This window comes from Manis pentadactyla, chromosome 12 (genome assembly GCF_030020395.1).
Source record: "Manis pentadactyla isolate mManPen7 chromosome 12, mManPen7.hap1, whole genome shotgun sequence".
NCBI lineage: Eukaryota > Metazoa > Chordata > Mammalia > Pholidota > Manidae > Manis > Manis pentadactyla.
Window position 1 is genome coordinate 26781994 of NC_080030.1, and position 72089 is coordinate 26854082.

A 72089-nucleotide genomic window follows, 5' to 3' on the forward strand; every position below is an offset into this window, starting at 1 on the left:
GGTGCTAAGAAAGCTGATAATTCTTTAGCTCTGCTGCTAAGTTCCAGTCTCTGCTCTCAGAGTGGTTCTGGTACATGCCAGCCTGTGCTCACCTTAGCTTTGTACTGTCTGTGTCCTGGGACGTCCATATGGTTCCCTCCCTCCCTTTATAGGGTCTTTATTTTATTACTTTTTAAGCAAACTTTTTATGATCTTTCCTCAAATGCCACCTTCTTAGCAAGGCCTTCCCTAAAGCCTTAATTTTAAACCACCCTGTCCTAGGTATAGTGTGGCAACATAGGGACCTATTGTTTGTAATCCCATATTGCACATCTGAAAGTTGCTGAGCAATCTTAAAAGTTCTCACCACAAGAAAAACTTTTGAACGACAGGGATGGATGCTAATGAGAATTATTGTGCTGATCATTTCTCTATCTATACAAATACCTAATCATTATGTTGTATGCCTGGAATGAACATCATGTTCTCTGTTCATTTTATCTTAATAATGATACTAATAATTATAAAAAATAACAATTCTGTACATACAAAAACTTGCCCTTGTAAGTCTGGTGTTGTTCATAATAAACAAAAAGTGGAAAAAATCCAAATGCCCGTCAACTGATGAACAGAGAAAAAAAATGCGGTATATCTGATCACAGATCCAGTGTATAATGGAATATTACACAGCTTTTGATATTTGTTCCAGCCTGGATGAACCTTGAAAACAGGATTCCCAGGGAAAGAAGCCAGTCCCAAAGATCACACATTGGATATCCCATTCAAACAAAATGTCTCGATATCAAAACAAGAAATAGACCAGTGGTTGCCTGGGGCTGGCTGTTAGAGAGTAAGGGTGTAATGGAGTATGAGGTTTCTTCTGCAGGTAATAAAATATTTAAACATTGATTGGTTGCTCAGGTCTGTGGATATATTAAAAGCAATTGCACTGTATACTTTAAATGTGTCAATGTAGGGGTATGTGACCTATATCTCAATAAAGCTCTTAAAAACTATAATATGACCCTATATTTTTTACGTTCCTCAAAAAACATAACCTCACATCTTCCTGAATGTACTGATTGATTATATTCATGGATTCTCACACTAGAATATTAGCTCCAGGAAGGCAGAGATATTTTTGCTTGTTGGTTCCCCAATTAATCCATTCCCAGGATTAAGACTTGTCATGAACATCATAGGTGCCCAATGAATATCTGCAAAGGGAACATTGAGTGTCCTAAACATGCCATTTATCTGTAAATATTGTCTCTGCACCTTCACCATGACTGCCTTTCCCAAATCTGCCTTGGACCCTAGCTCTCAAATAAAGCTGATACTATGCCCTTGATGCCAGGGTTCTTGCTCACTAAGCTGAACAATGAGCTTCACAAACACTCACGTACAGGCTTTTATTTAGAGATAAAGTGAAAGGACAGAGTTCCCAGCTCACTGAAGGAGGAGACAAGAAAGTCTGTGAAGGAGCGTTGTCTAGGGATTTTATAGGCAATTGAGGATTTGGGGGAACATGAAAAAAAAGGCTTAGGGTTGTGGACTTGTACCACCTTCCCTGCCCTCAAGGTGGGCTGGGCTATAGTTTGTTTGCAAGGGCTGTTTACAGTGAAGTCATGGGTCATGCCAAGATACCCTTGCAGAACACTCAAACATTCCAGGCCAAGTTGCTCCTGGCCTTTTGACCTTTAACTGATCTCACTGAAAATGTCTATATTCTTAGTCAGGTATCTTTTCCCTAGAGAATTAGTGTGACCTTGACTTTGCATAATGCTTAACACAGAGTTTCAACAGGGACTTCTTTGCCCAGTGTTACATTGCTCTGACTGTAAATATTCTGTTCTGCTTTTCCCGGGGGCCTTCACACTTCTCTGAATATACCACGGTCCCCTATCTCACCATGACCTGACTCATGGTCTCTTCTGAACTTGCGACTCCACAAATTTTTGCTGTTCCTAGTGTCTTATTTTTTAATTGATTTATTATTTTATTTTGGTATAATTAATCTACAATTACATGAGGAATATTATGTTTACTAGATTACCCCCATCACCAAGTCCCCCTTGCCACAAACCCCATTACAGTCACTGTCCATCAGCATAGTAAGATGCTGTAAAATCACTACTTGTCTTCTCTGTGTTGCACAGCCCTCCCCGTGCCCCACCAACATTATACATGCTATTTGTAATACTCACTCTCCTTTCTCCCCTCATCCATCCATTCACACCCATCCTCCCCAGTCCTCCTTTCCCTTTGGTAACCGTTAGTCCATTCTTGGGTTCTGTGATTCTGCTGTTGTTTTGTTCCTTCAGTTTTTTCTTTGTCCTTATACTCCACATATGAGTGAAATCATTTGGTATTTGTCTTTATCTGCCTGGCTTATTTCACCGATCATAATACCCTCTAGCTCCATCCATGTTGTTGCAAATAGTAGGATTTGTTTTCTTCTTATGGCTGAATAATGTTCCAATTGTGTATATGTACAACATCTTCCTTATCCATTCATCTACTGATGGACACTTAGGTTGCTTCCACTTCTTGGCTATTGTAAATAGTGGTGCGATAAACATAGGGATCATATTTCTTTTTCAAACTGGGCTTCTGCCTACTCAGGGTAAATTACTAGGAGTGGAATTCCTGGGTCAAATGGTATTTCTATTTTGAGCTTTATGAGGAAACTCCATAGTGCTTTCCACAATGGTTGAACTAGTTTACATTCCCACCAGCAGTGTAGGAGGGTTCCCCTTTCTCCACAACCACTCCAACATTTGCTGTTGTTTGTCTTTTGGATAGTGGTGATCCTTACTGGTGTGAGGTGATATCTCATTGTGGTTTTAATTTGCATTTCTCTGATGACTAGCTATGTGGAGCATCTTGTCATGTGTCTGTTGGCCACCTGAATTTCTTCTTTGGAGCACTCTCTGTTCAGCTCCTTTGCCCATTTTGTAATTGAATTTTTTGCTTTTTGTTTGTTGAGATGCGTACACTCTGTATATATTTTGGGTGTCAACCCTTTATCGGATCTGTCATTTATGAATATATTCTCCCATACTATAGGATTCCTTTTTGTTCTCTTGGAGGTGTCCCTTGTACTGCAGAGGCTTTTCAGCTTGATATGAACAAGTTTAGTACTGGAGGTCCTAGCCACGGCAAGGACCTCCAGTACTAGGGACCTTCAGTTTGATTGACAAGTGCCACTTGTTCATTGTTTATTTTCTTTCCATTGCCCAGGGAGATATGTTTATGAAGAAGTTGCTTATGTTTATGTCCAAGAGATTTTTACCTATGTTATTTTCTAAGACTTTTATGGTTTCAATATTAACATTCAGGTCTTTAATCCATTTCGAATTTACTTTTGTGTCTGGGGTTAGACAATGATCCAGTTTCATTCTCTTACATGTAGTTGACCAGTTTTGCCAACACCAGTTGTTAAGGGGCTGTCATTTCCCCACTGTATGTCCATGGCTCCTTTACCATATAGTAATTGACCATGTATGTTTGGGTTAATATCTGGACTCTGTATTCTGTTCCACTGCTCGGTGAATCTTTTCTTGTGCCAGTAAAAAATTGTCCTAATTACTGTGACTTTGTAGTAGAGCTTGAAGTTGGGAAGCGAGATGCCCCCTGCTTTAGTCTTCCCTCTCAGAATTTCTTTGGCTATTCAGGGTCTTTTGTGGTTCCATATGAATTTTAAAACTATTTGTTCCAGTTCATTGAAGAATGTTGTTGGTAATTTGATAGGCATTGCATTCAATCTGTAGATTGCTTTAAAAAGAATGGCTGTTTTAACAATAGTAATTCTTCCTAGCCAAGAACATAGAATGAGTTTCCATCTGTTAGTGTCCTCTTTAATTTCTCTTAGGAGTGTCTTGCAGTTTCAGGGCATAGGTCTTTCACTTCCTTGGTTGGGTTAATTCCTAGGCATTTTATTATTTTTGATGCAGTTGTGAATGGAATTGTTTTCCTGATTTCTCTCTCTGCTAGTTCATCATTAGTGTATAGGAAAGCAACAGATTTATGTGTGTTAATTTTGTGTCCTGCAACTTTGTGGAATTGAGATATTACTTCTAGTAGTTTTGGAATGGAGTCTTTACGGTTTTTTATGTACAATATCATGTCATCTACAAATAGTGACAGTTTGACTTCTTCTTTACCAATCTGGATGCCTCGTGTTTCTTTGTTTTGTCTGATTCCCATGGTTAGGACCTCCAGTACTATATTGAATAACAGTGGAGAGAGTGGTCATCCCTGTCTTGTTCCTGATCTTAGAGGAAAAGCTTTCAGCTTCTCGCTGTAAAGTATGATGTTGGTTGTGGGTTTGTCATATACGGTCTTTATTATATTGAGCTACTTGCCCTCTATACCCATTTTTTGAGAGTTTTTATCATGAACGGACGTTAAATTTTGTCAAATGCTTTTCAACGTCTATGGGATGAGTATGTGGTTTCTGTCCTTCTTTTTGTTGATGTGGTGGATGATGTTAATGGATTTTACAATGGTGTACCATCGTTGCATCCCTGAGATGAATCCAACTTAATCATGGTGTATGATCCTCTTAATGCATTTTTGAATTTGGTTTGCTAATATTTTGTTGAGTATTTTTGCATCTATGTTCATCAGGGATATTGGCCTGTAATTTTATTTTTTGGTGGGGTCTTTGCCTGGTTTTGGTTTTAGAGTGATGCTGGCTTCATAGAATGAGAATGGAAGTATTACCTCCTCTTCTATTTTTTGGAAAACTTTAAGGAGAATGGGTATTATGTCTTCCCTACATGTGTGATAAAATTTATCAGTGAATTCATCTGACTCAGGGGTTTTGTACTTGGGTTGTTTTTTTTATTGCAGATTCAATTTCGTTCCTGGTAACTTGTCTGTTTAGATTTTTTGTTTCTTCCTTGGTCAGTGGAGGAAGGTTGTATTTTTCTAGGAAGTTGTCCATTTCTTCCAGGTTTTCCAGCTTGTTAGCATATAGATTTTCATATTATTCTCTAATAATTTTTTGTATTTCTGTGGTGTCCATTGTGATTTTTCCTTCCTGGGTTCTGATTCTTTTGAAGTATGTAGATTCTCTTTTTCTCTTCATAAGTGTGGCTAGGGGCTTTCCTATTTTGTTAATTTTTTCAAGGAACCAGCTCTTGGTTTCATTGATTTTTTTCTATTATTTTATTTTTCTCAATTTTATTTATTTCTTGTCTGATCTTTATTATGTCCTGACTTCTGTTGACTTGAGCCTCATTTGTTCTTCTTTTCCAAATTCAATAAATATGACTTTAGACTATTCATTTGGGAATGTTCTTTCTTCTTTAGATAGGCCTGGATTGCTATATACTTTCCTCTTACTACTGCCTTCACTGAGTCCCACAGAAGTTGGGGCTTTATGTTGTCAGTTTCACTTGTCTCCATATATTGCTTATCTCTGTTTAATTTGTTCTCTGATTCAGATTATTTAGAAACTTGTTGATAACCTTCATGTGTTTGTGATCCTTTTTGTTTTCTTTGTACAGTTTATTTCTAGTTTTATGCCTTTGTGGTCTGAGAAGTTGGTTGGTAGAATTTCAATCTTTTTGAATTTACTAAGGCTCTTTTTGTGGACTAGTATGTGTTCTATTCTGGAGAATGTTCAATGTGCACTTGAGAAGAATGTGTATCCTGCTGCTTTTGGTTGTAGCATTCTGTAGAAGTCTATTAAGTCCATATGTTCTAGTGTGTTATTCAGTGCCTCTGTGTCCTTATTTTCTGTCTGGTGAATCTGTCCTTTGGAGTGAGTGATATGTTGAAGTCTCCTAGAAAGAATGCATTGCATTCTATTCCTTTCTTTAATTCTGTTAGTATTTGTTTCACATATGTTGGTGCTCCTGTGTTGGGTGCATATGTATTTATAATGTTTATATCCTCTTGTTGGGCTGACCCCTTTATCATTATGTAATGTCCTTCTTTATCTCTTGTTTCTTTCTTTGTTTTGAAGTCTATTTTGTCTGATACCAGTACTGCAACACCTGCTTTTTTTCTCCCTATTGTTTGCATGAAATATCTTTTCCATCCCTTGACTTTTAGTCTGTGTATGTCTTTGGGTTTGATGTGAGTCTCTTGTAAGCAGCATATAGATGGGTCTTGCTTTTCTATCCATTCTGTTACTCTGTGTCTTTCGATTGGTCCATTCATTCCATTAACATTTAGGGTGACTATTGAAAGATATGTACTTATTGCCATTGCAGGCTTTATATTCGTGGTTATCAAAGGCTCAAAGTTCACTTTTTTACTATCTAACTGCCTAACTTAACTCACTTATTGAGCTAATATGAATGCAGTCTGATGATTCTTTATTTCTCTCCCTTCTAATTCCTCCTTCTCCATTTTTTACATGTTAGGTGTTTTATTCTGTGCTCTTTTGTGTTTCCTTTGACTGCTTTTGTGAGTAGTTTATTTTATTTTTTCCCTTTAGTTTGTATTGGGTTTGTCTGCTTTGTTTGCTGTAATTTTATTTTCTCTGGTGACATCTATTCAGCCTTAGGAGTGCTTCCATCTAGAGCAGTACCTCTAAAATACCCTGTACAGTTGGTTTGTGGGAGGCAAATTCCCTCAACTTTCACTTGTCTGGAAATTGTTTAATCCATCCTTCATATTTAAATGATAATCATTCTGGATACATTATCCTTGGTTCAAGGCCCTTCTGTTTCATTGCATTAAATGTATCATACAATTCTCTTCTGGCCTGTAAGATTTCTGTTGAGAAGTCAATGATAGCCTGATGGGTTTTCCTTTGTAGGTGACCTTTCTTTCTCTCTCTGGCTGCCTTTAATACTCTGTCCTTGTCTTTGATCTTTGCCATTTTAGTTATGATGTGTCTTCGTGTTGTCCTCCTTGGTCCCTTATGTTGGGAGTTCTGTGGGTTTCTGTTGTGTGAGAGACTATTTCCTCCCCCAGTTTGGGGAAGTTTTCAGCAATTATTTCTTCAAATACACTTTCTATCTCTTTTTCTCTCTTCTCTTCTTCTGGTACCCCTATAATGCGGATATTGTTCTATTTGGTTTGGTCACACAGTTCTCTTAATATTCTTTCATTACTTGACATCCTTTTATCTCTCTCTGCCTCAGCTTCTCTGTGTTCCTGTTCTCTGATTTCTTTTCCACTGATGGCCTCTTGCACCTCATCCCATCTGCTCTTAAGTCCTTACAGAGATTGTTTTATTTATGTATTCTTCCACCCAATTTTACCCTTTAACTCTTGCATATTTCTCTGCAGATCTATCAACATGGTTATGACAAGGATTGTCTGGATAATTCTGGACCAGACCAAATTCTTCTGCCTTTTCATGGTGATAAAGGTAGCTGTAGGCAGGTAGCACGTGTGTCAGCTGGGAGAACAAAGTCCTTTCCTGCTTGCTGATCACCTTGCCCTTCTCTGATGCCTTTGTTGGTTACCTGCATTCCTGGAGCAGCCCCCAGGTTAATCCCCTAAGTGGCTGTGGGCGGGGTCTCCATCAAGGTGGTGGAGTGCCCTGTGGGGAGTGGCAGACATGCTGGGTATGTTCTCCTGTGTGCTGGCAGCAGCCTTTGGGTTTGACTTGGGCAACTGTGCATCCAGATGCGGTTGTGGGTGGCTTCTGGGGCATGCATAATCCCAGGCCACTCTGCCACTGATGCTGTGGGCTTGCACAAGCCACTCCCAGGCTGCTTGGGCACTGCCATCCTGGGCTTGCATGGGCTGCTCAGCTGCCACTGCCACAGCCTCCTTCAGGCTACTCTGCTGCTGCTGCAACCACCAGCTTGCTTGGTCTGCTCCCAGGCCCCTCTGTTGTCACAACCACCAGTGCATGTGGGCCTCTCCTCAGCCCTCTGGCACTGCCACCATGGGTGAGCACAGCCGCTCTCCTGCTACTGGAGCAGTGTGTCGGTGTCCATGTTAGCCAGGGGAACAACTGGCAGGCTGTTTATTGCCATGAGGAGCTTCAGAACTGCACTGCTGCCCAGGGGTTTAGGTTGCTTAAAATTCCCTAGGATTCCCAGCTTCTGGGCTGAGTGTGCCAGGATGATTTTGTCCAGCTGTGATGCCCCTGTTCCTTTAACACCTTCAAAAACACTCAATTTTCTTTTGTCCCAAGCAAGCCACTTGTGAGGCCCACTAGCATGTTTTGCTTTTCTGTTTCTCTAATATCCAGCACAGCATGCACCGTGTGTCTGTGCTCCTGGTGTGGATTACTAGAGCTGGTTGTTTAGCAGTCCTGGGCTTTTACTCCCTCCCTGCTCCAATTCCTTTCTTTCTGCCAGTGATCTGGGGTGTGGGGGGAAGTGCTCAGGTCCTGCCGTGCCATGGCTTGTATCTGACCCCCTTTGTGTGATGCTGAGTTCCCGTAGATATAGATGTAGCCTGGTTGTTGTACTGTATTCACTGGTCTCTCTTTTTGGAATAGTTGTATTTGTTGTATTTTCAAAAATATATATATGTTTTGGGGATGAGATTTCCACTGAACTACTCATGCCACCATCTTGTCTCCTCCCCTTCCTAGTGTTTTATTTTTAATCACAATTGCAGTACCTTCCTCAGTCTCTCAAACACCACCTCTATATCTCTTTCTCCCTCTCTGGAAAGATCTCCCTATGCAGCAGCTCTGTTGGGTTCCTGCATTTGGAGCCCAGGTGGCCCTGTCCAGGTGGGTGGGAAGAGGGTGCAAAGAGTCAGGGAGTCTTAGTGTTGGGGATCAGTGTGTATTTCCCTCAGTCCTTGTCCCCACCACGACAAAGAATTGAAGAGCAGAGACACAGTAGTGAAGCAGAGTTAAAGTTTCATTTAAAGTAACTTAAAGAGAGAAGAAGTGCAGCAGTCAACCTCAGCAAGGAGAGGCACCCTGAAAGTTTTGAAGAGAAAAAGTTTAAGATTAAAAGTTTACCCACTTAGAAAGTGTGTGTGTCCCCAGAGAGAGGAGCACCCTGAAAGGCTGGGTGTTCCCCCTTTAAAGGATTCTTTAGGAATGTGACTAAGGGCTGGGGGTGCATACTTGTTGAGTGGTCTTTGGGCACTTAGAATTAATGTAACACAGGGAAGTTCCTGCTCTGATTTCTCCCTGGGATACTGGCATCTAGGTTTGGGAGCAGATCAAACAGGCTACCTGCACAGCCCCCAAGGCAGGCTGAGTTATTGCCTATTTGCTAAAGAGTAAGTTAAGAATCTTACATTTTTAACTTTCTGGGTATTAAAATACAATGTTTAAGGTGAAATCTTTCCTGCCTTTTACTGTGTTGTTTATGGCTGGGCCTGCAGGCTACGTTAGTTGCCTAGGTTACAAAGTACTTAACTAGGGCTGGAAGGAGAAAAAATCAGCATATATGTAAAGGTAAAGAAAGTAAGTGGGCCTGCATGATTAACACAAGAAAGACATGGCTATGCTGAGGTACCTTCCTTTATCTGGGAAATATTCAAACATTCCAGGCCAAGTTGCTCTTGGCATTTTGAGCTTTAATTGATTAATTTAGGTTTCTGGCCTTTATCTCTTTCCACCCCGCTCATACATATTTTCCTGCCTAACACTAGGGGTGGGAAGAATGGGAAATCGGGGACACTTTCAGTCCACCTTCTAATGTGCCAAACTTGGGAAGCCCTTGGTAAAATGAGCTTGTGGCTTCCCTGTGGGAATGGGGTAAGGAGCCATGATTAGCTAGGTCTGTACCAGATACACAGATGGTCTCTGGATTTCTGCTCAAGGGACTTGAAGGGCATGAGACATCCTAGCTGCGTGCTTCTGCTGCCCCTCTGTGTCTCAATTTGGAACTGCATGGATTCCGAGCATCCAGACCAGTGCAAAGTCCAGCTCTGAGTGAGCCCTCCACCTCCATGACACAGCAGGCAGTCCTCCTGAAAGGAGGGCAGCCAGGAGGACGCTGGTGGGTCAGGCAGCCTCTAAGATGTCTAAGTTCCCAAAGACCTGCCCCCGGATATTTCCTTCAGCCGAATGCCTCCTTCTCAACTGTGGGCTGGACTTGTTGACTTGCTTTCTCTCTGTGTATGTCTTTCTGCCTCTCTGTTTCTCTGCCTCTCTCTGTCCTATGGGGAGGTCCCTATGTCCAGTCCCTGCCGTCTTCGATCAGCAAAAAACTGATACCTACTCACAGCGACTTGGGAGTGATCCCAAGTCCCACTTGGCCATTTGTGGCCACATCTCTGCTGACACCTTGATTGCATTGAGAGTCAGACCAAGTCACCCAGCTTAGTGACTCCCAGTTTCCTGACCTACAGAATCTGTGAGATAATACTGTTGGTGTCTTAAGCCAAGATATATGTTAGGTTTATAACACTTGCAGGATTTTATACCAAGTTTGAGAAGGGAACAAATCTAAAAAAAATCCCACCGACAACTCAACTTATTTAAATGCTATTTCTTGACTTTGCCTATGTAATTCCCTTCTGGCACACTGTTTCCTCCTCTGTTATAGAAATACATTCAGGTCTCAGAAGTCATCCTAACAGACTGGTTTCCCTCAAAAATTCCTAGATTAAAATATTCTCTATCTGTCTCTGCCATACCCTCTCTTCTGCCTTTGAATTTCTTCTCACTTCTGTCATTATCTGACACATGCATTACTTCTGTTTACTTCTATTTTCCCTGTTGGACTGGGTATGATTGCTTTGTCTTCTATTGTTTAATTTTATTTTTCAATTAATATTGACAAAAACACTTTTTTTTCCTCATGTATAGTTCTTGGGAATTTAATCCCATGCATAGATTTGTGGGATCATGAAGGTAGAGCACCATTTGAATTTCTGCACCTTTAAAATCATTACTCTGATATTAATATACAGAACAGTTTTACCTCTCACTGAAAAACCCCCTTGCACTAAACCTTTGCAGTCACTGGCTTACTGCTTTATTGCCAGTGCATAGAGTAGGCATTTGGTAAATATTTGCTGAATGAATGGAGAAAACATATGTTGATGGCAACAAATGTTGAAAGTTGTAAGGGTGACCAGGACAGATCTCTCCTGGAGTCCTGGCCTTGACTTAACACAAAACGTGACAGAGGTAGTTTGGCTGACAGAATTTTAGATTTTTATTGGTGTGCGGCATCCTTTATTGCATAGTGGGTGGAGGGAGCTAAATTAGTGCCTCAGCTCTAGCTGGATACAGAGAAAAAGGTTTTCACAAGATTCTATGAGCCCCAAAGTTCTAATAATCCTCCCCAGCTTTCCAGCCATCCCAACAGCATTGCAACCCTTGAACAACAAGGATTTGAACTGCTCAAGTCCAATTATATGCAGATATTTTTTCAATAAATATATTGGAAAACTATTTGGAGATTTGTGACAATTTGAAAAAGCATTTTCTGTCTTTCTGTATTGTAAGAATATGTCGTATAGTATGTAGAACATACAAAATATGTGTGAATTACTTGTTTGTGTCATCAATAAGGCATCCATCCCATCAACACCAGCCTATTAGTAGTTAAGTTTTGGGGGGTGTCAAAAATTATGCCCAGATTTTCAACAATGCAGGGCTATTGATACCCCTAATCCCTGTGTTGTTCAAGGGTCAACTCTACCCACACACATATGGCAGGAAAATATAGAAAACTTAGGAGGGAAGAAAGTCATGGCTCAGCTTCCACCAGATTTTTGGTTATTTCCAAAAGTGCTCTGATCATCCTCATGGGCTTGCTTGCTCCCCATGGCAGACTCCAATATTCTTCAATTCTGAGTTTTATTCACCAGGCTACCCACCAGAAAGCATTATCTTTCCAGTCTATAACAGGGCCATGTCTGGAGGTCTCTTTGATCAACTGAGAACAAGTTGAATTTAATTCTCCTGGAAAGAAAGTAACATGAGCAGATTTTATGTTTGATTATTCAAAGCCCTTCTGCTTCAGATGATGTCAGCTCCTTAGCACCATTTGGAAATTTATGAGGCACAAAATCTCAATCACAGTATACATCAGTCATGGAGACTAAGATGCAGCGTAGAGAATATAGTCAGTGGTTCTGTAACATCATTTTATGGTGACAGATAATAACTACACTAGTTTGAATGAAGATTTAATAATGTGTGTAACTGCTGAATCCCTATGTTGTACACTTGAAGCCATTATAACATTGCATATCAACTATACTTCCATAAAGAATATATTTTAAAAATTTATGGCCCATGAGAAGTCACTGCTCATTCCTTTTTTTGTTTTGTCTCCATAAGCAGATTAGGATTACTCCACAGTAGCCATAAATGAAATGTATTGCCTTCATACAGATGTTTAAATGATGAAATGAGCCAGTGTAAGAAATGTGTCAAAACTGCATAAGGAAAACACCCAACAAATAGCTCTCATTCCTGTTATAAGCAGTGTAACTACCGATATGCATCCTACAGGCACAGATGGTGACTGAGACTTGCCTCCACTTTCTATTGGTTAGAGTCAGGATTCAGTTAATGGGTACTTTCCTCTTTGGCTGTGAAGTTGGTGCCATCAGGTGGTGGTTCTGCATTTCCTCCGTGAATGGTCTGAAAGTCTTTCTCCTTCACCTTGTATGATTTTGATCTAGCACACACCATCTTGCTCCCTCCCTAAGATGACAGGATTGAGGTGAGGATGGGGAGGCCATGCATCTCATCCACGTGCTCCTTCACATTGGTCCCATGAAGTCAAACTAACTGCCTGCTTCTCAGGAGAAAGTCCACACTCTTGCGAGGGCCCTAATGCTTTTCTCGACCTGGCATCCCTGAGTTATCACCATATGTTGATCTTTGACTTCATGAATACATCCTTCTCTCTCTCTATGTCCTGCTCTCTCACCTGTACACATGCTGTTTTCTTTGTGTGACATCCACCTCTTCATATATGCCTGAAAAACATCATTAAAACCTTTCCGGTTTAGAATCACCTCTCCCAGAAAAGCCTTCTCTGATTCTCCCTTACACACTGTTGGGTGCTCCTATTGTATCCTATCCTTCCTGCCAAGTTCACATTTCATTCTATTATAATTAAGTGACCAGTATCTTCTCCCACCCAACAATAAACTCCAAGCAGTAGGTGTCTTTTCTCTCCTGATCACCACTTTATGACCAGCATGGAACACCAAGCCCAGAATAAGTACTCAACAAACATTTGTTGAGTGCTAAATGAATTCAGAACAAGTATAAATCCAATCTGGTAAGACAAGACTGATATTTCTGGGAAGACACCTTGAAGCATACCCCATTAGGACCCTTACTGGTCCCGGTAATTGAGAAAATAGTTACAAGATCACCTTGAGGTTTCATTTTAAACTTCTGCAACTCAAAATTCAACTCTTCCAAACCATGCAATTCCACACTTTTGTCCAAGACCCTAGATGCTATGATGATACTTTCTGGGAAGTTCCCAGGTGTCCTTGTGTTCAGGAAGATGAGGTGATTTTTTTGTTGATGAGATTCTTCAGGGCCGTTTTCAGGTCCCTGTTCCTCAGACTGTAGATGAAGGGGTTCAGCATGGGAGTGACTGTAGTGTACATCACAGCAGAGGCTTTCTCTTTCATGGCTGTGCGTACAGATGAGGGACACAGATAGACCCCAATGGTGGTCCCATAGAAGAGGGCAACCACAGAGAGGTGAGAACTGCAGATGGAAAAGGCTTTCTTCCTGCCACCTGCAGAGGGGACCTGCAGGATGGTCATGATGATGCAGGCATAAGAAGCCAGGATGCAGAGGAAAGTTGTGGCAATCACCAGCCCAGCCACGATGAGCACAAACATCTTGTTCACTGAGGTGTCAGTGCAAGAAAGCCTGAGAAGCGGGGTGAGGTCACAGAAGTAATGAGTCAACTCATTGTTGCCGCAGAAAACCAGGCGTGTCATCAGGAGGATGTGAGTGAGGGAGATGAAGAAGGAAAACACCCATGGGGTACTGGCCAGCAGGGCACAGAGGCGGGGACTCATGACAGTGGTATAGTGTAAGGGGTGGCATATAGCCACGAACCTGTCATAAGCCATCATGGCTATTAAGACACTGTCAACAATACCAAAAAAATGGAAGAAGTACATTTGGGTCAGGCAGCAGGCATAGGAGATGGACTTGCTCTTGGTCTGGATATTCACCAGCATCTTAGGAACAGTGTTGGTGGCCAGGCCAAAGTCAACCAAGGAGAGATTGGCTAAGAAGAAGTACATGGGGGTGTGGAGGTGGGCATCTGAGCTGATGGCCAGCATGATGGACAGGTTCCCCATGGCCATGACCACATACATGCAGAGGAACAGAGAAAAGAGGAGATACTCCTGCTCTGGATCATCAGAAAGCCCCATGAGGATGAATTCTGATGGACTTGTGTGGTTCCTTGCTTCCATGGGCATGACTCCTCTGGAACTATTGAAATAGGGAAGGTACATGAATGCTATGAATATTATTATGGAAAATTAGATGTGTTCTTACTGATTTTCCTACCTGTGCTCTTTGCAACACTAGGTTATATATGTTTTGGACCTTGAGCTCTTAATAAAGTACAGGTTTCAAGACTTACTTCAGGGGACCTTGACCGAATATTCCGATTTCAGATAAAGAATACGAGAAGGTAGCATGCATGGATCTTTGCTGAAAGAACCACAAAAGGATATGCTTCAGGCTAAAATAAACTGAATCCAGAGTAAGTGATGTCCAAGAAGCCTCGATGAATTATGAAATTGGTATATTGGTAGGATAATTTTAAACAAACCACTGAGTCTGTAAAACATAGTCATCATAAAATGTATGTGAACAAGGTGAATTAAAATACTAGGTGACCACAGATAGTATAAGAGAGGTAATTATAATAAAAATTCTATAAGTTTCTTATATTCATTTTCAGAATTGAAATATTGGGTATTTTACACATTTTATGTCAAGCATCAATGATAAAAGATTATACGTAATGACTAAATAATGGATATAAAATAAACTTGAAGATTGGTACTATGGGTATGCTAGAAATAAACAGATTTCGATCAAACCACTTGGAACAGGGAAGGTATGTGGAAGTTGACTCACACTAATTCACAGAACTGATACTTGAAGTTTAATTAATTGTACTCACAGTAACTTAAAATTGATCACTGTGTGAATACTTATACATAAGAATCACCAAATGCTGGGAATCAGGATGTGGCAGTTGGCCTACAATTAAGTTAGAAGGAATATATTCCAAAAGATGCCTCCAATGGGACATGAAATGCATGTTTAAGAGGTTCCCTTAACAACTCACAATTTGATGATTATTAGAGAGACATACAACTGTCATACTCATGGTTTCATTCATTGCAGCTAAAGCGTACAGATTAAAATCATCCAATAGAGGACTCACACAAGGCAGAGTCCAAAAAACAACCCAATATAGAATCTTTATTTTTGCTCCTCCCAGGCCTCATAGACTGTATTACTTTCAATGCACTCAGAATATTGCCAATCAGGAGAGCTTTGGTTTTGATTGCCCACATGACTCATGTCAGCCAATAAGGCATGACTCAAATCCCCCCTCAAAATCACATTATGACTTCCTGTTGGGGCCATTGCCTCCCTAAGACTATCTGGTATAGCCAATCCCTACCCCAGGTCACACAGTGTATGACCCAGGATCTCCATGCAAACCAAGACCTTCTTAACAAGCATGACATTCCTGGAACTCAGAGATTACCTCCCAGAAGCTTTTAGAGCGAGGATAAATTCTTTATCACACAGGCAATCCCCTCACCCACATCTTTATCTAAGACTCTTACAGCAAAAAGATCATATGCCTAACATCTGGTGTTGCCAATGTAGAATATGGATAAATTTCAATAAATGGTTAATCCATCCTATAAAGTCATCACATCCATTTTCATGTTTTTCTCCTTTGATCTACCTTCATTTATACATTACACTAGAAACTCGTACAAAATAATTGAGCTTAGAAAGTAATGAATGTTTTGCAAAATTCAGCTCTTCCTCAGGCCAGTCATTTTCCACTACTATTACACAGCAAAGAGGCTTTACTGCAATTTCCTGATACAGTTTTGTAGAATGGCAGTAGATGCAACCTAAAAAATAGGACTCAAAGACAATGGGAACCTTACTAGAGTTCCACTTGGTCACAAGCAATTAATCTAGCCCATGATCACAATGTATGACCAAAGCGTCACCCAGACCACAGTAGTCAGAGTTGCAGGCTTCCATTTGACTGTGTTTGGTTCCAAAAGCAGGACTGTTTTCTTTCAGACATCTGGTATAATTGAGTTAAGAGACAATATCAGCCTTCACGCAGGCCCTGTCCCAAGCCACTAGTGTAATACTGTATTTCCCTCACTGCCTAATCTATTTATTTATTCATTTGCCCTTAATTACTACAGGCACACCATAGAGATATTGCAGCTTTGGTTCCAGAAAACCACAATAAAGCAAATATATCAATCAGACAAGTCAAATGAATGTTTTGGTTTCCCAAGACACATAAATGTCATGTTTAGGCTATACTGTGGTCTACTAAATATGCAAAAGCATAACGTCTAAAAATGATGTACACATCTTAATTTTAAAAATACTCTGTTGCTAAAAAATGCTAACCATCATGTGAGCTTTCAGCGAATGGTCATTGCTGACCACTGATCCACACCACAAATGCAATAGCAATGAGAATGCTTGAAATACTGTGAGAGGTACTAAACTGTCACACAGAGACATGAGGTGAGCAAATGTTGTTGGAAATATGGCACCAATGAACTTTCCTGAGGCAAGGGGGTCATCAATCTTTAATATGTAAAAAAATGAAATATCTGCCCAGTGCAATAAAATAAAGCATGCTGAAATAAGGTATGCCTGTGTTCCTCTATTTATCCATTTATCATTTTGTTTTGCCTATCGTTCAGACCTATGTTCTGCCACTGTGCTGGTCTGGAGGGTAGGCAGAAATCATAGCCAATCAAGTGCCTTCCATCTGCCTGTTCCCATTTATAAAGGCCAAAATTACATAAGCAGAGAAGCAGCAGCTATACTGACTACTAGGTGAAATAGCTGCATTAGTGGTAAATCCTGATTTTGCTGAAGTGCACACCCAAATTTTTGGTGTACCCAAAATTTTGAATTTTGGTTGAAGGCAAAATTCTAAATCATCAGGATCGTAGGAATTCTGCCATAAAGATTTCAAAGTATAGTTACAGTTTCTTAATGAAAATGTTATCTTGAAAAGATATCTACACCCCTTTGGTAGCATTATTTACAAGAGCCAACACATAGAGGTAACCTAACTGTCTATCTCTAGATTAACGGAGAAAGATGTGATGCATATACACAATGGAATATTACTCAGCCATAAAAAGAAGGAAATCTTGCCATTTGTGAATATATCGGTGGACTTAGGTGGCATCATGTTCAGTGAAATAGGCTAGGCAAAGAGAACTACCATATATATACCCAAATAATTTCACTTAGATGTGGAATCTAAAACAAACACACAGAAAAAAACAGAAACAGACTCATAAATACAGAGAACAAACTGGTAATTGCCAGATGAAGGGCTCCTGGCAAATTGGTGATGGGGATTGAGAGGTATAATATGCCATTTATAAAATAAATGTCATGGGGATGAAAGGTACAGCACAGGGAATATAGTCAATAATGTTGAAATAACTGCATGGTGACAGATGACAACTATGCTTATTGTGGTGAGCATTTCATATGTATATAAATGTGAAATCACTATGTTGTACACCTGAAACTAATAGAATATAATATGCCAACTATAATTCTATTAAAGTATTTTTAAAAGTAAATAAAAGTGTTCTTATAGTCTCTTGATTAGGAGTCATGTCTGAACCTGGCACCCACTGCATCAGAAAGGAAAAAATTAAGGCAGGATGATGTGAGGGAGAATCACATAGTCATACACCATCCTCCTCCAATCTCACTTTTCTTGATTTCTAGGAAAGGTGGAGCAACCATTCTGGAGGAGGTATCCCCCAGACCCCTCAGGATGGAGTGAGATCATCTTTGGGAAGGTGTATAAGCCTGCACTTCATGCCTTCATGTACCTCATTTGTTTTATACAACTGTTTCAAATGCTCTCTCTGACCCACACTATTACCCTGAGGCTGAAAATGTGCTTCTTGTTCTGATGTGATTCAGTGGTCCAAGTTGGTACACTATATTCTGCTTCAGTTCTTTTTCCAGTAATTTGAACATCTTTATCTGCCACCCGGGATGTAAAGCCCAGTCCAGAATAAGTATCTGTTCCTATCAGGGCCCATGTGGTCAGCAATTCACCTAGTGTGTGAACTTCCTTTGCCCCAAATCCAGACTTGGACTGGTGTCAAGATTTGCTATGACATTTTCCTCCACCTCCATTTGAGCTATTACAGAAAGCAATAAGGAAGTGAGTGCATGGAAACTAAGCTTGTTTCTTGCTAGTTTACATTTCTGAATGCATTCTGTGAGTTGGTTCCTAGGGTTTGGATCCATCACATCTAAATTTTATGGATAACTTCGACCTCCAGGGACTGATCACAACAGAGCTGCAGTGCCATGCATAGGGTGACACTGAAGCCATCCAAGAATCAGTGTGGAAGGATGAGCAGGTATTTTTCTATTGAGTTCAAGTCATGCTAGTGAATCCCATGGATGCAAACTGTAGAGAGTTGGTGCACTATGTAATTAAAGCAAACACAGTCCAATAGATCATCCACACGTCTGACAGCTGAAGGTCTGGGGAATCCCCTGAGGTTCAATGACTTGCTAGGAAGACTCACTGAGAACTTTTACAGTCAGGTTTATGTTTCATTATAACTACAGGATATTTTTAAACCATCCAATATTGATTAAAAGCAGCCAGGAAGTGTGAGACATCAAAGTGGCAACATAAGGGTCTCTCTGTCCCTCTGTCCCTCTGTCCCTCTGTTCCCTGACAAAGATCAACAGCTAAAGAGCTATCTGTGAACAAAAACAGGCCTGTGAGTGCTCTAGAGTCCACCTAAGAAATTGTAGCAACAGGTCCATTTGGCCAACGTCAACCCATTCCTCAAGCCGGCATTGTTCAGCACCACGACAGACCTTTCCAGCCAGAAAGAGTTCCCTTAACCAGGAAATGAAGAGTGAGGTGAACAACCAGCTTCTCCAGCCTTCTGGGGTTCCCCACACAGGACTCACATCTTATCCCACACAAACTGGCAAAGGTGAAAAGTACAGAGACAGTTGAAAAAAAGGAAGAAAAGCCATACAGTAGCAGCCACAGAGCAGGCAGGTGTTCCCAGTTCCTGGAGATTTGCTCTGCCAACACACATGGCAGATTTCACCACTGAAGAAAAAACTAATGGTTTGCACGGCCTCTGCCAATTTCACCAGCTTTTGCACCACAGATATTACTGCTTGTGGAGCCCAGCCTCCCCCCTACTCCCCTACTCTCTCTCTCTCTCTCTCTCTCTCTCTCTCTCTCTCTCTCTCTCTCTCTCTCTCTCTCTCTCTCTCTCTCTCTCTGTCTTTCTCCTTTCTCTCCTTGGTCCTATAAGTCCACTTACTGGGCTATCTTTCCTCTCCTTGACATCAGCACAGAGGCATGAATCAAACTTGGTTCAGTGCCCTCCCTGATGAGGGACAATAAGATGCTGGCTCTGCCTCCAGGAGGGGACCGAGGTGGTGGCATTAGATCTGGGAGGCAGAAGGATGCCTCATAGAGGCACAGGTAGACATACCCCTGGTACAAAGTAGAAAAGCCGGGCTAGAAGATTAAATGGTAGGAACAGAGGGAATATTTACAGTTTCTGGGCCCATGAGAAATCAATTCCCAAGGCTCCTTGTTAGACAAAATGTCCAATTTTGCCTTCATTCCCAGAATAGTTCAGTTTCCTATGGGGACTGGGACAAGGCAGCAGGAAGCCCAAATTGACTATTCTAGGTCTTCAGGACGCAACTTGGGACAAGTTGTGTTTCCCAACTTTCCTGTCCTTGGGGAATAAGCTCCCCTGGTCTCCTAAACTCTGTCTCTCCAAGATCCAGGGCTGGTCACAGAGGAGGATTCCATTCTTCCTTGAAGCCAGTCTTCCTCACCACTTTAGGAACCAAGAAACATCTCCCTACATTTACCCAGTGATATAACACCAAGAAACAAGACTGCTTCCAATTGCCTTCCCCTCAAGGGGGCAATTCTCTATAGAGACACCATGGTTTCCTCCTGGTTCTGCTAAGGCAGCAAGTAGAATCTCCCCTAATGGGCACACACAGAGAGGGGGGCTGCGCAGGACCCAGGGTTGCATCATGGGAGTCTACCTTTGCATTTGTTGGAATTCAGTTTTATGGGTTCATTGCAAGATAATTGGATCATGTGTCCACTCAATAAACACCAATGGAACTGACTGATACATTAAGTGCCAGTTTTTAAAAACCCTTAATTTAAAAACCTATAATTAAAGACAAAGGTAAAGAACATAGTACTAGGCTGAGTCTTATGAAACTGTCAATATTCCACCATGTTTGACCAACAGAACTGGCATCTTTTGGCACACTTATGCTGTGCCCTGAGTCAGCAGGTGGGCAGGACTGGGGTTTAGATACATGGGGACCAGCCTGGATTCATGTGTGGGCCTGGCCCCTGAGCATTAATGGGTTGGCCTGGATCCTGGCACTGGGGACCATTACGGGATGGTGGGCCTGGGGTTTGGGTGTGTGGCACTTGGCCTGGGTGTAGGGGCCAGTTCAGCACTGAGGAGAGTCAAAGCCTGTGTGCTTGAGACCCCACCTGGGCCTGGAGCAATGGGGTTCAACCAGAGGCAAGGGTGGGCTGGGGGCATGCCTGGGCCATGGTATCCAGGACCACAGGTGATGGCCCAGTGCCACAGTGTGCTGGGAGCCTGTGTCTGGGGTAGCTGGTCTGGATTATAGGTCCACAGGAATGGGCGGGGGCTGGGACAGGCCAGGAGTCTGGGGTCAGGGCATTCAGCCCAGTGCTGGGGCAGACCTGGCAAAAGGGGATCTGGCCTGGCCCTGAGGTGAGCCAGGACCAGGGTCTGAGGTCAGTCACTTTGGATGGGGGAGCCTGTCTGGAGCCTGGGGTTGCTGGAGCCCCCCTGGTGCTGGGGTGGCTGGGGCCTGGGGCAAGGAGATCCAGCCTGACAATGGTGGGATTCTGTGCCAGCCCAAATAGTGAGGCTGGTGGTTCACTGCCTTCTCCCTCTGTCACCAGGAGGGAGTCTGTTCAGGCAGCCTGGCCTCAGGAGGGGTGGCAGAGGTGATGCAAACCTGTCTTCTATGCATCCTTTCTTACTTCTGCGTTTTGCTCAGTGCTACAATCCTTCAACTGAACTCACGAGCTCTTGGGAAGTTATTGTCCTGCCTGGATAATTGTTTCAATTGATGTTTCTGGGAGGAAATAAGTGCTAGACCCTTCCACAGTGCCATCTCACAGGTGTCACTCTACCCCAACTGGACTTTTAAAGGACCGTGGAACCAATTGTCTTAAAGGTGCTGTCAGCTGTTGATGCTTCAAAACACCACCCGGAAAATGCTCTAGAAGAGGCATGCTAAGTTTATTAGATCTAATGCAGCAAGGGAGAAGCCCATCTTGACAGAATCTCAATAGTGTTCCAGAAAGGGGATATCAAGGCAGGGTATTTATAAGGTCTTAGTGCCCAGGCTGTGTCACTTCAAGTCAGGATCTGTAAGGCAGTGTGTGATGGGTGTGGGATGTGTGTGTGTGCATGCCTGTGTGTGGGGTGATGAAAATATACAACAACTAGATAGAGGTGATAGTTTTGGATACACTAAATACATTCACAACCCTATGAATGTCTAAATAACTGTGACTGGCACACTTAGATATTACACTGCAAACATGAACGATGAACAGAAAACTAGCTACATTGGAATTCATCACAAATTTAAACTTTTGTGTAATACTTGGCAACCCTAATGCATTGCCAGTGGGAATGAGAAAATGTTACAGCCACTATGGAAAAGAATCTGCAATCTGTTGTTTCCTCAGAAAGCTAAACAGAATTATCAGATGACTGAACAATTCTACTTTAGAGTATAACTGTACACTATAAAGAACTGAGATAGGGGCTCAAAGAGATATTCATGGATCAATAATGAAAGAAGTGTTAGTCACAGCTGCCAATATGTGGAAACAACCCATGTCCATCAGCCAATGAATAGGTAAAGTGTGGACCATCCCCACAATGGAATATTATACAGCTGTGAGAAGGAATGGCATTCTGATGCATGGCACAATCTAGATGAACCTTGAAAACATTATGCTGAGCAAAGTCAGCCTGACACCAGAAGATATATATTGTTCTATATGTGAAAAGGAATAAAAGCAAACCTCATTAAGGTAGAATCAGGAAGCTAGAAGCTGGAGCAGCAGCACTCCCCATCAATTGCAGATTTCAACAAAGAAATGATGCACATTGCATGTCCTTCGAGAGACCCACTTGCCCAGCAATTCACCCAATGAGCAACTGTCATCACCCTGTGCTCCTGCTTCGCCACAAAACAACCCTTGTCAACTTCCTTCTCCTTTTCCATAAAATAAGGCTCCTGTCCTTTGTTGCACTAGACTATGGTTTTTCCCTGCCTGCATGGCCCAAATTGAAATCCTATGTTATTCCCAAATAAATCCATTTTGCTATTAAAAAAATGGCTGTTTTATTTTTAAGGCAAAGAGATTCATAGACACAGAAAGTTATTTAGAAATTACCAAGTTTTGGAGGGAGGGGAAATTGGCAGTGTTGCCTTGACAGTTACAAAGTTTCTATTGGGAGATGCAAAATATTTGGGAAAAAGAGCCCCAGAGTTGCAATAGCAGGAAGGTACCTAACACCATTGAATTAAAAACATTAATGGTTAATGTTTAATTTTTCATGAGGGAAATTTTACCTCCCCTGAACCTCCCCCAAACATGCATTAACTATGAACACTTCCAGCATTTGAAATGTGGCATGACTCATAACCTAATCTTCTACTCATGAGATTTATGGAGTGCAACCGCTGGGAAGAACTCTTCATCAAGTTAGGCCTATGTCACTGAAGCAAAGGGGGACTGAAGGTCAGGAAGGTCTGTGGGTTGTGACCCTGGTGACATCAGCTGACAGGTTCTGCTACGGATTGTGGGAAAGATTTGAATGGCAGTAGTACATTGTCAAAAGAAAAGACAAATTGTTTACTTTGTCAAATGCTTCCTGTCAAATAGCATTAGCTGTAGGATCTTATGAAAGCCCTACATCTACATATGCAGCACCCTGCCAGGTTATTCAGAGAACCTGCCTGGCTGATTGTCACATGTACACAGAAGAATAAGGGTTCTCAACTGTCGTCATGCTCATGAGAAGAAAAGGGTGGAGAAAATGGCGTTACTAGATAATCATCTTTCCTGTAAAATGATAAATTGTGTTATACTTCCAATAATTTGGTAGCATGTCCATAGAGAAGAATTATACCTTTTTTTTAATAACTGAAGACTTCTTCAGCTTGAGTTCATATATCTCAAAATCAACTCAAACAAGTGAGGTAACCTAACCATACCAATACTGTGTAAGGCAAAACTGAGTATAGTGGTGATACTAGCTTCCTGTTCACAGAGTCAAAGAATGAACTTTGCAAATGCTCAAGGTAAGAAAGCAGGAGAAAAAGGCTTTTTATTCAGAGAAAGCATAAATACAGAACTTTCAGTGCATGCTGGGAGGAGACAAGAGTGCCCATGTCTGGTCTTTGTATATCCCAGACATAGCAGAGTTCCTAATATCTATGGGTCCCCACTGGAATGCTGTCCACTGTTTCAATGAATCTCTTTGAAAGTTGTCTATATTACCAAATTTAGCATGCTCGTGCCTATCTGCCATCAAAATGAAAGAAAATGCAAGGACATTCACACCGCAAGCATCATGTTTTTGCACATTCCTGAGGCTCTCAGTAAGCATCCTGTTTTTGTCCTTTCCTGAGGCCCTTATCCTGCTCTAACTGGACAGGAGATGTCCCCTGTCTTTTCCCTGTCTAGTGGGTTCTGATATCATTCTGGGAAACAGTTTAATAGAAATATGTCTCAATAATGACCAGATTGGGGTAAGAAAGTCCAGCTCCCTTCCTGTCAGTAGGCCTAAATCTGGGACAAGATCTACGCAGTTCTGACAACTGGATAAGGCAGATGCTAATTCCCACCTAGGACCATGGCCTCGCTTACATACTCTTGCTACCCTAACCACCATCTTCCATTTTATTTTGAGAATGTTCTCCCCAGAACACTGTAACAGGATACCAGGGCCCAGGTATGGAACATGGCCCAGAACTGAGTTTAGACAGCTGAAATTATTTGTCAATCATCCCAGAGTGAGACAAACAGCAAAATCATATTTCAAGCCTAAGTTGACAGGCCCCTAGCCATCATGATTTCTAGTCATTTTAAAGAATCTTAGTAATTGAAAAACTAGACACTCTGAAACACCATAAGACCTTTCTCTTGACTCATTCTAGACCTGACACAAATAGGATGACAAACTCATTAAAGGAGAGTGATCCTCCTGATGAGTTTCCTAAAGGCCCCCTTCATGTCCCTGTTCCTCAGGCTGTAGATGAAGGGGTTCATCATTTGTGGGACCACAGTGTACATCACTGAGGCTGCTGCAGCCTTTCTGGAAGAGCCAGCAACTGCAGAATTAATGTACACACTCACACCTGTTGCATAGAAGAAGGAAACAACTGAGAGGTGAGACCCACAGGTGGAAAAGGCTTTATACCTTCCCCCTGCTGAGGGCATTTGCAAAACAGAGGAGACAATTTGAGCATAAGAATAAATGATCCCAGAGAGAGGAAGACCCCCAAATAGGCTAAACATAACAAATATCACAAAGTTATTGATGAGAGTATCAGAGCAGGCCAGCTTGATGACCTGAGCAAGTTCACAGAAGAAGTGGGGGACTTCCCTGTTTGTGCAGAAGGACAGCCGCAAGACCATCAGACTATGGAGCAGGGCGTCCACGATGCTGAGGAGCAGAGAGAGTAGAATCAGCTGAACACAGAGTCGGGGGTTCATGATGACCGTGTACATCAGGGGGTGACAGATGGCCACATAGCGGTCATAGGCCATTGCTGCAAGGAGACAGTTTTCAAAACCAATAAAAACCAGGACAAAGCAGATCTGGGTGAGGCAGCCTGTGTAACTGATGTGCTGATTCTGGGCTTGGATGTTTACCAGCATCTTGGGGATGGTGGTTGTGCTTAAACAGATGTCACCCAGGGACAGGTGGGAGAGGAAGAATTACATGGGGGTGTGGAGGTGGGGGTCGGAGATGACGGCCAGGATGATGAGCAGGTTCCCCAGGACGGTGACCAGGTACAAGGACAGAAATACCCCAAAAAGGAGTGGCTGCAGTTCTGGATCCTGTGTCAGTCCAAGGAGGAGGAATTCTGAAACATCTGTGTGATTTCTGGGATCCATGTAGTTAATGAACCTATATAAAATATTGGGTGACAAGAAAATAAAACACATGGTCTGTTTATCAGCCACAGCATCTGGGCATTTGTTAGAAATGCCAATCCTTGGGTCCTGCTCTGTATTATTGATGATATATCCCGGGGCTGGTGCCCAGCAACATGTTTTAAAAATCCCTGCAGATAACACTGACCTACGCTAATGACTGAGAACTGTTATCCTAGAAACACACTTGTGCATCCCATCAACCCCAGGTAATACAAAAATCTTTTCCTCTCCTTTTATCTCTCTCTATCCTTCTTCCCTCCCTCCTTCTCTACCCTCATTTTATTGATCTTCATTCAACGACAGGTCCATCAGCCCACATTTTATTGAGAATGACTGTCTGACACACTTCAGCAAGTCCTGAGAGCAGAATAAAGGCCACATGGGTTTATTCCCTCAGGGTATTCCACACCTCCAGGCAATCAGAAAGATGAGAATGAAATTACGGAATCTGTCTCATCTTCAGGATCATCTTCCCTTAATGTGAGAGACATTATATGGTAAAAAAAAAAAAACCCAGCTGCATGGGAAAGGATAAAATGCATAAGATACTGAATAGACAGATACGAAGAGTGACATTGTGTGCTGGGAACACACAGATGCATAAGAGAGCACCAGTGCCAGGCATCCTAACAGGCTTGTCCTGTGCACCCGAGGTTCTCCGACTCCTGAGGAGAGAAGATCAGAGGACTGGTCTTTGGTATAATATGTAGACTCAGACACTGTGACTTTAATCCAGGCTCCTGCACTTGCCGTGGGAGCTGGGAAAACTTTTTAACTGCTGAGAAAGAATCCCAGCATGGAACTTTCATAATGATAAAGAGTGTATAGATTAGACCCACCAGCACATGGGACCACAAACGGGACCCACATACTGACATTTCCTATTGCAACATTTTTTCTTCATTAACCATAGCACCTGGCTTGTTTCCTTCCTAAGATGGACCTGTTGTGGAAAGAAGAACAAGGAGAGGACATGCCTAGGGTGATAAGTGCACATTTCAGGGATGGGTTGATGGACTGAAAGTTCTTCCAGGAATATTGGTCATGTACAAGGAAAGAAAGGAAATACCAACATATCAATTTGGCATGGATATAAAAACACGAAAATGAATTAAATAGTAAAATAAACATGATACATGAATCAATACAAACAATGAAAATTTACAGTAGAAAAAATAGTTTGATAGAAAGTCTACCGCATGCATTTTAAATATGTTTAAAATGACTTTGATGTGTTTCTTTGAGTGATTATTCAAGCATTAAAAATTACAGAGAATGGTGGTTAATGACTGAGTTCCCTCCAGCCAACATTAGCAAATTCACACTCTTCCCCATACTTTGAAGAGGTATTTTTATTGTAGCAAACAATAGGTATATCTGAAGCCCCACATAAAGGTTTGTACAATTTGGGTTCCTTTCCTTCCCAGCAGGAAACACTGCACTAGCTTGATATCCATTATCCACCTGCACTTTTTCTTATATTAGGTACTATTCTCACAAAACCAACTGTATTGTTCTTGCTTTTTAAAGAGGTGTGCATGCACAGAATCATTCTCTGCCTGTATTTACAATTGGCCTTCCTTCTAAACATACATTTATTGATGCTCAGCCTACCTCACTCTTTTTAACTACTTGGATTATTCTATATTGTACATCCTGACTCAGGACTCCATTTCCTAGCTGAGGATATTATAATATTGTCACCAGAATAAATAATATGTAACTCAAAAAATATATATCACAGTAGTATTTAGTAATGTATATAATTATTGCATTGCTATGTTCTACATATGAAACCCACATAATATTGTATATCAACTGTATTCAAACTAAACAAACAAACATATTTATATATATATATAAACACAATATGAAAGCATGCCTGAGGAATACCATCACATTGGTGCTGACTGTGGATGGAGTCAGGAATGAAAAGGAAGTTGAAAGGGGTGCTTTCTGTATTTCTAAAAATTTGTTGATTAAAAAGCATAGGCATGAAGCTGATAATAGCAGAATGCCAATGTTTGGTAATTCTGGTAAGGGGCTAACAGTGGCATTCCCAATAGATTTTGCTGCTCTTATAGTGCAAAATAATGCAGAGGGACTAGTAGACAAAGGAGGCAGCCTGGTCTGTGGGTCTGGGTGTGCTCTCCTCCTGCTCAGACCTCACAGTCAGGCAGCCAACACGACGCCAGCTCTTCTTGTGGGTGGACATATGTGGCTTCAGGTGAAGCCGATCAGCTTAGGCAGGAGCACTCCTGGAAGCTTGTCAAGATGCATGTTTCCTAAATCCTGACCTCATATCAGAGCATTGTCTAGTGGACATTATGTTACCTGGGTGGCATCATTGCGGGATGATGCTTGACATGCTTCCTGGGAACTGAATAATGGAGACATAAGGATTGCCTTTGCAAAGGGCAGAAGACCCAGTGAAATCCTGGGTTTCTGGGCAAGAGGGACCATAGCAGGGAGATGGCTCAGCTGTTGCTTCCTGGATGGGCAGCGCTGTTGAGTGAGGTGGTCACAGACCCACTATTTGCAGCCTCTGCATCCCTGGGGGCTCAACATCCAAAGCTCCTCATTAGACAAACTTCATTATTATTTAGGTCCCAGGACAGTGCAGACCCTTAAAGACCAAGACTCTAGAAGGAAGGCAATTGGGATGCCTGCTTCCTTACACTGTGAGGCCAGGTGTTTACCATGTTTACCATCCTTTTCTCTCTTCCCATTGCACACACCCCGTCGTGTGGAAAGTTCAGCCTTCTCAAATTGGACCCAGTCTGTATGTTTCTGTAGAAGCTATGGTATCTAATCCAGTTAGTGATATGAGGAAACTGATTCTAAACTTAAGTCTGAAAACATAGTTTATATTTTGTGTAAAAAATACATTTTAAAATATACCTAAGTAATGGTAAAATGCACTCAGATGTTTCAGTCAAGATCCCCTGAAAGTTCCCTAAGTATTTTTTTTTTATTTTAATTAATTTCTATATATTTTTTCTTTGGGTATCATTAATCTACAATTACATGAGTGACATTATGGTTACTAGACTTCCCCCATCACCAAGTCCCCCTCACATACCCCATTACAGTCACTATCCATCAGCATAGTAAGATGCTATACAATCACTACTTGTCTTCTCTGTGTTGTACAGACTTCCCTGTGCCCTCCCCTACATTATGTCTACAAATCGTAATGCCCCTTTTCCCTCTTTGTTCCTCCCTCCCACCTATCCTCCCCATTACCTTTCCCTTTGGTAACAGTTAGTCAATTCTTGGTTTCTGTGAGTCTGCTGCTGTTATGTTCCTTCAGTTTTATTCTTTGTACTTACACTTCATAAATGAGTGAAATTATTTGATACTTGTCTCTTCCCACCTAACTTATTTCACTGAGCAAAATACTCTCCAGGTCCATCCATGCTTCTGCAAATGGTAGGATTTGTTTTCTTCTTATGGCTGAATAATATTCCATTGTGTACATGTACCACATCTTCTTTATCCATTCATCTACTGATGGACCCATAGGTTACTTCAATTTCTTGGCTATTGTAAATAGTGCTGTGATAAACATAGGGGTGCATATGTCTCTTTCAAACTGGGCTGCTGCATTCTTCGGGTAAATTCCTAGGAGTGGAATTCCTGGGTCAAATGGTATTTCTATTTTGACTTTTTTGAGGAAACTCCATACTGCATTCCACACTGGTTGAACTAGTTTACATTTTCACCAACAGTGTAGGAGGGTTCTCCTTTCTCCACAACCTTGCCAACATGTGTTGCTGATTGTCTTTTGGATGGTGATGATCCTTACTGGTGTGAGGTGCTATCTCATTGTGGTTTTAATTTGCAGTTCTTTGATGACTAGCGATGTGGAGTATCTTTTCATGTGTCTGTGGGCCATCTGAATTTCTTCTTTGGAGATCTGTCTGTTCAGTGACTCTGCCCATTTTCTAATTGGATTATTCTCTTTTTGTTTGTTGAGGTGAGTAAGCTCTTTATGTATTTTGGATGTCAGCCCTTTATTGGATCTGTCATTTATGAATATATTCTCCCATACTGTAAGACACCTTTTTGTTCTATTGGTGGTTTCCTTTGCTTTACAGAAGATTTTCAGCTTGATATTGTCCCAATTGTTCATCTTTGCGTTTCTTTCCCTTGCCTGGGGAGATATGCTCATGAAGAAGTTGATCATGTTTATGTCTGAGAGATTTTGTCTGTTTCTTTTTAAGAGTTTTATGGTTTCATGATATACATTCAGGTTCTTTATCCATTTTGAATTTACTTTTGTGTATGGGGTTAGACAATGATCCAGTTTCATTCTCTTACATGTAGCTGTCCAGTTATGCCAACACCAGGTGTTGAAGAGGCTGTCCTTTCCCCATTGTATATCCATGACTCCTTTATCATATATTAATTGACTGTATATGTTTGGGTTAATATCTGGACTCTGTATTCTTTCTGTTCCACTGGTCTGTGGGTCTTTTCTTGGGCCAGTAAAAAATTGTCTTGATTACTGCAGCTTTGTAGTACAGCTTTTAATTGGGAAGCAAGATGCCCCTGCTTTATTCTTCCTTCTCAGGATTGCTTTGGCTATTCGGGGTCTTTTGTGGTTCCATATGAATTTTAGAACTATTAGTTCCAGTTCGTTGAAGAATGCTGTTGGTATTTTGATAGTGACTGCATAGAATCTGTAGATTGCTTTATGCAGGATGGCCATTTTGACAAAATTAATTCTTCCTAGCCAAGAGTATGAGATGAATTTACATTTGTTAGTGTCCTCTTTAATTTCTCTTAGTAGTGGCCTGTAGTTTTCAGAGTATAGTTCTTTCACTTCCTTGGTAAGGTTTATTTCTAGATATTTGTTATTTTTAATGCAATTGTGAATTAAATTGTTTTCCTGACTTCTCTTTCTGCTAGTTCATCATTAGTGTATAGGAAAGCAACAGATTTCTGTGTATTAATTTTGTATTCTGTAACTTTGCTGAATTGAGATATTAGTTCTCCTAGTTTTGGACTGGAGTCTTTAGGTTATTTTATGTACAATATCATGTCATCTGCAAATAGTGACAGTTTGACATCTTCTTTACCAATCTGGATGCCTTCTATTCCTTTGTTTTGTCTGATTGCTGTGGCTAGTACTTCTAGTACTATGCTGAATAACAGTGGGGAGAGTGTGCATCCCTGTCTTTTTCCCTATCTTAGAGGAAGAACTTTCAGCTTCTCATTGTTAAGTATGATGTTGGCTGTGGGTTTGTCATTTATGGCCTTTATTATGTTGAAGTACTTGCCCTCTATCCACATTTTATTAAGAGTTTTAATCATGAATGGATGTTGAATTTTGTCAAATGCTTTTTCAGCATCTATGGAGATGATCATGTGTTTTTTGTCCTTCTTTTTGCTGATGTGGTGGATGATGTTGATGGATTTTCGAATGTTGTAACATCCTTGCATCCCTGAGATGAATTCCACTTGATCATAGTGTATGATCCTCTTGATGTATTTTTGAATTTGGTTTGCTAATATTTTATCGAGTATTTTTGCATCTATGTTCATCAGGAATACTGGTCCGTAATTTTCCTTTATGGTGGAGTCTTTGCCAGGTTTTGGTATTAGAGTGATGCTGGCTTCATACAATGAGTTTGGAAGTATTCCCTTCTCTTCTATTTTTTGGAAAACTTTAAGGAGAATGGGTATTATGACTTCTCTATATGTCTGGTAAAATTAAGCAGTGTCTCCATCTGACCTGGGGGTTTTGTTCTTGGATAGTTTTTTTATTTCAATTTCAATTTCATTCCTGGTATTTGTTTCACATATGTAGGTGCATCTGTGTTGGGTGCAGATATTTATAATGGTTATATCCTCATATTGGGCTGCCCCCTTTATTATTATGTAATTGCCTTTATCTCTTGTTACTTTCTTATTTTGACGTCTATTTTGTCTTTTACAAATACTTCAACACATTCTTTATTCTCTCCATTGTTTGCATGAAATATCTTTTTCCATCCCTTCACTTTTAGTCTGTGTATATCTTCGGGTTTGATGTGAGTCTCTTGTAAGCAAATATAGATGGATCTTGCTTTTTTATCCATTCTATTACTCTGTGTCTTTTGATTGGTGCATTCAGTCGATTTACATTTAGGGTGATCATTGAAAGGTATGTACTTGTTGCCATTGTAGGCTTTTGATTCATGGTTATGAAAGGTTCAAGGGTAGCTTTTTTACTATCTAACCATCTAACTTAACTCGCTTACAAAGGTATTATAAACACAGTCTGGTGATTCCTTCTTTATCTCTCTTCTTATTCTTCTTCCTCTATTCTTTATACGTTATGTGTTTAATTCTGTACTCTTTTGTGTTTCTTTTGACTGTTTCTGTGGATAGTTGATATTGATTTTTGCCTTTAGTTAGTATTTGAGTGGTCTCTTTCTTTACTGTGATTTTATTTTCTCTGGTGACATCTATTTAGCCTTAGCAGTGCTTCCATCTAGAGCAGTCCCTTTAAAATACTCCATAGAGGTGGTTCATGGGTGGCAAATTCTCTCAATTTTTGCTTATCTGGAAATTGTTTAATCCCTCCATCAAATTTAAGTGATAATTGTGCTGCATACAATATTCTTGGTTCAAGGCCCTTCTGTTTCATTGCATTAAATATATCATGCTATTCTCTTCAGACCTGTAAAGTTTCTGTTGAGAAGTCTGAAGATAACCTGATGGGTTTTCCTTTGTAGTGATCTTTTACCACTCTGGCTGCCTTTAATACTCTGTCCTTGTCTTTTATCTTTGCCATTTTAATTATTATATGTCTTGGTTCTGTCCTTCTTGGGTCCCTTGTGCTGGGACATCTGTGAGCTTCCATGGTCTGAGAGACTATTTCCTTCCATAGCTTGGGTAAGTTTTCAGCAATTATTTATTCAAAGACACTTTCTATTCCTTTGTCTCTATCTTATTCTTCTGGTACCACTATAATGTGAATATTGTTCTGCTTGGATCAGTCACACAGTTCTCTTAATATTCTTTCATTCCTCGAGAACCTTTTATCTCTCTCTGCGTCATGATCTGTGTTCCTGTTTTCTGATTTCCATTCCATTAACAGTATCTTGCACCTAATCCAATCTGCTCTTAAGTCCTTCCATAGATGTTTCATTTCTATTATCTCCCAATGGACTTCATCTCTTAGCTCTTACATATTTTTCTACAGGACTATCAGCATGGTTATGACTTTTACTTTGAATTCTTTTTCAGGAAGATTGGTCATATCTATCTCACCAGGCACTCTTTTTGGGGTTGTCTGAGTGATTTTTGACTGGTCCTGATTCTTCTGCCTTTTCATGGCGATAAAACTGGTTGCAGGCATTTGGCACATATATCAGCTGGGAGAACCCAGTCCGTTTCTGCTTGCTGCTTGCGTTGCCCTTCTCCACTGACTTTGCCAGTTACCCACACACCAGGAGCAGACTCTGGGACAATCTCCTGAGCTTCCATGAGCAGTGCCACCTTCAGTCTAGCCTAGAGCACTATGCATGGTTGCAGCCACACCAGGTGTGTTCTCTTGTGAGAGCCGTGCCCCTTAGTGCCTTCTGGACCTTGCTCTGGCTCCCCCTGCCTGTGCCGCTTACCCGCCCAATGGAAATAGACTCTGGAACAATATCGTGAACTGCTGTGGATGGGGCCACCCTCAGGCTAGCCTAAAGCACTGTGCGGGGTCATAACCACACAGGGTGTGTTTTCTTGTGAGAACCACACCCCATCGTGTGTTACAGACCTTGTTCCATGTTCCCTGACCATTAATCTTCATTCTATTTTTTTTTGTAGTTAATTATTTTTTATTGAAGGTTAGTTGACACACAGTATTATATTACATTAGTTTCAGGTGTACAACATAGTGATTCAACATTTATATACATGATAATTCTAGGTACCTGCAATCACCATACCAAGTTGTAACAATATTTTGATTATAATCCTTATGCTATACATTACATACCGGTTACTTATTTATTTTACAATTGGAAGTGTGTACTTTTTTTTTTTGTGAGGGTATGTCTCATATTTATTGATCAAATGGTTCTTAACAACAATAAAATTCTGTATAGGGGAGTCAATGCTCATTGCACAATCATTAATCCACCCCAAGACTAATTTTCGTTAGTCTCCAATCTTCTGACGCATAACAAACAAGTTCTAACATGGAGAACAAATTCTTACATAGTGAATAAGTTACATGGCGAACAGTACAAGGGCAGTCATCACAGAAACTTTTGGTTTTGCTCATGCATTATGAACTATAAACAGTCAGTTCAAATATGAATATTCATTTGATTTTTATACTTGATTTATATGTGGATACCACATTTCTCTCTTTATTATTATTATTTTTAATAAAATGCTGAAGTGGTAGGTAGATACAAGATAAAGGTAGAAAACATAGTTTAGTGTTGTAAGAGCAAATGAAGATGATCAGGTGTGTGCCTGTAGACTATGTGTTAATCCAAGCTAGACAAGGGCAATAAAACATCCATGTATGCACAATATTTCTCTCAGAACATGGGGGGAGAGGTTCTAAGCCTCACCTCTTTTGATCCTCAATTTCTCACCTGATGACCCCCCTGCGACTGTGCCTGTCTTAGGTTTTTCCTCCCTTGAGGAATCTTATCCATCTCTGGCTAATCAGTCCTCTTCCTGGGCCATACAGGGTAATATAAAGTTGGTAAGTGAGAGAGAAGCCTTATTGTTTGAAATGGTTAGCTTTTTACTTCTTTGCATATTTATGCCCTGTAGCTTCTATGCCCAACATTTGTCTTGAGGTATCTTTACCACTTGGAAGAATTATGATACTCGGTAAATTTGATATGAGGCACGAATTCTATTTAAGGGTTGTAATTAGGAAGGAAGAAGAAAAGCTATAGAAGTAGCAGGTGGAAGAAACATGGGAAGATTGATTATTTCTTTGACATATCTTCTTGTAGAGTAACTTCAGCATGTATAGGTTTTAACCTACTACTTAAATTGTGCACACACATTAACATAATAGGAGTATAGTTACATAACCAAAGCATACCTGTAATTACCAGCCATCTCCAGTGAAACCAAGAAAACCAGTTAGGCACCTTAGGCATTTGTGAAAAATTATCTATGATATGGTGGATATTGTCCAACTGAACTTGAACAGTCTGAGAGAAATCAGACAAATTAAAACAACACATTCCTGGGGAATGTTCACATCCCTTATGTTCTTTTAACAGTAAATAGTCTGTGGGTGTAAGATTTTGGAGCACTACAATTTGCACTTCTCCTAATTCTTGATTGAGTTCCAACAGTATAGATCCAGTCAAATTTGTTGTTTTACTGTATGCACAGGCCAGCTTAGATATCTCCTTCTTCATTCCCATGGCAAGTCCAGAAACTGGTGGGATGAGTGCATCTACAATTGTAGCAGTACGTAGATCTTTGTTGGGATTTTTGATGATCATCTTCTGGCATGAGTCTTCCAGAGAGTGCTGATATTGGAAGTTCTTTTCCATATCGTATCTTAGTTCATTTTCAGGGTATCCCAATTAGGCTTTGATCCTCTGTATAAACACAAACAGACCCTTTACCTACAATGTTATATGCCCTTTATACCCTTGTATAGAACTCATAGGAGGTTACCACACAGGAACTGCCTTTTTTTTTTGTATCACTAATCTACACTTACATGATGAATATTATGTTAACTAAGCTCTCCCCTATACCAGGTCCCCCCTATACACCCCTTTACACTCACTGTCCCTCAGCATAGCAAAATGTTGTAGAAACACTACTTGCCTTCTCTGTGTTGTACAGCCCTCCCCTTTCTCCCACCCCCCCATGCATGCTAATCTTAATACCCCTCTACTTCGACCCCCCCCTTATCCCTCCCTACCCACACATCCTCCCCAGTTCCTTTCCCTTTGGTACTTGCTAGTCCATTCTTGAGTTCTGTGATTCTGCTGCTGTTTTGTTCCTTCAGTTTTTCCTTTGTTCTTATATTCCACAGATGAGTGAAATCATTTGGTATTTCTCTTTCTCCACTTGGCTTTTTTCACTGAGCATAATACCCTCCAGCTCCATCCATGTTGCTGCAAATGGTAGGATTTGCCCTTACCTTATGGCTGAGTAGTATTCCATTGTGTATATGTACCACATCTTCTTTATCCATTCATCTATCAATGGACATTTAGGTTGCTTCCAATACTTGGCTGTTGTAAATAGTGCTGCGATAAACATAGTGGTGAACTGATCTTTCTTATACTTGATTGCTGCATTCTTAGGGTAAATTCCTTGGAGTGCGATTACTGGTTCAAATGGTAAGTCTGTTTTGAGCATTTTGATGTACCTACATACTGCTTTCCACAATGGTTGAACTAACTTAGATTCCCACCAGCAGTGTAGAAGGGTTCCCCTTTCTCCACAGCCTCGCCAACATTTGTTGTTGTTTGTCTTTTGGATGGCAACCATCCTTACTGGTGTGAGGTGATACCTCATTGTAGTTTTAATTTGCATTTCTCTGATAATTAGTGATGTGGAGCATCTTTTCATATGTCTGTTGGCCATCTGTATTTCTTTTTTGGAGATCTGTCTGTTCAGTTCCTCTGCCCATTTTTTAATTGGGTTATTTGTTTTTGTTTGTTGAGGTGTGTGAGCTCTTTATATATTTTGGACGTCAAGCCTTTATCGGATGTGTCATTTTCAAATATATTCTCCCATACTGTAGGGATCCTTTTTGTTCTATTGATGATGTCTTTTGCTGTACAGAAGCTTTTCAGCTTAATATAGTCCCACTTGTTCATTTTTGCTGTTGTTTTCCTTGCCCGGGGAGATATGTTCCAGAAGAGGTCACTCATGTTTATGTCTAAGAGGTTATTGCCTATGTTTTCTTCCAAGAGTTTAATGGTTTCATGACTTACATTCAGGTCTTTGATCCATTTTGAGTTTACTTTTGTATATGGGGTTAGACAATGGTCCAGTTTCATTCTCCTACATGGAGCTGTCCAGTTTTGCCAGCACCATCTGTTGAAGTGACTGTCATTTCGCCATTGTATGTCCATGGCTCCTTTATCAAATATTAATTGACCATATATGTCTGGGTTAATGTCTGGAGTCTCTAGTCTGTTCCATTGGTCTGTGGCTCTGCTCTTGTGCCAGAACCAAATTGTCTTGATAACTATGGCTTTATAGTAGAGCTTGAAGTTGGGGAGTGAGATCCCCCCTACTTTATTCTTCTTTCTCAGGATTGCTTTGGCTATTCGTGGTCTTTGGTGTTTCCATATGAATTTTTGAATTATTTGTTCCAGTTTATTGAAGAATGTTGCTGGTAGTTTCATAGGGATTGCATCAAATCTGTATATTGCTTTGGGCAGGATGGCCATTTTGACGATATTAATTCTTCCTAGCCACGAGCATGGGATGAGTTTCCATCTGTTAGTGTCCCCTTTAATTTCTCTTAAAAGTGACTTGTTGTTTTCGGAGTGTAAGTCTTTCACATCTTTGGTTTGGTTTATTCCTAGGTATTTTATTTTTTTTGATGCAATTGTGAATGTAGTTGTTTTCCTGATTTCTCTTTCGGTTGGTTCATTGTTAGTGTATAGGAAAGCCACAGATTTCTGTGTATTGATTTTGTATCCCGCAACTTTGCTGTATTCCGATATCAGTTCTAGTAGTTTTGGGGTGGAGTCTTTAGGGATTTTTATGTACAGTATCATGTCATCTGCAAATAGTGACAGTTCAACTTCTTCTTTACCAATCTGGATTCCTTGTATATATTTGTTTTGACTGATTGCCGTGGCTAGGACCTCCAGTACTATGTTAAATAACAGTGGGGAGAGTGGGCATCCCTGTCTAGTTCCCTTTCTCAGAGTAAATGCTTTCGGCTTCTCGCTGTTCAATATAATGTTGGCTGTGGGTTTATCATAGATGGCCTTTATTATGTTGAGGTACTTGCCCTCTATTCCCATTTTGCTGAGAGTTTTTATCATGAATGGATGTAGAACTTTGTCAAATGCTTTTTCAGCATCTATGGATATGATCATGTGGTTTTTGTCTTTCTTTTTGTTGGTCTGGTGGATGATGTTGATGGACTTTCGAATGTTGTGCCATCCTTGCATCCCTGGGATGAATCCCACTTGGTCATGGTGTAAGATCATTTTGATGTATTTTTGAATTCGGTTTGCTAATATTTTGTTGAGTATTTTTGCATCTACGTTCATCAGGGATATTGGTCTGTAGTTTTCTTTTTTGGTGTGGTCTTTGCCTGGTTTTGGTATTAGGGTGATGTTAGCTTCATAGAATGAGTTTGGGAGTATCCCCTCCTCCTCTATTTTTTGGAAAACTTTAAGGAGAATGGGTATTATGTCTTCCCTGTATGTCTGATAAAATTCTGAGGTAAATCCATCTGGCCCAGGGGTTTTGTTCTTTGGTACTTTTTTGATTACCGCTTCAATTTCGTTGCTGGTAATTGGTCTGTTTACATTTTCTGTTTCTTTCTGGGTCAGTCGTGGAAGGTTGTATTTTTCTAGTTAGTTGTCCGTTTCTCCTTGGTTTCGCAACTTGTTAGCACATAGGTTTTCATAGTATTCTCTAATAATTCTTTGTATTTCTGTGGGGTCCGTCGTGATTTTTCCTTTCTCGTTACTGATACTGTTGACTTGTGTTGACTCTCTTTTCTTCTTAATAAATCTGGCTAGAGTCTAATCTATTTTGTTTATTTTCTGGAAGAACCAGCTCTGGGTTTCATTGATTTTTGCTATTGTTTTATTCTTCTCAATTTTATTTATTTCTTCTCTGATCTTTATTATGTCCCTCCTTCTGCTGACCTTAGGCCTCATTTGTTCTTCTTTTTCCAATTTCCATAATTGTGACATTTGACCATTCATTTGGGATTGTTGTTCCTTTTTTAAATATGCTTGGATTGCTATATACTTTCCTCTTAAGACTGCTTTTGCTGTGTCCCACAGAAGTTGGGGCTTTGTGTTGTTGTTGTCATTTGTTTCCATATATTGCTGGATCTCCATTTTTATTTGGTCATTGATCTATTGATTATTTAGGAGCGTGTTGTTAAGCCTCCATGTGTTTGTTAGCCTCTTTGCTTTCTTTGTACAGTTTATTTCTAGTTTTATGCCTTTGTGGTCTGAAAAGTTGGTTGGTAGGATTTCAATCTTTTGGAATTTTCTGAGGCTCTTTTTGTGGCCTAGTATGTGGTCTATTCTGGAGAATGTTCCATGTGCACTTGAGAAGAATGTGTATCCTGTTGCTTTTGGATGTAGAGTTCTATAGATGTCTATTAGGTCCATCTGCTCTACTGTGTTGTTCAGTGCTTCCGTGTCCTTACTTATTTTCTGCCCGGTGGATCTATCCTTTGGGGTGAGTGGTATGTAGAAGTCTCCTAGAATGAATGCATTGCAGTCTATTTCCCCCTTTAGTTCTGTTAGTATTTGTTTCACATATGCTGGTGCTCCTGTGTTGGGTGCATATATATATATAGAATGGTTATATCCTCTTTTTTGACTGAGCCCTTTATCATTATGTAGTGTCCTTCTTTATCTCTTGTTACTTTTTTTGTTTTGAAGTCTATTTTGTCTGATATTAGTACTGCAACCCCTACTTTCTTCTCGCTGTTGTTTGCCTGAAATCCGTTTTTCCATCAATTGACTTTTAGTCTGTACATGTCTTTGGATTTGAGGTAATGAGTTTCTTGTAAGCAGCATATAGATGGGTCTTGCTTTTTTATCCATTCTATTACTCTGTGTCTTTTGATTGGTGCATTCAGTCCATTTACATTTAGGGTGACTATTGAAAGATATGTACTTATTGCCATTGCTGGCTTTAAATTTGTGGTTACCAAGGGTTCAAGGTTAGCCTCTTTATTATCTTACTGCTTAACTTAGCTCTCTTATTGAGCTGTTATATACACTGTCTGGAGATTCTTTTCTTCTCTCCCTTCTTATTCCTCCTCCTCAATTCTTCATAAGTTGGGTGTTTTGTGCTGTGCTCTTTCTAGGAGTGCTCCCATCTAGAGCAGTCCCTGTAAGATGTTCTGTAGAGGTGGTTTGTGGGAAGCAAATTCCCTCAGCTTTTGTTTGTCTGGGAATTGTTTAATCCCACCATCATATTTGAATGATAGTCGTGCTGGATACAGTATCCTTGGTTCAAGGCCCTTCTGTTTCATTGTATTAAATATATCATGCCATTCTCTTCTAGCCTGTAGGGTTTCTGTTGAGAAGTCTGATGTTAGCCTGATGGGTTTTCCTTTATAGGTGACCTTTTTCTCTCTAGCTGCCTTTAACACTCTTTCCTTGTCCTTGATCTTTGCCATTTTAATTATTATGTGTCTTGGTGTTGTCCTCCTTGGATCCTTTCTGTTGGGGTTTCTGTGTATTTCTGTGGTCTGTTCGATTATTTCCTCCCCCAGTTTGGGGAAGTTTTCAGCAATTATTTCTTCTAAGATAATTTTCATCTCTTTTCCTCTCTCTTCTTCTTCTGGAACCCCTATCATACGGATATTGTTCCTTTTGGATTGGTTACACAGTTCTCTTCACATTGTTTCATTCCTGGAGATCCTTTTATCTCTCTCTATATCAGCTTCTATGCGTTCCTGTTCTCTGGTTTCAATTCCATCAATGGCCTCTTGCATCCTATCCATTCTGCTTATAAGCCCTTCCAGAGTTTGTTTCATTTCTTCGATCTCCTTTCTGGCATCTGTGATGTTCCTCAGGACTTCATCCCATTTCTTTTGCGTATTTCTCTGCATCTCTGTCAGCATGTTTATGATTTTTATTTTGAATTCTTTGTCAGGAAGACTGGTTAGGTCTGTCTCCTTCTCTGGTGTTGTCTCTGTGATCTTTGTCTGCCTGTAGTTTTGCCTTTTCATGGTGATAGGAATAGTTTGCAGAGCTGGGATGAGTGACGGCTGGAAGGACTTCCCTTCTTGTTGGTTTGTGGCCCTCCTCTCCTGGGAGAACAGCGACCTCTAGTGGCTTCTTCTTGGCAGCTGTGCGCAGACAGGGTTTCTGCTTCCTGCCCGGTTGCTGTGGAGTTTATCTCCGCTGTTGCAGTGATCGTGGCCTGGCTCAGGCTGCTGCTCCAAAGTGGTGGGTTCGCGTTGGTGGGGAGTGGCTGTGAGGCTATTTATCTCCGTAAGGGGCCTCCCTGCTCCCTGCACCCCAGGGGTTAGGGTGCCCAGAGTTCCCCAGATTCCCTACCTCTGGATTAAGTGTTCTGCCCTGCCTCTTTAAGACTTCCAAAATGCACCCGCCAAAACAAAACAAGACCACACACACACACACACACAAAAAAAAAAAAGTGGCCGCTCGTTTTTCTTTATTCTCCGGCGCCAGCCTCAGGCATCTGCACACCAGTATTGCTGCCCTGTTTTTCTAGTATTGGGGTCACTATCTCTTTAAGACTTCCAAAAAGTGCTCGCCAAAACAAAACAGCAAAAAAAAAAAAAAAATATTCGCTCTCTTTTCTGGTGTCCTCCGGTGCCCGGCCTCCGGTGCCCGCTCACTCTTCTTGCTGCACTGTTTCCCTAGTATCCAGGGCCCCCTGCGCATGCACTGTGTCTGCACTCTGGCCCGGATGGCTGGGGCTGGGTGTTCGGCAGTCCTGTGCTCCGTCTCCCTCCCGCTCTGCCTATTCTTCTCCCGCCCTGGGCTGGGGGGAGGGGCGCTCGGCTCCCGTGGGGCCGGGGCTTGTATCTTACCCCCTTCGCGAGGCGCTGAGTTCTCTCATGTGTGGATGTGGTCTGGATGTTGTCCTGTGTCCTCTGGTCTTTATTCTAGGAAGAGTTGTCTTTGTTATATTTTCATAGATAAATGTGGATTTGGGAGGAGATTTCCGCTGCTCTACTCACGCCTCCATCTTGGCTCCGCCTCAATCTTCATTCTATTTCAAACTTCACTTCTGATATATAATTTTTAAACATTTTTCTGACTGTCATCAATGCAGAAAGATCTGACATTTTTGAACACCTTTCCTATTTCATCTCAATGGGTTCAGGGCAGTTTTTTACTCATAGGATCATGAGTTGAAATTATGACACTTCATCTTTGATAGAGTTAAGAGAAATTACAATTTCTTGGGTAAAGCACTTGTCTTCTGGTAGATCTGTACTCTCAGTGGAGTGAATAATATTTCAACTTTAAATTATAGGTAAACATGTTACTCCATATTATTTTTCATTACAAATATTTCATCATTAATGAATTCACTGTATTCATGCACTGATAAATTATTTTTTTATGTTAAATTTTCAGATTACCTTGTGTGGAAAACAATATGGCATTTCCTCAAAAAATTATATGTAGAATTACCTTATGATCTAGTAATTCCACCTCTAGATGTATTCCCCATAAAATGGAAGCAAGGACTTGAACAGACATTTGTACACCCATGTTCATGGCAGCATTATTCACAATGGCTACACAGTAGAAGCAGTCCAACTGCCTATCAACTGATGAATGGATGAACAAAATATGGTACACACAATGGGAGTTTATTGAATCTAAAAGGAAGGAAATTCTGACACATGCTGCAGCATGGATGAACGTTGAAGACATTCTGCTTAGTAAATTAAGTCACAAGGCGATACATAGTGTCTGATTCTACTTCCAAGGGTAGTGAAATTCAGTCACAGAAGTTAGAATGAGATTGCCAAGGTCTGGGGACAAGAGGACCAGGGTGGACTGTTAATAAGTACTGATTTCAGTTTGGGAGATGAAGAATTGTATGGATGGATGGTGGTGATGGAAATACAGCAATGTGAGTGTGATTAATGCCACTGACCTGGACACTTACAACTGATTACAGTGGTAAAAGAGCCTGAATAGTGAAAGCAATCTTGAGAGAAACAAAGATGGAGGCATCATGATTCCTATTCTCAAACTCTTTTACAAAGCTGGATTAATGAAAGCAGAATAGTCCTGGCATAGGAACTGACTCATAGACTAATGGAACCGAAGCAGGAGCCCACAGATAAACCCACATGTACATGGCCAACCAGTGTTTGACAAGGGCACTGAGATTGCTCAGTGGGTTCAGGATTGTCTCTTCAATAAATGGTTTAGGGAAACCTGGGTCACCATATGCAATGAAATGAGATTGGATCACTATCTTACACCCCCCACATAAATTATATTAAGGTGGATTAAAGACATCATGAGACCTGAGACCATAGAATTATAAAAGAACATACAGGGATGTTTCTTTCATGTTGTTCTTGGCAATGAATGTTTTTATATGACACCAAAAGCACCTAAAGCCCCATTGTCATATGGGACAAGTAAGAGTCAAACTCATGTGCTGTGAACCACCAGGTTGTACACCCAAAACCAGTATAATATTGTGTATCAGCTGTATTTCAATAAATACTAAGTAAACAGATAAATGACTAACCAAACTCATAGAAACAGTAGAGTTGGTGGTTACAAAGGAGCTGTAGGAAGTAAGGAGATGCTCACCATAGAGTATCACCTTCCAGGTATAGGATTAGTTTATGAGGATCTCATGTGCACCATCATGGTTTTATGCTGGTTATTGGTATTTTGGGCTCTTGAATATTGCTAAGGGGATAGAACTGATGTGGTCTCAAATATTTCTCTAAAAAAGAAATTTTTCTTCAAGAGAGGTCATTGTGAGAGCTTAGAGATTTTAGCTGATGCTATGGTGGTAATAATTTTGCTAAACCTAAAGATATCACAGCAACACATTGTACCCCTCAATCTTACACATTTTTAAGTGTCAATTCTATCATAATAATGGGGGGAGGAAAAGATCAAATAATGGCTGCATGAATCCAATTCTTGACACCTCAGTTACATTACATCTTCCCTTTCTCTGGGTGCTTTCTGCTTCTGTCTTTCTCAAAAGGATATGTATCGTTCTCTTTAGTGCTGAAACCAGATAGTCTGGGAGAAGCTCATCCTCCACAAAGACTCTAATTTAAAGTAAATACACTCACCCTTTCAACATAGAACAATAATTTACTGGAAATAAGATGTGGACAAGTAGGATGTGATGAGGGTCACTACTCAACATTGCAGTTATCTTCTAGGTGACTCCATAGAAAATTCTCTAATCACATGACTCAGAAGGACAGTCAGTTTTTTTGTTCCTGGCATCATGTCTTCAGATGTTTCTTCATTTGGTGCCACCACCTGGTGACCCTTAGCAGAACCAGTCTTAGAAGAAGACAACACATGAAGGACTGAATGGATCCCTGCTCCCCAAGTCTTAGACATTCCCCACCTCTGAAGTCCCTGTAAGGAGGGATAACTCTCTTATTGTTGGGTCATATTAGAGATAGAGATACTTTTTCTTACCAGAACTGAGGAATTCGTCTGATGAAGTTTAAATATCTCCCAATCATGTAAACCCACTGAGATAATTTAACTATGCAATTTTCATATATAATGAAACTGAGTATGGTAGATGCCATTGTTCTTCATAAAGAGGCAGTTTACCAGTGACCAGTCTAATTCATTTCTAAATAGGTATGTGAGGAGTCAGCTCCCTTACTCCACTATAATCCTGTAGGTGTCATTGGATGACACACCATGGTTCAGGTGGAAGCCGGTCTCTAGCTATGACCACAGCCTTCTTTCAATACTTTCACTTTCCAACGTAATTTTAGCAATATTCCTTCTATGAGTGATCAAGAAAAAAAAAAACTAGAACCTTTGCCTCAGGCTCTTCTTCCATAGAACTGGAGCAAAGCACTTAAATTTAGAAAACAGAAATCAAGTGTAAAACATCATGGAGATAGACAGAAAGCAAAATCAGGTGTCAACCACAACTGAAATGTCCTTGGCCATTCACTATTGTAGACAAATTTAAAAATTTGGTATAAATCAGTTACTATGGCTCCCTCGTGGTTCTATCAATTTCCCTCATTTTAGATACTTGATTCTAGAGTAGATGGCATAAAAACAGAGAGAAGATAACCCTCTGATGAGTTTCCTTAAGGCCTCCTTCATGTCCCTGTTCCTCAGGCTGTAGATGAAGGGGTTCATCATTTGAGGAACCACAATGTACATCACTGAAGCCACTGCCATCTTCCTGGAAAACTCACTGATGACAGAACTAATGTACACACCAAATACTGTCCCGTAGAACAAGGAAACAATGCACAGGTGAGACCCACAGGTGGAAAAAGCTTTCATCTTTCCTTCTCTTGATGGCATTCTTAAAACAGAGAAGACAATTTTAGAATAAGAGAATGCTATCCCAGAGACCGGAAGAGCCCCAAAGAGGCCAGCCACAAAATAAATCACAATTTTATTGATGAAGGTGTCAGAACAGGCCAACTTGATGATCTGAGCAAGTTCACAGAAAAAGTTGGGGATTTTCAGGTTTGTGCAGAAAGAGAGTCGTGACACCATTAGACTAAGGAGCAGGGCCACCACAGTGCTAAGGAGCAGAGAGAGAAGAATCAGCAGAACACAGAGCCAGGAGTTCATGATGACCATGTACCTCAGCGGGTGACAGATGGCCACATAGCGGTCATAGGCCATTGCTGCAAGAAGACAGCTTTCAAATCCACCAAAACCCAGGACAAAGCCAATCTGAGTAAGGCAGCCTGCATAACTGATGTGCTGATTCTGTGCTTGGATGTTCAGTAACATCTTGGGGGTTGTGGATGTGCTTATACAGATGTCAGTAAATGACAGGCTGGAGAGGAAGAAGTACATGGGGGTGTGGAGGTGGGCGTCAGAGCTGACAGCCAGGATGATGAGCAGGTTTCCCAGGATGGTGACCAGGTACATGGACAGGAAGAGCCCAAAGAGGAGGGGCTGCAGTTCTGGATCCTTTGTCAATCCCAGAAGAAGAAATTCTGAAACATCTGAGTGATTTCTGGGTTCCATGTATTTAAGGAATCTGATGGGAATACACAGTGAAAAAAAATATATATAAATGGTCCCCAGATGAGCACCAGCACCAATGCAAAGGATGTTGTGAGAAATGCTAATTCTTCATGCCACTACTGGCTTAGTGCTCAGAAACTCTGGGGTGAAGACCAGGAATCTAAGTTGACCAAATATTCCAGTTGGTTTCATGTATGCTAACGTTTGTCAAGTGATTAAATAAAAACAAAGAAAACTCTGTATATTGTGAAACCAGGTGAATATTCACCCTTCCTTCTGCTAATTTCCACATCCATCCCCATCTCTCACCTCCCTCCACTCCTTTATGTCCCTAATTTTTATTAATTACCACCTCCATTTCACACCCTGCTTAAGTGCTGAACTGAAGAAACTGTAACACATGATATGGTCTTTCCTGCAGAAATATTTATTGCCTCAAAGAGAATGATGAAAATGAAGTTCTCCAAACTCACTTGCAGAGTAGGGCAGCCAAACATTTGCATGCCTCAGAGTCCCCTGAAAGGCTTGCTAAATCGCAGTGTGTTAGAACACATTGTCACTAGGCTTATCCACGGGGAAACAGGGAAATTGAAGTTACCTCAGGGACACAAAGTGCACAGTGCATGTCAAAGACTCAGTATTATCTTAGATCATCTGACTGCTGAGCTGACTCTGTTGAATGATCATTGTTAATGCCTCTGCATGATACAGCATTGGCATTCCTAAACCAACACCTCAGATTTCATAATTTCCCTAAAAAATTATAGTTTTTCATCCTGAGCCATGCCCCAAACTTTTTACCTTGTCTATAGAGTATGTCCACGTATACCCATGAAGTAGGATGTAGCAGGTCAGAGCATCTATACAAGTAAACACTCTACATTTGAAAAAGACTGGTAAATGTTGCCTATCAACCAGAAGCTCATAAGATCCTTCATGGAAATGCTTTCATCTGCAGTATTTATTAATTCCAGGAGAAGCTTGGTAAGTGTGAATGAGAATCTGTGTCATCCCAGGGGAACTTCTTCCCCGAGGAGACAGGTGGAATATCATCAAAAAGAAACAACAGCTAAATGAGAGAGTAAAAGAAAAGTGTATTCTTCTATAAATGAGACTAAAATAACAGTTCTTGGCCTTTGGAAGACAAAAGATTACCATGTAAGAGACTTAAACAATATCTTCAAGATAATCAAGCATCCTATTAGGATATTTTCTTTAAACCATTGGTCCTCATTGCCTGGAGAAGAGATGTGTCTTCATGACAGCCTTCATCATTGGGTGGATTACTTAGACTCAAACCCTCAATTCAATCCAGACCCACACTTGCTTTGTAAATAGGGAAAATTGCTCACTTGTATGAAGTGCTTCATGTCCCAATTGGCACAATGTGAATGCTCATCAAAACTCATGAGTACATTACCATGATGAGGCATGAATAGAAGACATCCAGCATGTTGTTCAAGCATATGGGACCCTCATCCTCACCTTTCCTACTGTGGGTTATTTTTCCTGTCATGAACATGAGCATTCTGCATGTTTTACTTCTTACAAGGAAGTACTGGGGTGGGGTAAGTTGTGGAAATATGGTGAAAGGAGAGAGTATTCCCACTGAGCTGAATACAGATGTCAGAGAAGAGACTGAGCTGAAACATTAGCTGGGAACTTTATCATGTAGAAAGGGAGTAGAGGAGCCTCAGGTTTATCATTATTCATTTGAAATGAGCATATGACTCTTGTTCAGGTTAAGTTTTATTCTGGATTATTCAATAAAAATGAAACAGAGATAACAATGAAGGAATAAGTAAATAGCAGTGAATAAGATAAACTTTACACATTACACCATCTTCATTCCAGATGTTTTTATTGCGTTAAATAATGCTGGTACCTGTGAAGACCTCACATCCTGTATTTGACATAACTTGATACCTATTTTTTCCTAAGGAACCACTACATGATCTTCATCTATGTTATTCCCCTGAAATTACTATGCTTTGTATTATTGCTCTATAAAATTGCATTGTTTTGGATTTGAAAGCTTTATATAAACAAAACTCTACAGTATATTTGGCATGCCCGTGGGGTACATGCACATTCCAGATGATGTGGTCTCTGGGAAGGCAGAGAAAGGATACAGGGATACAGGAGATAGAACTTCTGTAAGCACATAATTTCATTACATCATGAAAAGACCTGAAGATGACACAGCAGAAGGTCCACATTTGCTAATTCTGGAATGAATGGAGGGGTGGTCGTATTTTCAATAATATATCACACTATCTTTGCTGTTTTCATATATAATTCTTGGTGATTTTATAAAGAAAAGCAGGTGTATGAGGAAGGCAGCTGGATGAGTCTGTGATTCTGATATCTCCCAGCATCCTCTAGCCCAGCTATGGTAGTAATACAAGCACACTTCTGGGAAGAGGTGTATCAAGATCCAGGAATGTAGCAAAATAGAAAAGCTGACTAAAGCCCTTCCCATGACCACACCAGGACTCAAGTCAATGTCAGAAAGTTATACAGCAGTCAATATGTTTCTGAATGACCAGAATTGTTCTTACCTTTTATAGAGAAATTGAAGATCAACAAACTGAGAACGGACAAGCTGTTGGTACAAATGCACATTGTAACCTGTCAGTGAGAAGAGAGACAGGCTGGGGACCATGTGACGCTTGGCTCTGATCATTTCATGTCTGTACCCCTCTCACTGCTTCCCATAGATGCAGGTGCACTACACATCTGTTCTCACCAAAGTATTTAAGTTACCTGACTGGCTTCAGTGCAGGACAACACTTCACATGCCACCTAGATATTGAAGATGCAAGGTCTGTCCTCAGGAAGGGCAGAGACACCAAGTGAGGCAGGAGGCTCCTGGTCAGGAAAGGTCATCCCAGCATGGAGCACAGGTGTGTGCCTCCTGACTAGGTAAGTGCTGCTCACGGAGGTTGTCACGGGCTGAATCCTTACAGTCTCTACATCCCTGGGGGACTGGTATTGAAAGCTCATTAGACAACTGCTCATTAGACAACTATTTTTCATGTCACTGTGATCCCTGGGCTCTGCAAATCCTTATAGACAAAGACAACCCAAGAGAGGAATTTCTGAAGGCTGATCCCTGATTGTTTGAGGCCAGGTACCCACCACCATCTAGCCTCTTCCCTGGCCAGGTCTACCTCCACATAACATAAAATGCACACAGGTACACGCACTCCTTTGCTAGTGAATCCTGAGCTGCTGTTTTAAGTACCAGCAAGGGCATCTCTATCTCATTGGCATAAGGATGCCTGAATTCAATTTTCAGTGTGACAACAGAGTTTATGGGTTGGGGACAAATGTATTTATGATTTCAGCTAAGATACAGTAAAATTCAAACTCCTAGGGGTATTTAATTTAAAAGCCCCCAAATGTTTGCTATCAAGGGACAATCAATGGAAAGGTGCAAAGGCAGAAGAAAACAGGTTCAGGAAAACATGATAGACCATTAGGTAGGCACCTTTCAGGTGGCCTATTCTATTTTCTGCATGTATTTGTCTCACAGTTCCCTCCAGCGATACTGGTGAAGAAAGAACTGTCTATCCTACAAAACAGAAAGTAGGGACTTCCAGATAACCTGGGTGCCAAAAATAAGGAATGGCATTTAGTTATTTCCTGTATGTGAAGGTGAAAATGGAAAGCTATGTACTCAAGGAGCATGGAAAGATAGTGAAGCAGTTGGGTTTCGGTGCAGAAATCATGGTCACTGGGGTCAGGCTCAGGTGTGCTGCATATGACTTGGGCACAACTGTTGAGTGGGTGGTCATAGGAAGACTATTTGCAGTCTCTGTGTCCCTTGGGACTTCAATATCCTAAATTCCTCATTAGTCAAACATGTTACACTCATGTGATCACAGGACAGCACAAATACTTGAAGAGCAAAGCTCAAAGGTGAATAACTTGGTTTTGTCTGATCTCTTACCTGGTGAAGGCAAACAAACACCATCTTCTTCCTTCATGTTGTTTGGCTCATGGCTTTCAAGTCACCTGCCCACCAAAGTATATCTTTCTACAGTTATTAGATTCTATCCTTTGCTTCAAAGGAACATTTAAGTGCAACCCTGTTCTAATAACAGTATCAGGAAGACCGGCACTATATATAAGCTCAAAAATATAGTTTCCTTATATGCGTGGATATATATTACCTGGAGAAATACATTGATGCTATAGGAAATGTACCCCACAATTTAAAAACTAAAGTCTAATTTTGTGTATGGTTCACTGACTAATGAGTCTGCTGGTCAGTATTGTATTTATCAATTGCCTCTATACTCTGTGTACTCAGATGTAACAGGCATTCATTCTCTTTTTTAGTATTTCACTTCCACTTTCTGAAATCAGTGGCTTCAATATGCTTTTATTTGTCATATGATGGACCATGGGTTGGAATTATGGTTCTTGGTTGTCAATATTGTTGCAGTATATTGCAAATTGTCAGAAGATCACTCAGTATGTGATACAATGTGACTTTGAGGACATACCATAAGATTTTGGACCTGTTTGTTATAACAGTTTTGTACCTGACTTTTATGATACAGTCATTAAGACAGAGAGAGGTATGACAGACTTATTGGCCAGAGGGAGAGCCCAGAGAAAAACCAATACATAAATGGATAGGTTATCTATTGCTGAAGAGGGATTATAGTAAATAGATGAACTGATTAAAAGGTATGGGGACATAAGTAAGTATAGTATCCTATCTTCAAAGATAAAATTCAACTACAAATGGATTTGTGCCTCAAATATACAAGCCCAACTGAGAAATCTTTTATTTTGAGGGAAGTATGGCTGGTAGGAACGAGATATATTGAGAATAAACCACCAAGTAAAATATTGGAAAATTAAACTATATTACAACTCGGTATTTAGGTTCACTGAAAACACATTACAAAAGATTTACAAGACAAACCACAATCTATTGAGGTGGTTTTTAATACATATAGCTAAGAAAAATGTACTATCTCAATTAAACAATGAGCTGTTAAAAATGAATGAAAAAAATACGTAGGGCAATAGAAATCCTGTAAACAAATATTTCACAGAATAAAATTAAATGGCCTATGACATATGACAATATTCCGAATCTCAGTAAGATAAACATAAATTATTTTTTAGATAATATTTTATAATCCCTTGATTGTTAGAGTTAAGGAAAATGTGGTAGAAATAGTGTAGATCTCCAGAAGAGTCTTGTGGAATGAAAACTGGTTCAAACTCCCAGAAAAACTCTTTGGCACTACAGAGGGGAAGTATTCCTGTATACTGAATAACTCCACTCTTAATATAAAATTTTGCCTAATTTCTACCAGGATACATGTATAAGATTATTCAAACAGAAATATTTGTATTAGCAGATAATGACCTAGATCTCTATCCACATCAGAAAAGATACTACTTTGTGATAGAACCTTACATTATAGACACTTACATGGCACAGATAGTGAACAGATTAGGGCTTCCATCAACAACAGGTTTGAAACATGGTGGCTAAATGATGCAAAAACAAAAACAAAAACAAAACAAAACCCAGACTCAGAATTCAAACCATAAGATGAATTTTTAGTAAGTTCAAAAAGATGGAAATTATTTTTAAAACAGAGTTAATAACTAGCATAGCAATATATACAGGGGTGTATGGGGATATATATGACATGTGGTTGAGTCTATGAATATGCAGTGTGGAGAGTAAACATGATAAAATACTGCTAATTTCATAGAATTCAACCTAGTAGAACTTCAAAAAATGATAAACATAGAATTCAGGAGAATAGTTATCACTGGATTGGGAAAGGAAAGTTGATGAGGAAATTCTTCAGGTATGGGCCATGCTTTAATTCTTAACCTGGTAATGGGTATATTTGTTTTCATCATACTGCTACTATTTAAGAACTAGAAATCTGTTTTAAATATCACTTCATATTTGATATTTCAACAAGTAAAATCAAGGTAAGGCTTTTCATCTTCCAAAATAAAAATACATCCTCCCATGTTCTTTTAATACTTAAGTCACATTTCTCAGACCTCAGAGTGCATCAGAAACTCACAAAGTGCTTATTTAAAAACTCATCCTTTGGACACCATCCCCAGCACTCAGGTGTTCTTGGGTGAGATATGGAAACCTGTGGTATGAACAAGGGCCCCAGGTGATCCATTGCTGCAGGTGTTCTATGAATGTCAGTGGAGGAAAGTCTACAGAAGACACCAAGGGAAGCAGACAGGGAGCTGTCCACTGATTGTGGGGCTGAAACAGTATCTCCCTTCCACACGCATGAAGGGCTCTTTCTTGATTTTTCCAGGGAGATCTCCATTTTTTTCTCCTTAACACACATCCAGAAAGATGTTTCTGGTCCCACATTTCTGTAATTGTGGAAAATGACGGCATCTAATCCTATCAGTTTCTTTTCTCCAGTTGTAATACTAGCTTCAGAACATTCAACATCCCCTCCACAAAAAACACTGTGTTCCTCATAAAGATATATCATAAAATTTTGCTGAAGAACTGTAATCATGCAGCCAGGGGTATAAGACTTCAGTCATTCCATTCATTTCACTCAATTATGTTTCTCTGTGTGGACTACACAAGGATGAGTAGGAAATATAGTAAGAAGTGTTAACTAAAGTGATCAGTAAAAGATCAGATTGATTCTTCTCAATGAATCAGTGGGAAGGATCCAGAGCAACTAAGATATCAGAAAAAAGATCAACAACCATTACCCTGCCTACTCAGTAATTAGAGATCAGATTATATTACTCAGATGAGAAAAAACCACCATAAAGGTAAACAAACCTAAACACTGAAGCAGATGGTAAAAATATGTGAGTGTAAAAGGATTATAAGATTTATGCATATAGACAAAATATGAAAACCTATGATGCCAGTAAAATGTTCTTGAGTACCATTGAGTTAGTTATTGTGTTAAATTCCTGTAATGGGTATGACTATTGCCCCACAGGAATTAACCCGATTAGTCAGTCTAAGACCTTCACACTAGTTGTTTTCCACACACCAGTAATTAGATTAAGAAGGGGTGTGTGAGTCTATTCTCAGAGTCAGACTGAGGGGCTATCTTATTGTGTCACTGTGGACAAGTTAGTTATCAAATGACCCAGGGGAGAACAGTCAGTTTTCTGTCGTCTGGGTATCACGACCAAATATGACACCTGCATCTGCTGCCACCAGGTAGTCCTATTCAAGTAGGTGCTACCACCAGATATACACTATTCAGGTAGTCCCAGAATGAAGCAACCTCATGGAGAAGTGAATGAATCCCTATTCTCTTATCATCATATATTCCAAAACTGAAGTCCATAAAATGAAAAGTATCTCTCTTTCTTGTGTAAGAATATTGGAAACAGAATATATTTATTTTGCTAGAACCAAAGACATCTTCAACTTGAAGTTTAAAAATCTCATATTTGTCTCAAAACACTGAGATAATCTAACTATATCAATGTTATAATGATGAATCTGTATGTGGTGGATTCACATATTGCTCCAGAGAGGCAGAGTTTAATAGAGACGACATCAAGCAATTAACAACTTGGGTTAGGAAAGTAGGCTCCCTTGCCTAAGTCTGGAGAGAAATTCACATGGTCCTGGTCTTGGAATAAGGAAGAGGTAAGTCTTTACCTAAGACCACAGTCTTGCTTATAGCCTCTCCCTCCCCTCTCCACCTTCTCCACTTTATTCTAAGAATGTCGTCCTACATAATGACTGTAACAGGATACGAGGATTCAAGTTCTACCTCTATAGATGACCACAAAAACCTGAAGTCATTTGTCAAAAATCAAAGATAGACAAATACCAAAATCATATTTGAAGCTTCAAGTTGGAATGTTCTTAGACATTAAGTTTTCTACTCATTTTAGAAGATCTGGATAATTGAAGAATTAGGAATTCTAGAACAGAAAACTTCCCGTTTTACTCATTTTAGAAACCTGATCCAAATATGATGACACATCACCAAAGTGAGGTTGCCTCCTAATGAGTTTCCTAAAGGCCTGCTTCGTGTCCCTGTTCCTCAGGCTGTAGATGAAGGGGTTCATCATTTGAGGAACAACAACATACATAATTGAAGCCATTGCAATCTTCCTGGAAGAGTTAGTAACTGCAGAACTAATGTACACCCATAATTTTGTTCCACAGAACAAGGAAACTACTGAGAGGTGAGACCCACAGGTAAAAAGGCTTTATACTTTACCCCTATTGACATTAGCAAAGCAGAGGAGACAATTTGAGCATAAGAGAAAATGATCTCAGAGAGAACACCCCCAAATGGGCTAAACACAACAAATATCAAGAGGTTATTGATGAGGGTATCAGAGCAGGCCAGTTTGGTGACCTGAGCAGGTTCATAGAAGAAGTGGGGGATTTCCAGGTCCCTGCAGAAGGACAGCCTCTGCATCATCAGACTGTGGAGCAGGGCACTCCAAGTGCTAAGGAGCAGAGAGAGCAGAATGAGCAGAACACAGAGCCAGGGATTCATGATGACCATGTACCTCAGTGGATGGCAGATGGCCACATAGTGGTCATTGGCCATTGCTGCAAGGAGAAAGTTTTCAGAACTGATAAAAATCAGGACAAGGCAGACCTGGGCAATGCATTCAGTGTAACTGATATGCTGATTCTGTGCTTCTATGTTCACCAGCATCTTGGGGATTGTGGTTGTGCTTGAACAGATGTCATCCAGGGACAGGTGGGAGAGCAAGTAGTACATGGATGGGGGTGTTGAGAAGGGGGTCATAGCTGAAAGTCAGGATGATGAGCAACTTCCCCAGAATGGTGACAGGTACATGGACAGGAAGAGCCCAAAGAGGAAAAGTTGCAGTTCTGGATCTTCTGTCAATCCTAGAAGGAGGAAATCTGAAATATATGTCTGTTTTCTGGGATCCATGTAGTTAATGAGTCTATGGAAAATATTGGGTGACAAGAAAATAAAACATGGTCCATGGACCAAAAGGAGCAGCTGGGAACTTGTTAGAAATGCCAATCCTTGGGTCCCACTTCATCTTACTGATGAGCTCCAGGGCTGTTGGCCGGTAACCTGCTTTAACAAGTCCTTCAGATGTTGCTGACCTATGCTAATGATTGAGGGCTGCTGTTATAGAAACATGCTCATCCATACCAGGACTCCAGGAAAGATTTGATCTTCTACCCTTCTTGTCTCTCTCCTTCTCTACACTCCTCTCACTTAATCAGCCCAAATTCTATTGATAATGACTGTCTGACACACTGTGGCAAGACATGGGAGCAGAATAAAGACAACATGAGTTTATTCCTTCAGAATATTCCACATTTTGAAGCAATCAAAAATATAAGAATGAAATTACAAAATCTGTCTCATCTTTAGGACCTTACCTTTATGCAAGAAAGGACATATGGTAAAAACAAACCCAGCTGATGAGGAAAGATGAAATGCATAGGAGTCTGAAAAGGTAGATAGAAATAATGACAATTTGTCCTGGGAAGACACAGACTTGTAAGAGAGCACCAGCTCCATGCATCCTAACAGGTGTGTCTTGTGCACTCAAGGTTTTCTGATTCCTGAGGACACCGTGGCCATCAGAGAACCAGTTTTTTGGTATAATATAAAATCAGACAATGTGAGTTTAATCCTGGCCCCAGAACTTGCTATGTGAATGGAGAAAACTCATCAACTTTTGAAAGAAGACCAGTGTTCTTGTTTGTATATTGAGAACTCTCATAACCATAAGAAATGAAGAGGTTAGACAAGCTAGCACAATGGTACCCGGGATGGGACCTGCATAGTGATATTTCCTATTGTGATTTTTTTTCTCCCATGAACCACAGCAGCTGGGATGTTCCACTCTTAGGATGGACCAGGTAGGTGTGGCCAGCTGAGGAAGTGGAAGAAAGAGAGGACATGCTTAGGGTGCCAACTGCCCATTTCAGGGATGGGTTGTTGTGCTGAAAGTCCCTCCAGGCATCCCCCATTACAGGGAAAGGAAGGAAAGACAAACATATCAATTTCCATTTGGCATGGACATAAGGCAATAAAAATAAATTAATTGCTAAAATAAACTAGATATGTGAATCAATACAAGCAATGAAAATCTTTAGTAGATACAATTGCTCGATATAAACTCTGTAGCATGCAAACATTTTAAATACATTTTAAATGATTTTGATAAGTCTATTTATGAGGGATTATTCAAGCATTAAAAAGTACAGAGAATGGTGGCAGAGGACTGGGTACCCTCCAGTCAACATTAGCAAATTCACACTCTATGCCATATCCTTCCTATAGGTGTTTCTATTGCAGTAAGAAGAATATACATTTGAGGTTTGTACAATTTGGGTTCTTTTCCTTCCCTGCAGGAAATGCTGTAGTAGCTTGATATCCATTATCCTGCAGCACTTTTTCTTATATCAGCTACTATTCTTGCAAAATCGATAAATCATTCTTGCCTTTTAAAGCTGTCTGTACAGTCATGCCCTGCATGCATTAACGATTGGCTTTTTAACTAAACATAAGATTACTGACGCTCACTTTGCCTCATCATTTTAAATATCGTAGAGTGTTCTATACTGCATATCACGATTCAAGTCTCCATTTCCAAGCTGATGGATATCATGATTCTTAACTTTTATTATATACATCAATATGTACCCCCCAGTCAAGATTATCAAATTCTCACACATTATCATCCACTCTCAAGTGGATTATCAGGTATTGCCATGGAAATAAATAATAGGTACATTTAACATATATAAATACATATATTAAATTATTGTGTCACTATGTTCTACATCTGAAACCTAAATAATGGTAAAATGCAGTCAGATGTTTCATTTAAGATCCCCTGAATGTTTCCTGATTCTTAATCTTCATTCTATTTCAAACTGCACGTCTGATATAGAATTTTTAAACATTTTTCTGTTTGTTATCAGTGCAGACAGACCTGAGATTTTTGAACACCTTTACTATTTCATCTCAATAGGTTCAGGGCACTTTTTTAATTCATAGGATCATGAGTTGAAATTATGACACTTCACCTTTGATAGAGTTATGAGAAATTACAATTTCTTGGGCAAAGCACTTGTCTGCTGAGTGATCTGTACTGTCAGTGGAATGAATGAGATTTCAACCTCAAATTCTAGGTAAACATGTTGCTCCATTTTATTGTTCATTAAAAATATTTCATCATTAATGAATTCACTGTTTTCATGCACTGATAAATTTATTTTTTTCATTTTAACTTTTTAGATGACCTTGTGTTGAAAACAATATGGCATTTCCTCAAAAAATGAAATGTAGAATTACCTTATGATCTAGTAATTCCACTTCTAGATGTATTCCCCAAAGAATGGAAGCAAGGACTTGAACAGGCATTTGTACACCCATGTTCATGGCAGCATTATTCACAATGGCTACACAGTAGAAGCAGCCCAACTGCCTATCAACTGATGAATGGATGAACAAATAGGGTACACAGACAATGGGAGTTTATTGAACCTAAAAGGGAGGATATTCTGACACATGCTACAGCATGAATGAACTTTGAAGACATTCTGCTTAGTAAACTAAGTCCCAAAGTGATACATAGTGTCTGATTCTACTTGCATGAGGTACCAAGGGTAGTGAAATTCAGTCACAGAAATTAGAATGAGATTGCCAAGGTCTGGGACAAGAGGACCAGGGTGGACTGTCAATAAGTACTGATTTCAGTTTGGGAGATGAAGAATTGTATGGATGGTTGGTGGTGAGGGAAACACAGCAATGTGAGTGTGATTAATGCCACTGACCTGGACACTTACAACTGATTACAGTGGTAAAAGAGCCTGAATAGTGAAAGCAATCTTGAGAGAAACAAAGATGGAGGCATCATGATTCCTACCCTCAAACTCTACTACAACGCTAGAGTAACCAAAGCAGAATGGTCCTGGCATAGAAACCGACTCATAGTCCAATGGAACCAAAGCAGGAGCCCACAGATAAACCCACATGTACATGGCCAACCAGTGTTTGACAAGGGCACTGAGATTGCTCAGTGGGGTCAGGATCGTCTCTTCAATAAATGGTTTAGGGAACCTGGGTCACCATATGCAATGAAATGAGATTGGCTCACTATCTTAAACCTGCCACAGAAATTATATTAAGATGGATTAAATATTTAACATGAGACCATAGAATTCTAAGAGCATGCAGGGAAGTTTCCTTGATGTTGTTCTTGGCAATGATTGGATATGACACCAAAAGCACCTAAAGCCACACTGTCACAAGGGGCAAGTAAGAATCAAAGTTGTGTGATGTGAATCACCGTGTTGTACACCTGAAACCAGTACAATATTGTGCATCAGCTCTATTTCTAAGAGCTGTATATAAATACTAAGCAAACATATAAATAAATAATGAAAATCATAGAAACAGGAGAGGGGTGGTTACAAGGGAGCTGGAGGAAATGAGATGCTCACCAGAAGCACAAGCTTTCAGGTATAGGATCAGCTTATGAGGATCTCATGTGCAGCATGGTGGTTATAACTAGTCACCCTATGTTACTGATATTTTGGGCTATTGAATATTGTAAAAGGGGTAGAACTGAAATATTCTCAAATATTTTTCTTAAAAAGAGGAATTTATTTTCGAAGTATGTCAATGTGACAGCTTAGATGTTTTTGTTAAGTCTATGGTCATAATTATTTTGCAACACATAAATATATCAAATTAACACACTGCACCCCTTAATCTTACACAATTGTATGTGTCAATTCTATCATAATAAAGGGGGAAGGAAAGATCAAATATGAGAAATCAAATAATGGCTGCAAGAATCCAATGTCTATTGCCCTGGTTACATCACATCTCCCTATTCTCTGGCTGCTTTGCTCCTCTGTCCACTTTATAAGGTATAAATGATTATATTTAGTGCCTATGCAAATAGTCTCAGAGAAGCTCATCCTCAACCAACACTCTAATTCCAGGTAAATAGAATTCACCCTCTTATCATATATTTATAAGTTACTGGAAATAGGATGTGGACAGGTACAATGTGATGAGGGCCACTATTAAGTCCATTGCAGAGACATCTAGTTGACTCCATGGAAAATTCTCTAATCACCACCTAACTCAAAGAACAGTCAATTTTCTGACTCTGGCATCATGTCTGTGAGTGTTTCTACACCTGGTGACCCACAGTGGAACCATTCCTAGGATACGACAACATATGGAGGACTGACTGGAACCCTACTCTGTTGTTCCAAGACACTCCACCTCTGAAGTCCTCATAAGGAGAGGTAACTCTCTCATTGTTGGGTCATATTAGAGATAGATATACTTTTTCTTATTAGAACTGAAGTCTTTCAACTGATGAAGTTCAAATATCTCACAATCATCTCAATCCACTGAGATAATTTAACTATGAAAACTTCATAGATAATGAAACTGAGTATGCTAGATTCCAATGTTATTAATAAGGAGGCAGTTTACCAGTAACCAGGCTAATTTGTTACTAAATAGTTGTGTGGGAAGTCAGCTCCCTTATGCCACTATAATTCTGTAGGTATAAATCATGTAGGATGGCCCCACCATGGTTCAGGTGGAAGCTGTTTTCTATCTATGACTACAGCTTTCTTTCAATGCATTCCCAGTCCTACATTTTTTAAAGTAATATTCTTTCCTCTGTGAGTAAACAACAACAACAACAAAACAACTATAACCCTTGCCTCAGGCTCTTCTTCTATAGAACTTGAGCAAGGAACCTGATTTTAGCAAATTGAAATCAAGTGGAAAACATCATAAAGTTAGACAAAAAACTAGTAAAATATCCTTGGCCATTCATTATTATAGAGATACCTGATGATGGAATAAATCAGGCACTATGGCTCCTTCGTAGTTCTATCAATTTCCATCATTCTACACAGATGGAAACCCAATTCCAGAGCAGATTATGTAATCACAGAGAAGAAGGTATAATTCTGATGAGGTTCCTCAAGGCTCCCTTCATGTCCCTATTCCTCAGGCTGTAGATGAAGGGGTTCATCATTTGAGGGACCAAATTGTACATTAATGAAGCCACTTCCATCTTCCTGGAAAACTCAGTGATGACAGAACTAATGTACACACCAAGCACAGTCCCGTAGAACAAGGAAACAATGCACAGGTGAGACCCACAGGTGGAAAAAGCTTTTAGCTTTCCTTCTCTTGATGGCATTCTCAAAATAGAAGATACACTTTGAGGATAAGAGAAAACTATTCCAGAGACAGGAAGAGCCCCAAAGGTGCCAGCCACAAAATAAATCATGATCTTATTGATGAAAGCATCAGAACAGGCCAGCTTGATGATCTGAGCAAGTTCCCAGAAGAAGTTGGGTACTTCCACGTTTGTGCAGAAGGGTGACCATGACACCATCAGACTGTTCAGCAGGGCAACCCCAGCACTAAAGAGCAGAGAGAGCAGAATAAGCAGAACACAGAGCTGGGGGTTAATAATGATCATGTATCTTTGGGGGGGGTGACAGATCGCACCTAGAGGTCATAGGCCATTGCTGCAAGGAGACAGCTTTCAAATCCACCTAAGAAAATGACCAAACCAGTCTGGGTAAGGCAGCCTGTGTAACTGATGCACTTACTGTGTGCTTGGATGTTCAGCAGCATCTTTGGAATCGTGGTTGTGCTTACACATACGTCAGTAAATGACAGGTGGGAGAGGAAGAAGTACATGGGGGTGTGGAGGTGGGGGTCAGAGTTGACAGCCAGGATGATGAGCAGGTTCCCCAGGATGGTGACCAAGTACATGGACAGGAAGATCCCAAAGAGGAGGGGGTGCAGTTCTGGATCGTCTGTCAATCAAGAAATTCTGAAATGTCTGTGTGATTTCTGGGTTCCATGTAATTAAGGAACCTGATGGGAGAATGGGGTGAAATGAAAAGAATATAAATGGTTCCCAGATGAGCACCAGCAGCATAGGAAGTTAAACTGTTAGAAATGCTCATTCTTATTTCCTCTACTGGCTTAGGGCTGAGAAACCCTGGGTGAAGACCAGGAATCTACATTTGAAGAAATGTTTCAGTTGGTTTCATGTATGCTTAAGTTGGACAACCAAATAAAATAATAATAAAGAAAACTCTCTGTATATTGTGAAGCCAGATGAATATTCATATCTTTCCCTCTGCTAATTTGCCCCTCCGTCCCCATCTTGTACATATCCCCCTCCCACCACTCCTTTAACATCCCCATTGTTATTCACCACCAACTCCATTTCAAACCCTGTGCCATGTGCTGAATCTGATGAAAATGTAAGACATGACATGGCATTTCCTTCAGAAATATTTCTTGCTTCCAGGAAAGAGAATGATGAGAATGAAGTTCCCCAAGCTCTCTTGCACAATATGGTGCTCAAACATTGGCATACTTCAGAGTCCCCTGAAAGGCTTGCTAAACCCAAGTGTGTTAGATGACATTGCCACTCCACCCAACCATGGGGCAACAGGGACGATGAGGTCACATCAGGGACACGAAGTGGGTAGTGCATGTCAAAGACTCAATCTGATCTTAGATCATCTGGCTGCTGAGCTGACTCTGTTGACCAATCATTGTTAATGCCTCTGCATGATACTGCATTGGTATTCCTAAACCAACACTCCAGGTTTCATAATTTCTCTGTAAAACTGCAGTTTTTCATCCTGAACCATGCCACAAGCCTTTACCCTCATCTGTAAGGTATGTCCATGGGTACCCATGTAGTAGAGTGTAGCAGGTCACAGCATCCATACAAGTTTATGCTCTGTATCTGACAAAGATAAGTATATGTTGCCCTTCACCCTGAAGCTCATAGGTTCCCCCATGGAAATGCTTACATCTTCCCTAGTTATTAATTATCAGAGAAGTTGGGCAAGTGTGAATGAGAACTCTGTTTCACCCTAAAAGGGATTCTTCCCCAAGGTGATAGTGACATAACATTAAAAAGAAACATCTAAATGAGAGAGAGACAAAGAAAGAAATGCATAGTTTTCTAAGAACTAGATGGAAATAACTTTTGATCTTGCAAAGACAGAAAATGAACATATAAGACACTTACAGAATATCTACAAAATAATCAGGCATCCCATGAGGGTATTTTCTATAAAGCAGTGGTCCTCATTGCCTGGAGGAGAGATGTGCGGCCACAACAGCCTTTATCATTGAGTGGATTACTTAGACTCAAACCCTCAATTCAATCCAGACCAGCACTTGCTTTATGAATAGGGGAAATTGTTCACTTGTAAAAGGTGCCTCATGCCCCCATTTGTACAATGGGAATGCTCATCACACCTAGTGGGCACATTGCAGTGATGAGCCATGAATAGAAGAAACACATCCAGCATGATGTTCAACTACATGGGACCCTCATTCTCAACCTTCCTACTGTGGCTATTTTTCTTGCCATGAACATGGGCTCTTTGCATGTTTTACACCACACAGGGAAGCAATGGTATGGGGCAAGTTGAGGAAATGTGGTGCAAAGGAAGAAATAATTGCCCCACTGAGCCAAGTACAGATTTCAGGGAAGAGATTATGATGTGAAACTCCAGCTGGGAACCTTTATCATCAGGAAGAGACTAAAGGACTATCAGGTTTATCAATTGTTCATTTGAAGTGAACATATGATTCCCATGCAGCTTAAGTTTTATTATGGATTATTCAATAAAATAGGAACACAGGTAACAATGAAGAACTAAATACCCAGCAGTTAATAAGATAAACTTTACATGCTATACCATCTTCATTCTGGATGTTTCTACTGCAATAAGTAATTCAGGTACAGGTGAAGCCTGCATATCCTGTATTTGACATTACTTCACACTTTTTCTTCCTTGAGGAACTGATATATGATCTTAATCTATGTTGTTCCCCTGAAATTTTTACTATACTTGGTATTATTGCTCCATAAAATTGCATTGTTTTTCATTTGAAAACTTTATATAAACAGAATCATAGAGTACATTTGGCATGCAAGTGGGGTACACATGAATTCCTGATGACATTTCTCTGGGAAAACAGACAAAGGTTAAGGGGATACAGGACATGGGCCTCCTGTAAGCATACAATTTTGTTACTTTATGAAAAGATCTGAAGATGATACAGCACAATGTCTATATTAGCTAATCCTGGAATGAATGGATGGGTGGTCATATTTTAAATAATGTATCATACTATCTTTGCTGTTCTTATATAAAATTCTTAGTAATTTATATAGAAAGGCATGCATACTAGAAAGGCAGCAGATGAGCCTCTGTGTCTCTCATTGCTCCCCTGCATCTTCAATCCCAGTCATGGGAATAATACAAACACTTTGGGACAGTGGTGTATCAAGAGCCAGGATTGGAGAAAAAAAGAAAACTGACTAAACCCCTTCCCATGATCACCCAGAATTCAAGTCAATGTCAGAAAGTTTAATAAAAGCCATCATATTTCAGAAGAACCAGAATTCCTCTCATGGGGATAATAGGTTCTATTTTTTACAGAATTGAGAGGCCAGCAGACTGAGAACAGGCTGGCTATTGGTATAAATGCCCATGGGAACTTGTCAATGAGAAGAGAGACAGACTGGGGACCATGGGACACTTGGCTCTCATCATTTAATGCCTGTCCCCTCCTCACAGCTTCCCTCAACAAACATTTAAATTACCTGCCAGCATCAGTATGGAATGATGCCTGACATGTCACCTGGATATTGAAGATGGAAGGTCTGTCCTCAGGAAGGGCAGAGATACCAAGTGAGACAGGAGGCTCCTGGTCAGGAAAGGCATTCCCAGCATGGAGCATAGGTGTGTGCCTCTTGACTAGCTAACTGCTATTCAAGGACTTTGTCAGAGGCTGACTCATCACAGGCTCTATGTCTCTGGGGGACCAACATCCAAAGTTGCTTATTAGACAAATATTTTTCATGTTACTCTGATCCCTGTGCTGTGCAAACCCTCACAAACCAAGAAAACCCAGGAGAGGAATTCCTGATGGCTGATCCGTGAACCCATGAGGCCAGGTGTCCACCACCCACCCTCTTACTTGGACAAGCCCATCTCCATAACACATAAATTGAATGCTCCTTTACTAGTGAATCCAGAGTTGCTGTTTTTAAGTACCAGCAAAGGCATCTCTGTATCATTGACATAAAGAAGGCTGATGGCAATCTTAAGTGTGATAACAGAGTTTATGGGTGGGGAATAAATAATATATTTATAAATTCAGCTAAGATAAAGTAAAATTCAAACATGTAGGGGTATTTCATTTGAGAGTCCTCAAATGTTTTCTGTACCATAATTTCTGTTCTATTTCACGCAGAAGAGTCTGAACTCCTTCTGATCAATTGTGATTGTGTTCTACCTAAAAATGCTACTGAAATGTCACCATGTGCAATTATGTGCATAAGTCAGTGAAAGACATGTAATGTGTGATCTAATTTATATGTGGAATCTAAAAGCATGATCTCATAGAAACAGAGAGTAGACAGTCAACAGGGCCTGGGTGGTGGAGGAAACTGACAAATGTTGGTCAAAGGTCACAAACTTCCAGTCATAAGATGAATTAGATCTGGGATCTGATATACAGCCAGGTGACTGTAGCTACAATTCTTTAAGTTGTAATTGAATGTTTCTTACCAAATCATTACATTGTACCCCCTAAACTTATACAATGTTATAGGTCAATAATATCTCCATTAAGCTGGGAAAAAAGAATAACTCCACACCTTATGGTATCTTTAATATTCTGTTCCAACAATGTCCTGTCTCCCTCAGGAAAGGTCCAATACTCTGATTTTTAGTCAGCATTTCCTGTATTTTCCTGGTAGCTTCACTCTTCTGCAAAATAAGATACATAAGCCTTCATTTTGACAGGCTTTGACCTTTTAAAAATTGAATTGGGAGGTATTGTTCTCTTTGCCCTTATTTCTTTCATTCAGGAAAGTGATTGCAAATTTTTCAAAAAGCATAGAGAAATTTGACCACCGGCAAGGACAAAGATGATATGATTCTGGAAACAGAGGGTTTTGATTTGTGATGTATGCTGTTCCATGAACCTAATTTCCTTTCAATATTTGTAATAATTTCAGCACTATTTACTTAATAGTACCAAATATTCCCTGCAATGCCACATTGGCCCAAAGAATTGGTCCAGTGTCTTGTCTGTCCTCAATAAAACAAAAAGCATGAAGCTTTCAAGTACAAGATAGAGTATTGGTAACTACAGTCACCAAGTTAGGTATTAGAGTCTGAAACTATTTCATCTTATAACTGGAAGTTTGTGCTCTTGGACAAATATCTTTCCATTTTTCCAGCCCTCAGTCCCTGGCACCCATCATTCTACTCTGTTACTATGACTTGAACTTTTTAGGTTCCACTTATAAGATCATGCAATATTTGTCTTTCACTGACTCATGAACATAATTGCACATTACTGCCTTTCAGTAGCATTATGTTTTTTCAAATAAATCAAAATGAAGAATAACAATTCAATCAAAAGTCCCCAAACATGGGGCGATATATACACTGTATCTATTCTGTGGAAATTGAGAAAGGTGGTTATGAAAGTCTAAAAAGACAGCATGAGTTCTCTCTGTATAGATCCCAATCACTATTGATCAGAGCAAACACATGTGCCATTTTATATCTTTGCTCTCTGTTCTGTTCCATTATGTGTGGGTCTGTTCTTTTCCAGTACCAAGCTGTTTTGATTACTGTAACCTTATAGCAGACCTTGAAGTCAGCGAGCATAATACCTCCAGCTTTGTTCTTTATCATGATTGCTTTGGCTATACAGGGTCTCTTGTGGTTCTACATGAATTTTAGAACTATTTGGACTCATTCATCAAAAATTGCTTTTGGAGTTTTGTTGGGGATTGCATTGAATCTGACAGGACAGCCATTTTGACAATACTAATTCTTTCTGTCCATGAGCATAAGATAGATTTCTATTTATTTGCATATTCTTTAATTTCTGTCATTAGTGTCTTGTAGTTTACAGAGTGCAGGTCTTCACCTCCTTGGTTAGGTTTATTCCTATGAATTGTATTCTTTTTGATGCAATTGCATAATAGAGTTCTTTTCTTCATTTCTCTTTCTGATAGTTTTTTGTTTGTATATAGGAAGGCAACAGATTTCTATGCATTCATTTTGGATCACATAACTTAGCTGAACTCTGTTATTAGTTCTAAGAGGTTTTTAGTGGAATTATTAGGGTTTTCTATGTATAATATAATGTTCTCTCTAAATAGTGACAGTTTAAATTCTTCTTATGAATTTGGATGCCTTTTAATTAATCTTGTCTGATTGCCATGGCTAGTACCTCGAGGATTATGTTGAGTAAGAATGGTGGGAGTGGACATCCTTGCCTTCTTCCTGATATTTGAGCAAGAGCCTTTAGATTTTGCTATTGAGTATGATGTTAGTTGTGGGTTTGTCATATCTGGTCTTTATTATGTTGAGGTACATATACTTTATACTCATTTTATTGAAAGATTTTATCATGAATGGATGTTTCCTTTTGTCAAATGCCTTTTCAGCATTGATAGAGATGATCATGTGTCTTTATCCTTTTTGTTAATGTGACGTGTCTGATGTTGATTGATTTATGTGTATTAGACCATTCTTGGATCTCTAGAATAAATCCCACTGGGTCATGGTGGATGATCCTTTTGATATATTTTTGGATTCAGTTTGCTAATATTTTGTTGAGGATTTTTGCATCTATGTTCATCAGGGATATTGGTCTATAATTTTACTTTTTTGTGGTGGTCCCTTTTCCTGGCTTTAATATTAGAGTGATGCTGACCTTATAGAATGAGTTTGGAAGTATTCCCTCCTCTTCTACTTTTTGGAAAACTTTTAAAAGAATGGGTAATAGCTCTTCTTAAAACCTTTGGTATAATTCATCTGTGAAGCCATCTGGTCCCGGATTTTGTTTGTTGGGAGATTTTTTAATCATAAATTCAATTTCATTACTGGTAAGTTGCTCTGTTCAGAATTTCTGTTTTTTTCTGGGACAGTCTTGGAAGATTGTATTTTTCTAATAAGGTGTCCATTTCTTCTAGGTTGTTTAATTTGGTGGTATATGATTTTTCATATTATTCTCTAATAATTCTTTGTATTTTTTTGGTATCTGTTGTGGCTATTATTTCTTTGTTTCTGATTTTGTGTATTTGTGTACTCTCTTTCTTTCTTGCTAAGTCTGGCTAGTTGTTTACCTTTTCTTTGTTTATTTTCTTAAAGAACCAGCTCCTGGTTTCATTGAATTTTTTTATTGTTTTATTCTCTATTTTATTTATTTCTGCTCTGATCTTTATTATGTCTCTCCTTCTACTAAATAAAATTTAGATTTTATTTGTTCCTCTTTTTCTAGTTTCTTTAACTGTGAGTTTAGCTTGATTATTTGGAATTGTTCTTGTTTCTTGAGGTAGGCCTGTTTTTCTATATACTTATTTTTAGTTCTGTTTTTGCAGCATCCTACAAATTCTGTCTGTTCTATTTTTGTTTTCATTTGTCTTCATGTATTGTTTGATTTCTGTATTAATTTGTTCATTCATCCATTGACTATTTAGGAGCAAGTTCAGCCTTCATTTTTTGTGGACTTTTTTGTTTGCTTCATATAATATATTTCTAATTTCATACCACTGTGGTCTGAGAAGAGCTTCTTGATAGAATTCCTTTTTAAAAAAATTTATTGAGGATCTTTTTGTGGCCTACTATGTGATTTATTCTGGCCAATGTTCCATTTATCAATGTACACTTGATAAAAATGTGTACCCTGGTGCTTTGGGGTGGAATGTTCTCTAGCAACCTGTTAAGTCCATCTGATCTAATTTATTGTTCAGTGCCTCTGTTTCCTTATTTATTTTCTGTCTGGTTGATATGCCTATTGATGTGAATGGTGTGTTAAAGTGTCCTTAAATGAAGGTGTTGCAAACTATTTCCTCCTTTAGGTATGTTATTATGTGTTTGATCCTATGTTGGGTGAATATATATTTATAATGCTTATATCCTCTTGTTGGCTGACCCATTTGCCATTATGTAATATCCTTCTTTGTCTGTTGTTACTTTCTTTGTTTTGAAATCTATTTTTTTCTGAAACAAGTATTTCCACTCCTGCTTTTTTCTCCCTATTATTTGCATGAAATGTCTTTTCCCATCCCTTCACTTTTAGTCTATGTGTTTGGGTCTGAAATGAGTCTCTCATAGGTACATATAGACGGATCTTGTTTCTTTATCCACTCTGCCATTCTGTGTCTTTTGATTAATGCATCCAGTCCATTTACATCAAAGGTAACTATAGATAGGTATGCACTTATTGCCATTTTATTAATTGTTTTCTGGTTATTTCTATAATTCATCATTGTTGCTTTCTTCCTCTCTTACACTCTTCTGATGATGTGATGGTTTTCTTTAGGGTTGTGATTAGATTCTTCTTTTAAAATATTTTTTGTGTATCTATTGTAGGCTTTAGGTTTGTGGTCACCATACAGTTCAAGGAAAGCTTCCTGACTGTACAACATTCTATATTTAGGTGCTGATTGTTCTATTCAAACATAATCTAAAACTACTTATTTTTCTTCTTCCCTTTCCACACATTATGTATTAGATATCATACTCTGCACGTTTTGCATATCCCTTGACTGATTTTGTGAGTAGTTGATTTAATTTTTGTACTTGCTTGGTAATTAATTGGTCTACTACCTTTACTGGGGTTTATTTGCATTGGTGAAAGCTATATAGCTTTAGGAACATTTCCATCTACAGCAATCCTTTTCTCACTTCCCATAATGCTGGTTTGGTGGTTATCAATTCCTTGAGCCTTCTTTTCTCTGGCAATAGTTTAATCTCTGATTCCAATTTGAATGACAATCTTGCTAGGTAGAGGATTCTTGGTTAAAGGTCCTTCTGTTTCAATACATTAAATATTTCATTCTGCTCCCTTCTGGCTTGGAAAGTTTATTCTGAGAAGTCTGCTGATAGCCTGATGGGGTTTCCATTTTAAATAATCTTTTTTTCTGTCCCTGTCTGCTTTTAATACTGTCTCCCTATCCTTCACAACTAATCTATTTTCTGTTTCTATAGATTTTGGACATTTCATATTAATAGAGTAATGCCACTTGTGGTCTTTGTCACTGGCTTCTTTCACTTAGAATAATGTTTTCAGGGTTCATACATTTGTGGCATATATCAATTACTTAATTCCTATTTATTGTTGAATAGCATTCTCTGTATATATATATATATACCACATATTGTCAATCTATTCATCAGTTAATGGTCACTTGGAGTTTTGAAATGGTTACTACTGTGGGTAATGCTACTTCAAACATTTCTGTAGAGGTTTCTGTGTGGACATGTTTTTATTTGTCTTGGCTATCTGCTTAGGAGTGGAATGACTGGATCACTTGGTAATTTCATGCTTAACATTTTGAAGAACTGTCAGGCTATTAAAAACTGACTGTATCATTTCACATCCCCACTAGCAATGTATGAAGGCTCCAATTGTCCACATTCCTGCCAATGCTTATTATTGCTTTTTTAATTAGAACCATCCCATTGGTTCTGAAAGGTACGCATTGGGCTTTGATTTACATTTCCCTAATGACAAAATATGTTGAGTATCTATTCACATGGTTACTGGCCATGGTTTGCACATCTTCTTTGGAGAAATGTCCATTTAAACTCTTTTCCCATTTCAATGGAATGTAATTTTTTCCTACTGAGTTGTGGACACTATATATTAAGGATACTGATTATTTTAAAAGATCTCAGACCTCTCTTTTGACTGCAAGGCTGCTGGGTTTTGACTATAGTGCCATAGAGCTGGTAAGGGAGAATGGAGGGGAATAATCTCAGATTAAAATGTCACACATCCTATTCACCTATAAACATAGTTTCTCATGGATAGACAATTTCCTGTGTGTTCTTTGGCTCTGGTTAATTTGCAGATTTATGAAATGAATGATTCTGGTATTTTTCCTTGACCATGATTTGTTTTGTAAGAAGGACAAATTAACCAGGCCCTTATTCTATCATTCTGGAAGCCAGTTTCCCAAAGGCTTTACTCCTGTTGCTTTGTTGATTAGAAATTTGTCATAATTTTTGCTGCTCCTAAAGTCACACTTGTCTGTCTTCAGCACTGCAAAGACAAAGTGGTGGCAACAGATTGATTGTAGTTTTGTTGTACACTACAGAGTCCTCCCGCATGTATCCTTTCCTATTATATGACATCGACTCAGCACACCCACTCTTATTACTCAGATGGAGCTGGAAAACAACATGGACACAGTAGAAACAAGAATTTTCCAAGATACTTGTTCAGGTAAGCACCCAACATATATGAATTTTTAGCCTACCAGATCTGGTTGGGGTAAGGAAGAGATACATTATGAAATGTCAATCAGGAAACTTAAAACAAATGCCTTTTAAATTTAAGGACAAGGCAGAGACAAGTTAGTATGTACTTCCTTATGTAGGTTAAGTTCTATGAAACCTTTCAGATTTTGCCAATCATTTCATACTTCCCTATGCTCTGAGAGAGCTATCTGTCTTGCTCTTAAATATGTAAATTTGGGATCATTGTCTGTTTTTTCCCATTTTGCATATGTAATGGTCTTTGCCTGCTAGCTTAATTTTCACTCATGATAGAACCATTCTTTAGTAAAATGGCATAACACTTAATGATGGAATGGTTATACCTTTGTTCATGAAAGCATTTTCCTCCCACATTGTCTTCCTGAGTTTAGGGCCAATAATGGAAGAGAAATCCACATGTGTCTTACTCATTTTTTAAATCATTATTCCACCTGTGTCACACTCTAGGAACTTGAGGTTATCTTCCCATTTGTTTCATATTGGGTTTGGGCTTTACTTTCTTCTGTCAACATATTATTACAATGCCTTTCTAAAACTTATTTTTCCCCAATTTTTTCCAGATGGGATGACTCTTCTTAAAAAACAAACAGTCGGGGGTGAAGCCAAGATGGCGGTGTGAGTAGGACAGTGGGAATCTCCTCCCCCAAAAATATATATTTTTGAAAATACAACAAATACAACTATCCCTAAAAGAGAGACCAGAAGACACAGGAAAACAGCCAGACTACATCCACACCTGTGAGAACCCAGCGCCTGGTTAAAGGGGTAAGATACAAGCCCCAGCCCGGTGGGACCCAAGGCCCCTCATCCCAGCTCCCAGTGGGAGGAGAGGAGTCAGAGCCGGAAGAGAGAGGGAGCCCAGGACTGCTAAACACCCAGCCCCAGCCATCTGCACCAGAGCGCAGACACAGTGCATGCATGGGGTGCTGGAAACTAAGGAAGCAGTACAGTAAGACCTGTGAGAGGGTCCCACATCTGGCGCCCCTGGGACAAAGAAAAACGAGTGCATTTTGAAAGTCTTAAAGGGACGGGGACCCCACAGCTGGATGGAAGTATCCGGGGTCACAGTCCAGCAGCTGGAAATTCCAGGGAACTCCGGGCACACTAAACCCCGGGGGAACAGCTCTGAGACTCCTCACAGAGGTAAACAGCCAAACAGCCCCCCGTCCATTACCCCTCCGGGGCCCAGCCATAGCAGAGCAGCAGCCTGAGGCTGTCCATGCCCACAGGAAGGGAGCTTCCTCCATACTGGCCGGGCAAGATACAGAGACCCAGTCTACATGCAATTGCCCAACAAAAGCCAGTAGGGGGTCGCAGTTGTCCCAGTAAAGAAAGGTCAGGAGCAATTGGAGAAAGTCCAGGCACTCCCAGCTGACAGACACTTCAATAGCATACCACTGCACATATCAACATGAAAAGTTAAAAAAATTTGATCCACACAAGACTAACTCAGACAGCTTTGACATTTTCTACATCTTCCCCTGAGAAGGAAACTTGGGAGATAGATTTAACAAGTCTTCCTGAAAAACAATTCAGAACAAAAGTCATAACCATGCTGATGGACTTGCAGAGAAATATGCAAGAACTAAGGAAGGAGAATACAGAAATAAAACAAGCTCTGGAAGGATTTCAAAGCAGAATGGATGAGATGCAAGAGACCATTAATGGACTAGAAAACAGAGAACAGGAACACAGAGAAGGTGATGCAGAGAGAGATAAAAGGATCTCCAGGAATGAAAGAACTTTAAGAGAACTGTGTGACCATTTGAAACAGAACAATATCCACATTATAGGGTTACCAGAAGTAGAAGAGAGATAAAAATGGATAAAAAGTATATTTGAAGAAATAATTGCTGAACACTTCCCCAAACTAGGGGAGGAAATGGCCTCTCAGACCACAGAGGTACACAGAACTCAAATGACAAGGGATCCAAGGAGGGCAACAGCAAGACACATAATAATTAAAATGGCACACATCAAAGAAAAGGACAAAGTATTAAAGACAGCCAGAGAGAAAAAAAAGGTCACCTAGAAAGAAAAACCCATCAGGCTATCATCAGACTTCTCAACAGAAACCCTACAGGCCAGAAGAGAATGGCATGATATACTTAATGCAATGAAACAGAAGGGCCTCGAACCAAGAATACTGTATCCAGCATGATTATCATTTAAATATGAAGGAGGGATTAAACAATTCCCAGACAAGCAAAAGTTGAGGGAATTTGCCTTCCACAAACCAAGTCTACAGGGCATCTTACAGGGACTGCTCAAGATGGGAGCACTCCTAAAAAAAGCACAGAACAAAACACCCAACATATGAAGAAGGGAGGAGGAGGAATAAGAAGGGAGAGAAATAAAGAATCATCAGACCGTGTTTATAATAGCTCAATAAGAAAGTTAAGACAGACAGTAAGATAGTAAAGAAGCTAACCTTGTACC

At 39.9% G+C, this 72089-nt stretch overlaps 2 protein-coding genes and 2 pseudogenes across 2 annotated transcripts; all 4 read right to left on the reverse strand.

Annotated features, from left to right (window-relative positions):
* Nucleotides 1-13347: 13347 nt before the first annotated feature.
* LOC130679956 (olfactory receptor 24-like) lies at nt 13348-14295 on the reverse strand. Its single transcript, XM_057489565.1, has one exon. The coding sequence runs from the start codon at nt 14293-14295 to the stop codon at nt 13348-13350; it is 948 nt and encodes a 315-aa protein (XP_057345548.1).
* A 10133-nt stretch (nt 14296-24428) lies between these two features.
* LOC118924322 (olfactory receptor 7G2-like) lies at nt 24429-25364 on the reverse strand (annotated as a pseudogene).
* Nucleotides 25365-44302: 18938 nt separating this feature from the next.
* On the reverse strand, nt 44303-45277 carry LOC130679793 (olfactory receptor 7G1-like). The gene has a single exon (XM_057489220.1). It carries the CDS (start codon nt 45275-45277, stop codon nt 44303-44305), a length of 975 nt encoding a protein of 324 aa, XP_057345203.1.
* A 7932-nt stretch (nt 45278-53209) lies between these two features.
* LOC130679794 (putative gustatory receptor clone PTE03) lies at nt 53210-54054 on the reverse strand (annotated as a pseudogene).
* Between the last annotated feature and the right edge of the window lie 18035 nt (nt 54055-72089).

Bases quoted from the DNA above. Each gene is read 5' to 3' on its own strand.
- LOC130679956 (XM_057489565.1), bottom strand. From the start codon at position 14,295: ATGCCCATGGAAGCAAGGAACCACACAAGTCCATCAGAATTCATCCTC.
- LOC130679793 (XM_057489220.1), bottom strand. From the start codon at position 45,277: ATGGAACCCAGAAATCACTCAGATGTTTCAGAATTTCTTCTTCTGGGA.